The 72089-nt window shown below is 34.4% G+C and overlaps 5 protein-coding genes across 6 annotated transcripts; 2 read left to right on the plus strand and 3 right to left on the minus strand.

The window, feature by feature from the left end:
• Positions 1-7012: 7012 nt before the first annotated feature.
• LOC145557873 (uncharacterized) lies at positions 7013-7612 on the minus strand. Its single transcript, XM_081619051.1, has one exon. It carries the CDS (start codon positions 7610-7612, stop codon positions 7013-7015), a length of 600 nt encoding a protein of 199 aa, XP_081475177.1.
• A 10105-nt stretch (positions 7613-17717) lies between these two features.
• Positions 17718-21310, minus strand: LOC145558655 (V-type proton ATPase subunit G 1-like). 2 transcript variants are annotated; one of them, XM_081619963.1, is made up of 4 exons: positions 21183-21310; positions 19283-19402; positions 18599-18699; positions 17718-18114 (listed from the first exon to the last, which is right to left on the minus strand). In XM_081619963.1, the coding sequence occupies exons 2-4, from the start codon at positions 19368-19370 to the stop codon at positions 17971-17973; spliced, it is 333 nt and encodes a 110-aa protein (XP_081476089.1). In that variant the 5' UTR covers positions 19371-19402; positions 21183-21310; the 3' UTR covers positions 17718-17970. The 2 variants fall into 2 exon arrangements, with proteins under 2 accessions (XP_081476089.1, XP_081476090.1); XM_081619964.1 differs by having other exon boundaries at positions 19283-19394; positions 21183-21293.
• A 4631-nt stretch (positions 21311-25941) lies between these two features.
• On the plus strand, positions 25942-32219 carry LOC145560040 (dephospho-CoA kinase-like). Its single transcript, XM_081621295.1, has 4 exons — positions 25942-26096; positions 29271-29414; positions 31176-31321; positions 31677-32219. The coding sequence occupies exons 2-4, from the start codon at positions 29307-29309 to the stop codon at positions 32125-32127; spliced, it is 705 nt and encodes a 234-aa protein (XP_081477421.1). The 5' UTR covers positions 25942-26096; positions 29271-29306; the 3' UTR covers positions 32128-32219.
• A 7226-nt stretch (positions 32220-39445) lies between these two features.
• LOC145560041 (uncharacterized) lies at positions 39446-40576 on the plus strand. Its single transcript, XM_081621296.1, has one exon. The coding sequence runs from the start codon at positions 39567-39569 to the stop codon at positions 40134-40136; it is 570 nt and encodes a 189-aa protein (XP_081477422.1). The 5' UTR covers positions 39446-39566; the 3' UTR covers positions 40137-40576.
• A 1629-nt stretch (positions 40577-42205) lies between these two features.
• Positions 42206-52175, minus strand: LOC145558656 (homeobox-leucine zipper protein ATHB-15-like). Its single transcript, XM_081619965.1, has 18 exons — positions 51090-52175; positions 50671-50830; positions 50218-50318; positions 50006-50096; positions 49667-49762; positions 49455-49568; positions 49277-49360; positions 48997-49152; positions 48835-48909; positions 48587-48693; positions 48308-48500; positions 46448-46633; positions 46250-46330; positions 45193-45327; positions 44767-45086; positions 43325-43430; positions 42701-42850; positions 42206-42557 (listed from the first exon to the last, which is right to left on the minus strand). The coding sequence occupies exons 1-18, from the start codon at positions 51293-51295 to the stop codon at positions 42411-42413; spliced, it is 2508 nt and encodes an 835-aa protein (XP_081476091.1). The 5' UTR covers positions 51296-52175; the 3' UTR covers positions 42206-42410.
• Positions 52176-72089: the final 19914 nt, after the last annotated feature.

Consider the following 72089-nt stretch of genomic DNA (forward strand, 5'->3'; position numbering starts at 1 on the left):
AGATTCGAATCCGTAACCTTTGTGTCACTCTGGCTCTAATACCATGTCAGGAATTGATTTTCATTAGTCGTATTACTGTATGAACAAGTATATATATACAACCTAACAAGAGATTAGGCCTAATACTTTTGGCCTATTAGTTATACAATATTAGGCTTAACAAAAGGTTATTCAAAATCAACTACACAATACATGCATCTAAAACAAGTTTAGATATTTTATATAAGCCGGTATAATTGAAAATTGTTTAAATAGAACGCACCCTAAATTGAGCACCACATAATAAAAAAATATTATCAATATAGATAACAAAACTTGGCCTTCTTTAAGCTTTAATTATTTCGACTTCCACCAAAAAAAAAAAAAAGTCATTATTAATTAATTAATAATATAGATATAGATTGAGTAATTAAAGCAATGAGAGGAGGAGTTGTTGGATTTTAAAAATTGTTAAGAGTAGATGAGGGAAGAAATCCAAGCCTTTACTTTACTTGCTCTTGGGTTTTGAGGTTGCTTGATGGTAAGGTGGCAAAAAGTGACAAATTAATTTAATAAAGCTAATAAGGAGCACAATTATTTGGGTGCTTTAATGGTGGGCTATATATTTTAGCCATTATTTTTGGCCGTTTTCTTCTTTTGCTAATATTGTGCCACTAAACATGAATTGATGTAAGTGGAGGCGTCTTTTAATTTTTTTAAATTTTTGATTGATGATATACTTCTAGAATAGAGCTCAAAGTAGTGTAGTGTTAAATTTTGAGTTAGAAGGTCCCATGTTTTGTCTATAATAATTTGTAGATTTAGCGAATGAATCTATCCCATAAATGGGAGTTACTCACCCATAAAACAACCATTGATATATACTAGCTATGTGTAGGATAAGGAATCTACTAATTTTTAAAATCAGGCCAACGAAAATTTATTGGCTATCATAATTGGTTTTAAAATAAAACTCGGTTAAACTTGCATGTTGTCAAACATATAATTATGTGTTTGCCCAATAAAAATTATTGGCATTAATTAAGTATAACCACTAAACAAATCCTTCAAAGATTCAATCTACTAAGGATTTGAGATCGACCAATCAAATGTAGGACTTATTAGGAGTTGTATATAATAATCATGAATTATCAAGTACATTTAGTACTAACCCTAGAAGAGAATATAGTAGAATCTTATTAAAATCCTATTAAGATTCTCACATATTTTCCCAACTTTTTAAAAGTTGAGTGAGGGTATGTTAGTGCCTTATTAACTTAGCTATCATGCTTAATATTCATCCACTTAAAAAAAAATAACAATATATATATATATATATATATATATATATATATATATATATATATATATATATATATATATATATATATATATATATATATAATGAAGAAAAAACTACCATGCTTTATATATATATATAAAGAAGAAGAAACTACCATGCTTTTTATACCATATGAAAATGAATATTCATGGAAGTACCACCATCTTTAACTCTCTTTTATTTTCATACACTAATCCTATAGCGGCACAAGCAGCATGTTTTATTGAAGGTGGTCCAAAAACAAAAGTTTTACGAGTATGATATTTATCCTCTTTTTATATTGATAGTATGAGATTTAATTAGCTTATTACACTTTTAAAAAATTGAGAAAATATGGAATTAAAATTTGATTGGAGAACTTTGTGTAACGGCTTTGTACTTCATCACTTTCTTTCTGATGAAGGATTTCTAGTGCACATAATAATCTACTATAATGGGCCCCTTTCAAATAGGTCCCACTAATATTGGAGGGGTTATATTTATGCATAATAATATAGTGCATTAAAAAAAGCTTCAAACTTGGAAGCTAGAAAATGCATCTTTATATTTACCTAAAAATCAACTCTACTCTAATATATCAAACATAATACGAAGATGGCAACATATAACAGTTAACCTAAATAGTTTAATTACTTATATGATAATATTTAAGGGTTTGTTCACATTTACTGAATTGAGCTGAAGTGAATTGAATTCGTTGGAGCTGCACTACATAAACATTCAATAACAATTTCCTCCTATAAAAAATCTTTAGCTTGTCCTTAATCTATTCGATGGGCATTATTATCTAATAATTAGGGTTTTCAAAAATGGAACATAACATAAAACTCTTTTCATCATCGAAAACAACAAGATTTCCGGTCTCTTGCATTGCATTACCATAACGACAAGAAAAATTCATTAAAAAAATAAAGATTGCTCTTGTGACTTGGAATGATTCTTTCTCGGTGGAGGAAAGGAATAGCGATAGATTTTGATAGAGCATCCATGAGCTAGAAGATTCAATCAGACGACGTACTAGTTGATTATCCTATACTCTTACTCAACAATACTTGTTTAGATGCCGAAGAAAAACAAGAATACAGCGGTCACCTTGTATAAGAATTTAAACGAAATCTATCTAGAGAATAAAAATAAATCACTTCTAAATGCAACTAAATTTCTTTTCTAATTTGATTGTTGCAAACAAATTATTACGTCTAAAGGAATCTCATAAATCCTCAATTTATCATTGACAAAGTGTAACGTTTATGACCCATCTTTTATAGCACATGATCAATTATATATATTAGAGTTATTATACTTATTATTTTATTATGTTAGTTAGTTAGTTACTCTAACTAACTAATATATATGTCAATAATAGAGAGATTAGAGAGAATAGAGTAGTAGCAATGGGTAATCATGACCCGATCGATTGCAATGGGTACAAAATAGTTGTGACTTAGCATTCACCATGTTATAGCAGTGTAGAAAGGCGACAATGTAGAGTAGAAATTCAGAAGAACAATTGAAAAGAAAATTTCAGAAATTCAGCAAGAAAGCAATGTAGCAATTCGACAATGTAGAGTAGTAGCAATTTAGAATAGAATAATAGAAGCCCCACACAACTAGGTAATCACACCACACCACAACAATAAAATAGTAGATTGAGAGAAGCAGTAGATTAAGGTATTAAGGGATAGTAGAAGCAGTAGATTAAGGGATTAAAGAATAGTAGATTAAGGGATGTAGCGCACACCACGAAGCAACCAAAAACCAGAGAAATCAAATTGAGCAATTCACCCTAAATTCGAACCAGACAGATGATTTAATCAAATTTAGGAATTAGTAATTGATTTCAGAAATTAGGGAAAAAAAATTTAGAGGTTTAGGTAGTAGAATGTTATTGGCTCCGATACCATATCAATAATAGAGAGATTAGAGAGAATAGAGTGTGTCTTCGTATTAGCGTATGCACGAGTATATATATACAACCTAGAGAGATTAGGGCTCGTAACATAACAACGGCCCATTAGCTATACATATTATATGGCCTAACAATATATATACTGTACCTTGTAATCTTTAGTGCTGTAGATTCATTTTTTCGATTTTCCTCTGGAATAATGGAATCTCTCTAATTCCTCATTCTCTGTCTACTACTACATTTCTATAATATATACTACCTCCGTTACAGGTTATGTGCAACGATTAGACATTTTTCCTCTCTACTTTATGTCAAATCGTTGCACATAACCTGTAACGGAGGTAGTATGTTACTATGTTAGCGAACATATTGAATTGAATAATGTATCACATTTGATAAAACTAACTTTCATTATTTATTGACACATAACAAATAAATCACATTCTAACAAAACAAATATATTAAGTCAATAACTTTTGAAAATTAATGTACTTCAACTAAAGGAAAGTTTGCCATATTCTTCTTACAAAAGTATTGGCTTGATAGAAGAAAAAAAAATTCAAATGATATATATATATATATATATATATATATATATATATATATATATATATATATATATATATATATATATATATATATATATATATATATATATATATATGGGTGAATAGGTTGAATACTCACTAGTATTTTAATAATTCTCACTATAGCTCAAAAAGGAATGATACAAAAGAATAATGGATTCGTAACTTAGAAGGTGGATCGTATACAATGAAGGTAGAAAGGTAGGAAAACTTGTGTATTGATATGATTTCTTATGTGTGTATCCTTTGATTGTATGCCCAATACTCAATATTTATAGTTGAAAATGGAGGTTGAAAGAAATGACAAGTATATTCTAGATTTCTCTTCATCATACATTTTTGTAGCTAAAATGTTTAGTAATTTAATATCATACGCAGTAAACTATATATTCTAATTGCTTTCAATGTCAAGAATTCTCTAGATTGTTTAGGAAGCTTGTGTCAATAAGCTAGTTGAAAAATAATCTAGAAATATAAAGAGCAATGCTAACCATGCTACATGTATCCAAAGTTTGTACAGCATGCATAAATAATAATCCACCAAAATATTGGACCTATAAAATTTGGGTCACACCCAACATATCTTATTCATCCCAATATAATTGGTAGTTTATTTTTAGAATGTATGCTACTCGCTCCGTCTCTTTCTATCTTCATTTTTGAAATCTTTTTGTGAGCTAAATGATCAAAGTATAAAGATTAAAAGAGACCGGATAAGTAGTATTTTAATCAGTAAATTAATATTTAAAATTTATATTTCCTATTTGAGGATGACTCATTGTGTGTACATAGGTAAATCTAATATATATATATATATATAAAGGGGTTTGAGGATGACTCATTGTGTGTACATAGGTAAATCTAATATATATATATATATATAAAGGGGAGTTTTTTCCCGAGTTTTTAGAGAGCCACGTAGGATTTAATTTTTTCAGAGCGCCACGTAGGATAATAAATTTTAGTGGTAGCCAATTAAATATGAGATTATTAATTTCTTTTAGAATTAAATAATTTAACTAACACGTAAGCAAAATTGGTGAATCAGATAATCCAGTTTAAATTAATTAAATATAAAATATTATCTTTTAATATCAGGAATTTTATCTAAATATTTAACAATTTTTAGCACATAAATATATATGTAAAAACATTATTTTAAAAAATTCAAACAAACCGTGCATCGCACGGGCTTCATCTAGTAATTACAATATATAGGAATGTATAGGCATAAAATTTTGTACAAGGTGTAGATATAAAATTTTATACAAAGTGACATACTAGGTAGAGCTGTCAAAAGCTCACCTGACTTGAAATACCGACCCGAACCCGATTATTAACCAACCTGCTTGAACCCGAAAAATGGTGACCCGAACCTGATATGACCCGACTCGAAACCAACCCTAAACCCGAGTTAACCTAAGTATTTGAGACCCAAACCCGAACATGAACCGACCTAAAGATGACCCTACCTGAATATAACCCGTAAATTATTGACCTGAACCGAATCCGACCAGAACCGAGATTGACCCTAACTCGTCAAAACCCGAATTAAACCAACCTGCCAGTAACCCGACCCGAATTTAACCGAACATGTTATTAAATCGACTCGAACTAAACCCAACCCGAATTTTACCCGATGTATTACTAACCCGACCCAAAATTCACCCCAATCTGTTGCTAACCGACCCAAAATCAACACGGCGTGTTATTGACCCAACCCAAATTCAACCCGAATTGTTCCTGACTCATTTCGAACTCAACCTAACCTGTAATTTACTTAACCTGATTTCAAATTACCTTAAATTCAATTTAGATCACCTTATTATTATTGATTAAAGTATAGTTATACAGTTACATTGTCACTTATTATGTATATATTATCTAAACTTATTTGAACTAATTAGCTCGAATTCAAACTTATCTGAAATTATTTCTATTACAATAAAAGAAAAAATTGATAATGATAAAACGTGAACGTCATTACTAAAATGTTAACAAACCGACCCAAAAAATGTACCCGAACCCGATACGACCTGACCTAAAATCAACATGACACTCAGATTAACCCAATATTTGAGACCCGAATATGACCTGACTTGGAATTGACCCGACCTGATTGTCACGAGTTGGAAATGACCCGACCTGATTATAACCCGCAAAATGTAGACTTGAACCGAACCCGACTCGGACCCGAGAATAACCCTACCTCGTTTTAACCTGTGGAAACCCGAATTACACTCGACCTATTATTCACTCGACCCGAATGTAACCCAACCTATTATGACTCAACCTAAACCTGACCCTACCCAATAAGATGTATGACCAGATGTGACCCGACTCAAGTATGACCCAACCCGAACCCAACCTGCATAGGTTACGACATTAACCCGAATAACCTGACCCGAGTTAACCCGACCCACACTTACCTGACCCATTTACCCAAATTGACATCTATTACTAGGTCACAATGTTGGAATTTTCAAAGTCATCGGAGATTCGGAGTACATACATATACATGTATGAGTGTATGACTACGTACTACATGGGTGGGTGGAATTTTGGGGGAAAAAATGCTTAAATTGATTAAGAGCTTTTACGTTTGTTCTATTTTTTACTTCTTGTATTCTTTGGGTCAAGCTTGAAATCTAACAATTATGTATAATAATCATATTATACATAATAATTGTTAGATTTATTTCAGTTAGTGAGTATAATTTTATAAACAAAATTAGTATTTTATTTGAAAAAAAATAATGATCAATGATTTGTATTAGAAACCACACCATACATGATACTCAAAAATATAATTAATGATCAATGATACTCAAGTTTTAATTGCAATTCTACACTAACTTTTATTTGAGGTACTTGCAATTCTCCACCCAATTTTGTTTTCCGTACCTTTGATTTATCTTTGATCCAACATTACTTAGCTAAGAGTAAAGAGCATGTAATTAAGGAGTATATTGTTTTGATCTAATACTCGAGATAATTTAGCCATAGATTTTCTTATATATCTTCTTCTTTGATTATTTATTCAACACTCGAGATAATTAATTTACATTATACATATATAGTGTAGTACAAAAGCACAATTATAAAGAGAAGCGCAAGAAAAAATCTACAAGGATCACTATATATTATAGCTACATCCTACGTACAAACATGCATAATCAAAATTGTCACAAAATTTTAAGCATCCATTATCCTTTGTTGCTTAAGGTTGTTATAAAACCTTTGAATAAACTCATCAGCAGCCTCGTCCACCTTATAATTTCCTGGCTCTACATCATGCAACAAATATGGAGAGTCGGTTACCCTCACAATTGGGCTTCGGCTTGTCCCAAACCCGGCTAAAACCGGTGAGTAGAAATATGGGAATGGAGAACCCTCAACATCGTCAATTTGACAATTTGAATTAATCATCATTTCAATCACTTTGTTCACGGCTTGTATTTCACATCCCTCAACCTCCTCATAAATAGGAAATTTAGTGTAGTCTTTATTTTTGTGCGCCTTTTTATTGTGGTTAAATTGAAACGGATGGTTTGGGGTGTTACTACAACTAAACTCATATGCACCACTATGGCGCCGGTGGTTGTGGTTGTGGTTGTGGTTGTGGTGGGTTAGTTTTTTTACGAGTGATTTTCCGGTGAGTTTTGGGCGTTTCATGGCTAAGTATTTTAGGTCTAAGAGAAGTTTTCTTTTGCTCATGTTTTTCCTAACTATGAAAAAGGCCACTCTCACTATGTGCCATAGTTTTTTTCCAACAACTTGCACATTTTGCTCCATTTTTTCTTCAATTTTTTTATTTTATATTTTTTTAGAGAGAGGGAGATCTAGAGAGAGAAGGAGAATTTGGTTTTGGTGGTGAGAGGAATGAAAGGAGAGAGTCATATATATAGGGGGGAATTAATCAATACTTTACATGCATGCATACTTTTTCTTAATTACTTTTTGGGTGGTTCATTGGTTAAGGAAAATAGCTATTCCTATGATTAGACTTACAATATAATGTTAAATCACTAATTAAAGTAAATAATAATATAGTTGAAGGTGGTTGGTGGGGGCACGTATGTAACCTTGTGGGTTTTGAGTGTTTCATTTTCTAAAATAATATTAATTGAAATCAATAATTGGTGGGAGAGAGGGAAGATCCTTGTGTACAAGTTTTTGTAGAGGTGACTACGTGTCCTAGATTTTTGTTGACCATTACTACACTAATAATTAAAAATCTAATTACGTGTAAAAATAATGTGATTTACATAGATTGATTGTGTATAGGTCATTAGATTATTAAAGAATATAATTAAGATCTTAATCGTATGATGTTATTTAGGAAGCGTATTGTTCCAAGAAATTTTGAGACAATATTAAATGTAGATCTTGTCCCCCTAATTTTTTATTTTCCCCACAAAATAAAATTTGTAAAATAAAAAATCAAATATATTGAATTGGGAGGAATATAATATCAATTGGAAAACTTGCTTCTAATAGTCAAACTAAAAAATGTTAAATTAAATGTCTTTAAGAACAATACTCCGTATTAGTTATTGGACCAAGTGGAACTCAAGGACTATATGTGTAATGAGTTTGTTGGTTTAGTAATTAATATATGAGAGTTTTTTTTTTTCCAATATTAGATTTTATTCACCTTTTTCGTCATGGAAATAAGTTCAAATAAAACTAAGTTAAAATCAAAAGGGTAAATAAGAATTTTATATAATTGAAATTTAAGTAAATAAAATACCACCCTTAATTGTGTATTTCTATTGTAATATAATACTCCGTACAATGATGTTGCAATATGCTAAAATTAATTATATTGATTAAAAAATGATGTTACAAATATAATAACGGAATGTAGGTGTGAATTAAAATTTATGATGAAAATGTTTCTTTTGTAAATACAAGTTTCGTATGGAGTGTGAACACAATTATGGATCTTTCTTATTTAGAAATTGGATTGGGTTTAGGGAATTAAGATCTTCATTGTCTGTTGTATTAGTTTCATCATGCATTGTAAAGATAAATTTCATATCACCATTGTTCTTTAATCTGTTCTTTAATCGGATTAATGACATATGACAAATCAAGTAAATTTATCTTCAACGTATCATATATATATAAGCAAATACGAAATAAGTGCTTATCATAAATAATTAAACCAACATGAATCAAATATGATCTACAAGTAATCTTTCGTATTTTTTATTTGCATTTGTACATCCACTAAATATTTTTATCTCATAATAGTAATAATTAATTGTATATCATACAAATGTCACAATTTTTTCTAATTTAGGGCATGTTTACATTTACTTAATTTCAGTTCAGTTCAGTTCAGCTCCAATCATTTCAGTTCAGTTCAGTTCAGCTCCAATCATTTCAGTTCAGCTTCAATCACTTCAATTCAAATCAGCTTCTAATTTCCCTCTCTCATAAAATATTCAGTTCAGTTCAGCTCCAATCAGTTCAGTTCAGTTTAGTTCAGTAAATGTGAACGGATCCTTAATGTTGTTTTCTTAAGAATTTTGATAGATTAGATGAAAATAGAAATTCAAATCAAATCATGCAAATTTAACATTTATAGTAACTAAGCGTAGTAGTTGAAGCCCTTGAAGAGTTGAAGGTCAAGGGATCAAGACTTGGTAACAAAAAAGCGTACGTTGCCTAAATCTTTTGATGTAACATCTCAACACACACCCTCACGTGTGGGGGGCATAGGGTCCGAAACAATAGTAAAACACTAAACCCCAATCGTCATAAGAATCTCCAAACTCCATCTTAAAATGAATTTTCTAGTTTCTAAACAATGAATTTTCTTGACATCTTAGATACTCTCCCCGATTTATTTTATTTTATTTTTATTATTATATACATGTTATAGCTCAAGAAGACATACAAGTCTGGCATGGACGTGGTTAATGTGTGGGTCGAGTCAAGGTCATTACAGGGTAATTGTTAGCCTTGTAGGGTTAATAGCGGTTCGGACTAATGCGGGTCGTAGGTCAATTATGAACAGACCAACAAACAATTAATTAAAATAAATATTGGACAAAGTTATGATTAAGTATATATGAATACGAATATATATACTTCCATGTAATTGTTTTTACATTATCTACCTTCTTTATCTATTAAATTGGACAAATATTTTAGCCCTATATTGACCCTATCCTATAAGTTACTATCCATTCGAGACTTTGTCTATTAAATGCCCTTTAAGCTTGGCCCTGACCCTATTATCATTTGGCTACCCTACCTAATAACCAAGTCTAGTCTAACTAGCATAAGATAGGTTTATTAGCAACAAGTGTTGTGTGAGGTTAGCTATATGAGTATATATAAGAGTAATTCGTATTCCTTATTTATTCATATGAGTAATCATATTTATTAATAAGTGTAAACTTATTTTGTCTATATGAGTAATTCCAACTCATTATACAAGTAATATTAATTAATTAAAAAAATTGTTTCATTTGCTCATTTGAGAACCCTTTTTCTTTTGTTTTGACTACTAAAATATACATTCTCTCATTAATGTTATCAACAACCAATTTATAATTTAAGGTCAAACAGAAAAAAACTCCTCGAATTTGACTAGTTATGTTGCGCTCATCGCAAATGTTATTGCCCTATGGATATTAATAACAAAAGTCGAAATCATAACACTTAAAAACAAATAGGACATATTTTACCATTTATCCAAACTTCAAAATCAACAATTATGTCTTGTTTTTGAACAAAAATCAACAATTATGTCTATTATAATATAGTTGATCGAACAATTCACATTACAACAAAATAATGACCAAAAAAATATATACTTTTTTATTCTTGAGTGATTGAGCCACCAAATTCTCACTGATTTACGAGCATAATGAATAAAAGAAAGAAAATGAATAATTAAAAAATGAAATGTCCTAGATTAGGTTATTGGGTTATTAGATTCTCCCTTATCCTCATGATTATCTTACATAATGTACTTCACTCTTAAGTATTTCCTTGGAAGTTATGAAAAACACAATTGAAGTGATCAATCTTTATGCATAAATTTAAGCTCAACAACGGCAATTAAAGTAGATTTATCTTTATACTTAATAGATTCTAAAGATCTCCTTGCTTTGGGGTTTAGTGTATATAATATAATACTATTAGGAATACATAAAATTAATCATTGTTAAATCCAAATTAATAGTTGAATAGACTAGGTTCTACTCCTAATAGGATGTGGATGATCCACTTATATCATAGTGGAAACAGGTTGGGTGGACAATTTTATGGGATTAAATCTTAATCAAGGTTCTCCCACCTTTTGTCCGACAGAAATTAATTAATATGGTCTCCTTTCATTTCAATTAAATTATGTGACCCTTTTCCTCATTAGGGACCAATTAATTGTATGTTAATTTAAATTTTAAAATATAAATGCTAATTATTTCAATGCTAATTATTTCTGTGTGTGATAGAAAAAAGTACAATAATTGCATTACATTATTTTGATTTTGAAGTTGAGTAGCTGATAGGCGTATCGCGTACCTAACAAAAATAAACCTAACTAAACCACTACTATGTAGACGGGCAAGCAAGGGTCGGATCCCAAGAGACTATGGTTCAACCAATTAAATAGACTCAAGCAATTACCAAGCAAGTAACCAAATCAATAAATGAGAATCAATATCTAAAGGACTAATCAAAACGATTAAATCTAAATAAAGTGACAATTTAATGCTAAAAACATCCAAGATCAAGCTTCACCACGAATACAATTAATGCAATAGTCGTTCTACCCCTAACACATAATTCAATTGATTTAAGAGGAAAAGTAATCCATGAATAATACCAATGGTCTCTCTCGAGTTATCAATGGCTTCTCTAATCACAATCAAGCCTACTTCCGTGGAATCATGTAAATTAGAGACCTTAAGCACATTACTCTAACTTCCTAATCATCCATTCAACTACTCCCGTGATGAACTTCAAACCCTTAATTGATTTATTCAAATCCGTCAAAACCCAACTCCCGTTGCGATTAAAACAAAGGATTAATAACAATACCAATTATCCCTAATCTAGTATTGGCATAAGCATAATCAATTAAGCATATCAATTACAATTATTATTAGAGAATTTAAAGAATTAAATCATGCATTAATCATATTCGGGATCCGCTAGATCTTGGAATAAAGAAACTACTCACACATATTAACGAAAGCAAAAGCAATATTCAATGAAGAAAACATGATTAATAAGCAATTAAAAGTAAAAGAAGAATTAAAGATGAATACCAATTGCTTGAATGAAGAAAAGTACCAATTGTTGATGAGTAAAGATTAAAACTTGAAAGTGCAAATTAATCTAGATCTAGAGAGAATATTAGGGTTCTAATGAAGGTTTTAAAGCTAGAAAATAATAACTAAGTATGTTAAGTCGGGGTTTACAAAGGGTATTTATATCCCTTAATTAAGAAAACCCGAAAAAAATAGGAAAACGCGGTCTTCGACACTCCGCCCGGTCTGACCGGGCAAAGCCGCCCGGTCAGGCGCGAGAAGCAAATTCGCCCAATGCTTCTTTATCTAGCTTCCTCACACAATACTTTGTCCGCCCGGTCTGCCAGGGCAATGCTTCCCGGTCCGGGCGGATGGAAGTTGAACATCTTCACACTTCCATCTCTTGTGACTTCTCTTCTTTAATTTCCTTCTTCGCCCTGGCTGCCAGGGCAATGTTGCCCTCCAGGGCGGACACGGGTAAAATTCTCCTCCATCATAATAAGCTTTCGTGGCTATCCAAAACAAGTCCAAATCATCCGGAAATCTTCATATGCCTACAAAATCAATCAAATAGACCAAGCCACACTAGAGAGGAGGATATTAGCGAGAAATAGCTCCGTAGAGCTTAAAAATCATACGAACATAGCTATAAAATGAGGGTAAAATATGGTATAGAATGTGTACATCAGTAGCCAAACTTCTCCAAGTAGTATTGAATATTGATGTAATCTCGTTATCCCTCTCTCCCTACTACTTGACACAAATCTATCTTTATTTGTTGACATATTTCTCTTCTTTTCATATATGTCATGAATTCACTTAATTTTTAATATTTCCTCTAAATTCCTTAATATGCAACACACTTTTACGTCACACACTTTAAGAAAGAGATAAGATGTTGTAAACGGATAAATTAAACAAAATAATTTACATGCATTACCTAACTCTTCTCTATTATTATTAAGGTTAGGACTATTTTGATAAATTCACTCGTTTACTTAAGCTACTCTCATCAACTCTTAAAATATAAGTGTGCTCTAAAGTTGTGATACAAATAACAGAAAACAAAGGAAATATTTCTTTTAATACACTTCTACTTAATTAAATACTCTTTTTAATTCTTTTAAGTGCCCTAGTTGACCAATACACTTGTCATGCGGAATTTTGACTGATAATATCTTTAATTATTACAAAGTATAAATTATAAAATTTAAATACTTGTAAACTATGTATTGAGAAGATTTTAACGAGTATTCACATGGCTATAAATTAATCTTATGTATAAAGCGCAAACATTGATCAAAGTGGTACATGTAAATAGTGTCAAAGTCAAACAAAGACACTTAAATAAACATGGGGAGGGATTATAAATTTATAATTAGGGGTGAGCAAAAAATCAGGGTACCCTGAATCGGAACCAGAACCTGTTAGGAACCGCAGGTTCCGGAACCAGAACCTGTACAAGAGGTTCCGGTTCCGGGTAGCAAACTGGAGAACCTGTTGTAATAGGTTCCGGTTCGGGTTCTCAATTTTTTGGAACCGGAACCTGTAGGGTACCCTGTACCTGATAAAAGTATCACTCAATTTCAAATTATACACTAACTCTTACTCAATTTTTAAATAATAAATATCAAAATTACAATTATAAAAATATATATATTAAATTTATTAGACAACTACTATTAGTTTGTCTTATTTGCAAGTTGCAAACATTATAAATTAGTGACCAACCATTTTTTTATTAAAAATTCCGCGAAAAAGTTAGTGAGTATATTATAATACAGGGTACCCTAAAAAAGTTATTAAAATTTTGAGGAACCTGTTGCAACAGGTTCCGGTTCCGGTTCCTGGAATTTTTACAGGGTACCCTGTTATGCTCACCCCTAATTATAATACTCTACTATCCACTAACTAAAGTAATAGACATCCTACTACTTCCTCTGTTGTTTTTTGTTTGTCCCATTTGACTTTTTATGGTTTTTAAAACATAAATACGTGCAAAAGTTATTAAATAAAAATTAAATTTCTTTAGTAGGCATTGTATTAAATCTAACAAGATCCCACATAATTTTATTTTTGTTGTAGATTAATGAGGATTTGAGTCAAAAAATTTGTGACAGACCCTTAAAAGTACAATGGGGCAAACAAATAAAAACAATGAAAGCAGAATTTATCACATCAAATAAGAAAATTTAATTTACCTAAAATTTGATCAAAATTAGGGATGTCAGTGGTACGGGTTAATTAGGAAACCCGCTTGGCGGGGGGGATGGGTCTCGGTTTGGTGGGTAGTGGGGCATGGATGAGGAAAAAACCATACTTAATCATAACTTTGTCCCCGCCCCACTTCATACCCGCCCCATCCGATCCCTAACTCATACAAATACATATCTATTTTAAAAACAAAATTACATACGTTTATACTATTTTATAAAACAATTATGTAAATTATAATACTTTATAATACTCTTATGTTATAAAACAAAAAAGTGTGTAATATTAAAAACGGTTTTTTTTTTAATTGTAATCTAAACTAATTATATAGGATTGTGTATTTGAGAGGCAGGAAATTAAACGAGTCTTGGGTGGGGATTAGGCGAATCTTTGATGGGGATTAGGTGGGGGTGGATCCTCGATATCCAAATGGGGGTGAGGCGTGGATGGTTTTGGAATTGTACCCGCCGAGGCAGGGATGGGGATGAGGATGAATTTTGGATCCCCGCGGGGATGGGGATGAAAATGTTAGGTGGAAATGGGGATGGAAAGGCCAACATCCGCCCTATTGACATCACTAATCAAAATGTCATTTATATATGGAAATATTTATGGCATGTTCACATTTACTGAACTGAAATGAATTGGTTGAAGCTAAACTGAAGTTAAATGACCTCGACTGAGCTGAAAAGAATATTTTATAAGAGAAGAAAATTAAGAGCTGAACTGAACTGAACTGATTGGAGCTGAATTGAACTGATTGAAACTGAACTGAATTGAACTAAACTGAAATTAAGCGGAAATGAACATGCCCTTAGTCTTTCTATCTCTTTACTTGTCAAGAATTAGAAATCTCAGTTACTCCCTCTTCCCCCTTTTTTTAGAATCATAGACCCAGTTTTTGTGTGAACTTTTTGAGTCAAATGGTGAAAAATAATGGAAAATTTGCAAATTGCAGCCATTTAAAGTTCGTATTTTGCAAATTGCAGCCATTTAAATTTATTTTTGCAAATTGTAGCCCAAAAGTTCGTATAAATTGTAAATTGCAGTCCGATTTAATTTTTTCATCGGTTTACATGTTGAAAAATCTTTGGCAAAGGTTTTAGGGGTCATTTTAGCCTTTAGGGACCCAAATTGAGCTCGGAATTAGCAAAAAAATAACGTAAGTATCTCGTTTTGCGTAACAAAAATGTATCGATTTGTGGGAAATTGTAAATATGAGACACTTACGTTATTTTGTTGCTGATTCCGAGCTCAATTCGGGCCCTTAAGGGCTAAAATGACCCCTAAAACCTTAACCGAAGATTTTTCAACATGAAAACCGATGAAAAAATTGAATCGGGTTGCAATTTACAATTTATACGAACTTTTAGGCTGCAATTTGCAAAAAAAATTTAAATGGCTGCAATTTGCAAAATACGAACTTTAAATGAATGCAATTTGCAAACTTTCCAAAAATAATAGACGAACGGAACAGAAATTTTATAATATGAGATGACCACCCGATTCGTATTTACGTTCTACCAAGTATGTAGCATGTAGCATAGTCGTGTCTTGCTGGACCAAATGTAGGCCCACATTCCATGTCATGCCGAGTCTTGGCCAAACTCAGCCCACTAGCCTTGTGGTATGTCATGAACTCATGAGTGTCAATGTGTCATCCCAAGTAAAACCTTTGCCCTGCTATATTTGCCTATTTGGCTATGGAGTTGTGGCCTTATGACTTACTTTCTCCGTTTTTTTTAATTAACACGTTTTTTTAGTTACGTTTGTCAAATTGTCAATGCACAAACTCAAACATTAATATCTTTAATTATCGATAAACAAAAATTATAAAAAGTTGATATTATAAAAATATATATCGTAACGAATCTAATAAAATTTCACATGACTATATTTTTAATTACTTATAAAGCATAAAATGCGATCAAAAGGAGAGTGTATGAATAGTGCTAAACTCAAATTGTGTCAACTAAAAAACAGGAAGGTGGTATTAAAGTAGCAATTAGGTTCTTCACTTTAGTTTTCTACAATATAATATCCATGATTATGTACGGCAGGTGGGTACGAATATACGATCTACAATTCTACATCACACCCATCTCGTTTTAATTCATTATTTCATTACCTTCTTCTATTAACAACTTCAAATAGTATTATAACAAAGAGGTGTGTTGTAACTATTAAAAATTATCGAGAGTTTATTATAAGGATCAATAAGTTAGATACCAGAAATTCAAAACAAATAGAATACCTTATAAAAGATAACACTACCTAAGCGGCTAAGCCTAATCTCATACGAGCACTCTAGTACCGTGCAATGAACTACCACGCATTGAACGGCTGAGGTTGGAAACTTGGAGATATCATTTTATCATTGTTAAATTGTTAATTAATAATTATGCAATGATTGTACTTAACGTGGCACAATATTGACCAGAAACTAAAACTTGGAGTACTGTTTAGCTATTAAATATAAATAAATATTAAATAAATACACATGAATCATGAAGTAAATTTATAAGCAACAAATCCAACAATGTGTTGATTAACTCAAATTAAAATCACCCACTCAATACGTAACATCATATGAGGCTAGACCTGGTTATTGGGCGGGTCGGGTCAGGGTCGATGTGGGTCAGTTGCGGGTCAGGGTCACATTTTATAGGGTCGGGACAATGCGGGCTGCGGGTCGATAATGGGCGGGCCTACAAAATATCAATTAAACTAAATACTGGACAAAGCCATTATTAAATACATATGAATACAAATTAATCTATATAATTATTTTTACATTATGTATTTTCTTTATCAACTAAATTGGAAACACATGTTAGCCCTATATTGACCCTACCCACTAAGGGCTCTGTCCATTAATAGCCCTGTCCATTAAAAGCCCTATAAGCTTGGCCCTGACCCTATTATCATTGGACTACCCTGTCCAATAACCACCTCTATATGAGGCTATAACACAATACTCCGTATACACTATGAAAACGAAAAATTAAAAGTAAAATTTAATACAGTACAAAATATGTGATACTCGTAGAGTCATAGTTGTTTGGTTGGCATCCAAATACATAGTATGTATATTTTCTTTAGGCACCTTTTAGAAATATAATCTCTACAAGAGCATGTTCTGATTTACTGAACTAAGCCGAGTTGAGCTGAGCAGAATATTTTATGAGAGAAGAAAATTAAGAACTGAACTGAAAATAAGTTGAAGAGAACAAGCCTAATATTGCGAATTCAAAAATAAAATATACTCCGTAACTTGCGTATAGCCAAACGATCATCTATATGTTAACAACCATTTTACAAATGCAGCACCGGAAGTTTGACCACGACCTACGACAAAGCAATATAAATATGCAACAGAGAGCATGAGCAGAACTCATAAAAGCCTCAAATAAACTAAAGCATCATCTCGATTCCAGGCATTTATTTCAAATAAGAATTTATCCGTTCAACAAATATGTGACTAGCAATTTTACACAGAAATGAGGCAAACCAGTACTCGAGAAAAAAAATACAATCAATTACAAAATGGAACCAACCATCTCAATGTCTCAAGCGGAGGAGGCGTTCCACCAAAGATGGAAACCAAGAAAAGAAATTTCGCTGGGCACTAAAACCCATCTAAAAGTTCTTAGAAAAAAATAATCAGTTCTTCACAGTTGTGACATACTTGAGCAGCATCTGAACAACTTCAGGAGATATACTGGAAGACTGTGCCTTCAGCTGTTCGATTTTAGCATCAGTTTCTTTTTCAAGACGCTTCACATTAGCACCTGAGTCGCCGCTACTCTGTAGAGGAAAAACAAATTTTAAGAAACAAGGCAACTTTATCTAGAGTCTAGACGACTCAAAATAGTGGTTAAAAAACATAGAATTGCTATAGGAGATGTTGAACCTACTGGCTTGATGGCTTGTATACAAGTCCAATAGCCATAGCATTGATATATTATCTCATGCAAAAAGGCCATCACGCCCATGAGATAAGGGGAAAGGAGCACTGGAAGAGAAGAATTAAAATACAGCTTTCTACATATCTTTGCCCTAATGGGGTTAAGGCTTTGATTGATTGATGTATCTTTGCCCTTAACCTCAAAGGAAGCCCTAAGAAGAATAAGAGACATAAATACAGAAGAAAACAGTAATTTAATAACTTAAGCAGACTATTGTTCAGATTACAATAATTCTAAAACCTTTCATGGATGTAATTCAGGTGATTTGTGCATGCATTTGATTAATCAAGAAAATTCAGTAAATAGTAGAATATCAATCTGACCTCCGCCAGTTTTCTCTGGTATTCGGCTTCCATTTGTGCACGAAACTCAGCAATTTCTTTCTCCGCCTCTTCCTTTGCTTGTCTTAGTCTAGCCATCTTGGCTGTAAAACAAAAAAAAAAGGCAATAAAATGAAGTCAAAACCAAATGAATTAAGTAAAAATTGACAGGAACACCGAATTTAGCCAGCTTATAGGTGTAACCATACATATTTTAAGCCTTTCAGGTAAAAAAGTAACACACATTTCCATCCTCCAAATTTCTACGGGATCTTACAATCCATCTTTTTGCTTAGAAATCTCAATGGTTCCCATAATCATAATTTATAATGTCACATATAACTAAGAAGCGTCAAACATATACTAAAAGGGCACATTGTTAGGTAAAATAGTTGTTACAAATAATCAAGAAGTAAATGCACCCTAATATTAAAAAAAAATATGGGGAAGCTTTTTAAAGCAAGTTCACTTTAAACAACTGTTTCATACAAAATAATTACATGGAATTGTGATTGCCACAAACACAAGCTTCTAATGCTCTATATGGATGAAAGAAATGCTTCAGACAATTTATACAAATAGATGTGACCATGGCGACAGTAATTCCCATTAATGTATATGACACACATTTTAAACCAATATGTAGTACATACAAACAACGTCCCCAGATGAAAGTTACAAGCATACCATTTTTGGCTGTGTTAACAATGTGTTGGGCTTCTTGCTCTGCAGACAGCAAAAGTTGAATTCCATTTTGGGGTCTGCTTGCTTCCATGCTTACTGTGAAGGCTGACACGTCCTGAAAGACTACAAAAATATAATTATGAGGAGAAATAGCATTGGATAGGTATCATACGAACCAGATACTTCAAGTACAGTGTATCAGACAGACTCCTCACAACTACCCAGCAAGTATCTATATGCATCAGTATTCATGTCTGGTGATGACTTTACAAAGACGAAGAACAAGAGTGGACCAATAACATTATTAACATGGAAAAAGATTATTCCCCTCCAGAAAGGTCAAGATTTACTTTCGTAATCAGATATCACTACTGGCCATCAAGTTTACTTGCATATCACCAAGTACAGAAAAAGAAAAATAAAAAACAAACAAACAAAAGTTCACAACTTAAGATCATTTGTCAGCATGGAGTTTTCAGGAACTACTAAGAAAATCGAAAGAAATTTATAATGCAAGAATGTCCTGAACAAAATCACAGAAAACATCCTCAAGACAACTTGTCGATCGATCTCAAAAATAAATAAAATACATGTATACAAAATATATGAATATCACAGGAAACTCTAATTGCCTACTGGATCTACCCCCTCTTTAATAATGCTTAAGGATATAGATGTCGTCTGCTAATTCAATAACTTAATACTTTGCATCACAAAAATTATTTATGTCCCAAGAACAACCGCAAGAACAGATGAAACATCCTTCCATAAGCTCTCAGCAATATTTATTATTTTTTGGGAGAAAAAGCTCTCAGCAATTACCGGCAAACATTAAATCCTCAGCAGGGTAATTTTGATACAAAGCGGCAGATAGTTCATCAAAACTATGCTAAAAGTAATATCCACGACCACATTACTCTACCATCAAAACTAGACAGCTTTCCTCGTCTTATTGATACTTTATAGCCTCTTTAGAGGTAAGCTAAAAGATCCATGCTGTTAAAATGTACGATAATGGAACGTGTAACTTGACTGACAAAAATTTAGAACCAATGTAAATGTCTGTGTTACCACCTCAGTGAAAAAGTTGCAGATCAGAGCAAACTATTTGCTTTTAAGAAACCCCAATCCGCGACTGAGCAATATTCAAACTGATGCATACTTCATCCGAAATCAACACGAAAAGAAAATAATCAAACTAATTACGACCTCAACTAGCAAATTATCAATCTTTCAAGCAGTATAATGAAGCTAAAAGATAATACCAAATCAATTTTATAGATAAATAAAGCAAAACGTAAGATAGCAACGCAATCAAATTGAGTGATCCAGGATCAATACAAGGAATTCAATCCAAAACCCCATAAAATCGAGATAACAATTCGCTAGATTATCATAGCTAAAACTCTAAAAGCATGAAATTCAATGAACAAAATTGGGAACCAGAAATACATTCAACTAAAATTAACATTCATCAATGCGATCTTATACCCAATACGAATCACAGATAACACTACGAGTATAATTTAACACCAGAGATTTCATTAAAAATCCCCAATTTCTACCACACAATCAAACAAAAACCTAGGGTTAAGAAATTAAAATCCCAAAATTCAATCAAAAATTAAAATCAATTAAGATCCACAAATCAAGTCAAAGCCTGAAATTCGAAGAAAATTAACAACAGAAATTAAAGGGGCGAACATATAAATCACAAAGATCTGGGTATAATCAAAACTATATAGTTTAATCGTAGATGAATTCTGGGAAAATTGAAAGATGGGTGATCTAATAATACTGTCAAAAAGTGTCAAGAAAAAAATGTGGGGAAAAAGCGACGAACTTTGATGATCAAAGTAGAAGAAAGTAAAGATCTTGCGATGAAGAGAGAGAGGAGACTTACAGAAGGTTGAGATGAGGGGAGAGTCGGAGAGAGGTGATGTGCTTCAATCAATTGTCTACAGATTTTGCTGACAACAGACAAACTACTCGTACTTATTATGAGGAGTATTATTGTGATTTGTAAATTTGTGATGGATAAATTTACTCCTAGTTCCCGTTTAAAAAAAAAAAAAAAATTACTCTTCTTTTTTTTTTTTTTTTTTTTTTTTTTTTGAAAGCAAAATAAAATTACTTATAGTTAAATTTCGTTTATGTCAATTTAATTAGCAGCTTTCTTTGCCCCCCCCCCCCCTCTCTCTCTCAAAAACCTTTCGGCTTCCCTAACTGCTCCGGCCATGAGGCTCGTCGGCCGGCGTGCGGCTCACCGCCCATGCCACAGCGTCGGCGAGCCTCCAATCTACTCCCTTAGGTGGTTTTTTTCCTTTCTTGTTTGCGTCTTAGTTTTCGTTTTGGTTTTTTGTATTTACGGCCTAGCATCGTGCACCGCTTCCCATTTTCGGCCGCTCCGTTTCTTCACCGGCCTTGCTGCCGGCTTGCCGCCAGTTTTGGTTTCCGCTTCCCCGCCGTGTCTATGCCCCTCCGTTTTGTCCGTCGTTGCGTCGTTGTTTTCGAGAACGGGGAGGGAGATCCCTCTTAGTCCCTCGCGTAGGGCCGTCGCGGCCGCGGTTCAGGGGTGTGGGGGGTTTGGGCTTCTCGGGCGGGCCTTGGTGGTTCGGGTTTTATTGTCAGGCGGTAGGTGGTTTGGGTTGGTGACCCTTGGAGCTTTGGTGGTTGTGCTCGGAGTGGCGGCGGGGTGGGTTGTTAGGGTTCCGTTCGTAGTTCTTGTTTTTAAGTTTGTTCCTGTTTTTTCTATTAGTGGTGTGTGTAGTGTTTGGGTTTCCTGTTTCCGTCTTTGTGTGTTTTTTGGGTCTGTTAGTTTTTCTTTTTGTGTGATGTGTTGGTGTGCTATGGGGTGTGCAGATCGGTATACCGATCTTCTGGTGCAGGATTTGAACCGGGTTTTTTTGGCTATGGGGCTTTGGTTTGATCTTCTGTTGGTTTGGGCTAAAGGGTTATGCTTCCATGCCGATATCTGTGTTTAAATCGGAGATTGTCTTATCAAGGGTGAAGTGTACGACACCAATTTTGATTTCAGGTCGAGGAGTACAGGATTTTGAGCCAATGAAGGTTCTCGTCAGAAACTACAACATATTGCCAGACCCCCTTGCAAGAGGCTGCATAGGACAGCGTTATATGAGCCAAGGGTATCTTAGAAAGTCATTCTGCGCGTGCAATTGTAGTTTCCTTTATTTCGAACTTGTAATTGGTTCTTTTGTCTTTGTATTATTCGATTACGATTTCTTATGTAAGTGACGTATGGCTTATTATTAATGAATTTTAATCTCTCCCCTTCAAAAAAAAAAAAAAAAAAAATCGTTTATGTCAACTTTCATTTTGCTTAGGCAATTTTTTTTTTAGCCGTCAAAAAAAATTATTTTATTATTAACCAAATACGAAGTACATAATGTTTTATTTGAGACTCATGAAAACAGGGTATTTGACTTCCCCGGGTCTAGTTAATGGTCACGGATACTTGAGTTAATCTTTTAATGGTGTGTTGTCCAGAATTTATCTAAACTTAATTGAACATATTATACCTCAATAAACTTATTAGGGTCTGTTCTATCTACTGAACTGGTTAGAATTCATGATTAATTCACTATAACTACAACACAATTTATCATTGCAGTTTCATCATTCTATTATACCATAGAATAATAACTTGAATCAAATTAATCATCAATTTAACATATGTCATTATTACTTTTATATCAAGACAACAAGGCATTAACAAACCTAATAATTATAACATATTAATCACAAGACTATACTTGCCATGATATACAATACCATCACATCACAAAGTGACATATACCTTTGTCAATAATTAAATGATCTGACTACTTGATTTAATTCATGCATGTAAACTTACAATCACAAATAAACCAAAACAAGGTCATTCAACCTTTCATGAATAAGTACCATGGAGTAACACATTATTAGACCATACATAATTCATCATACATGAGTAACCGCTATAAATAACTGCCATAAACTACGAAACGATATCACTTAGGCCATACTAAGTACAAACCATCAATTGACAACCCATCACCCATGTAACACGATGAAATAATACATACTTTGTATAACAAATAATCATGGCTATTAAACCGTCCATCTATAGCAAGAATTAACCTTCTATATAGCAAATGTATTAACTATACCCAAAGTATCTTAATACCAATGTAAAAACAAACCGTAATTCACACCCATTTCATGAACTATAATAATACTTGGTTCATCCATTAACAATGTTAAATTACATGGTTTTAACCAACCATTATGATTTTACCAATCATCTTTAATAATGGGCATAATTACAAGACAACATATCTCTAATAATAATCAAGACATAATCAATAAACTTAGATTAATTAAACATGTCAAGAATTAACCATAGAGATAAATAATCAAACATATAAATATATATTAATCACAAATAAGAAACCTCTTACTTGAATGGAGTGACTTTAATCATATAACTGGCTAGAGAAAACCTTCCATCAAACCTTTTTTCTTGTAATCCCACAAGAGATATCACCATCTTCGTTTTCATCTTCATACCAAGATCTACACCCTCGAACTTGTTCAATTTCTGGAAATTCGTCATCATACCCTTCACATTTGCCATCTTTGTAGAAATTATACTTTTGGATTATTGTTAGGGATTTTACGTTTAAACAAGGGTCACAAAGAAAGCAAACAAAATAAACCGATAAAATCTTCGAGGCGTGAACGGAATCACTTTCCCAAAAGTATAATTCCGACCCTATACTACAATCGCCGGGTTTCACAGAAATTTACTTAGGAGATACAACGAATAACAATTGCAATCACAAGTAGGATGATTACAATTCAATGTAGATAAGCCTTTGGATTTATGATGATGATAATAAGTTGCAAAAAGGTTTCAAGAAAAATAAATTTCTGATTATTTTTCTCAAGTTCTCTCCAACATATGTTCTTAGAACATATATATATATTAAAGCAAAAAACATTCCAACAGCCACGAATGTAACCGTCAAAAACCAAGCAAAACTGTCAGAAAACTGACAGCCTCAAACGTCCTCCCTGACTCGCGCACCCGATCGGGCCTGCTGCCGCCCGATCGAGCTAACTGGAACGTCAGAATTTAACTTCCTCTCGCGCTCGATGTGGCCGGTCACCGCCCGACCGGGCGGCAGAGACGATTCCAGAACTGACCCTTGCGCGCCGATCGGGCGAGCACCACCTAGATCGGGCGGTGAACCGGGCCAACTGCTATTACTTCTCTAAACCGCAAAGTGTTCTGCCTACCTTCAACCTTTTTACCAAGGTTAATTCATCTTGTTATTTGCTTTAATAATCTTGTTTAATTAATCTACAACACCATATCCTAGGTAAATTAATTAATTACATGAATTTTGTCTCCAATTCTCAAAATAATTCAACAGGCACTTAGACCTGATTGAACTTATTAAAACTTACTAGACTTTATTATTATTATTATTATTATTAGACAAATATTGATATATGGTTGGCCTAGAGGTGATAAAAAAAGTCTAGTTGGGTTGGGCATTAACATCATATCTTGTGTCCAAACCCACAAAAAAGTGACGAGCTTGTCAAGCTGGGTTCGGAATTAAAAATTAAAAATGTGTGTTAAGGCTTTTCCAAACCTGCCTTATTTTCAAATCGGGCCAATGTTGATCACCTTTAGGCTGGCCACACGGTGTGGTCGTAGTTACTCGGTTGGTCATGGGTCAAGGGTTGCTCGGTCGGTCAAAGGTTACTAGGTTGGTTAAAGGTTACTCGATCGTTCAAGAATTACTTGGTCATTGTGTTTAGTGTGTGTCCGAACACCCAAAAAAGCCTTGTTACTATAATATAGTGTTATGGTATGTGGTCATAGTGAGGATAAAGGGGAAAGGGAAGGGGGGTTGACTCGGCGGTGGGATTGGGTCGCCGAGGTGGGGGTTCTAAATGGCAGATCGGTTAGGGGAGGGGTGGTTAGCTAGTGCCTAGTGGTGGTGGTTTTCGGATTTTTTTTATTTTTTTTTTTTTTAAAAAAAAAATTAAGTTATTTTTATTATTGATTGGTTAAGTGAGAGCTAAATAGTAAATAGAAAAGATTAGAGGTTTATGAAGTGAATTAAAGGTACTATGCAACAGGTCCAATGTTGTCTTCAATTAAAAAAAATAATAAAAAAAATAACATTATGTTAGAAGATAAATGTGAATGCCTATAATTATTTGATTTGATTTCACAATGTTCACACAAGTCCAAAGACTTGTGAACTTGTATGGCATTATATGTAAAGCTCTTGGCTATATAAGCCATGTTGTCGGTGCAATACTACAATTTACTTATCCCATTTTTACTTCTTCTTTACTTTTTATTTTATTTTATTTTTTTTTGAAGGGGGGAGATTAAAATTCTTCTTTACTTCTCCTTTCACTGATTAAACACTTTCTACCGGTAAACATTTAACACATTACATTTTCTTTTCCCAAAAAGCTTTTTAATTTTTTCTTCTTCTCAAAATGGTTCTTTTCAAAATTTTATTTTTTATTTTTTTTTTCCGTTAAAAAAAAAACTTTTTTAAAAAAAAAAAAATCCTTTTTTTTTTTTACAAATTTGCGGGAAAAAAAAAAAAAAAAAAAAGTCTAAATTTACGCTCTCTCTCCTCATTTACTATTTTGACGGGCTCAACTGCTCAAGTCCCCCCCAAAGAGAAACTACATCTGAATTTGATCGGCGTTGCTCCGACTCCCGGCAGACCTGCACGGTGGCTGGCGGCAGAGCCATCATCCCACGCAGCCAGAACTCTTGGTAACTCGCTTCTTTACTTCTTTCAATTTTTCACTTTTCATTCTAATTTGTTCAACGTTCCAGCTTTTTTTTTCTTTTAATGAATTATAATATTGTATAGTTGTTACTTGTTGGAATGTTACACTAATTGAATATATATTTGGTTGATTCTTGATTTGTTGAATTAGTTTTAATTTTTTCAATTTTAATAGTTGAATTAGTTGATGGATATCTTAGATTATTTGTGGATTTACTCCCTACTTTATTAGCTAACTGCTGAACAGCTTGGTTGATTGGAATGTATATAGTGATGAATAGATGATTGATGAATTGTTAAAATAAGTTAAATACTTTGTCTAATTGACTAATTTTATATGCAATTCATGCCCAAATTTTATACGAATTGTTTTGTGTAATTGATATTGGCTATTTGATTTAGACTAATTATGTATTTCGATTTTATATGCTAAAATTGGAAGATGAAAAACAAAAGTTTAGATTACTTTAAGAATACAAATTATGGGTTTTAATTCATGCCAAAATTCTTGCGCTTGGAACCACAACTATGGAAAGAGTTTTTTCCTCGACGACTATTGCCAAAAAAAAATGTGCGGAATAGCATTGGTGTCCAATTTATGAATGATTGTTTAATTACATTTATTGAGATGGACTTGTTTTTGCAAGTTAGTGATGGTGATGTAATTATTCGCATTCAAATTATGAAAAACTTGTCGTCTGTATTTGTAAAATTTAATGTGAAAATCTCTCTCTTCATTATTTGTAATACAAGTCTAGAATGCTGGTAGGCAGCTGGGTGCTTTGGGTTGTGCTTGTGTGTGTCTGTGCAGATGTGTATTTGTGGGTTTTTGCAAATGTATTCGTGTTTGAGCATGAACCGATTAAACATGTCTCTGAAAAACCTGGTTTTGTCTAGTGGTGTGTGGTGCTGTTTGGGAAAGAATACTTGTGAGCGTGATTCAGAATATGCAATTTATGTTTACTGTAGATATTTGTAATTTAGGGAGTTTAAGAGATTTTAACAGAGTTAACCACCTAAAAATGTAAAGTCTGTAATAGTGACAGATGTGTATTTGTGGGTCTGTGCAGATGTGTATTTGTGGGTTTTTGCAAATGTATTCGTGTTTGAGCATGAACCGATTAAGCATGTCTCTGAAAAACCTGGTTTTGTCTAGTGGTGTGTGGTGCTGTTTGGGGAAGAATACCTGTGAGCGTGATTCAGAATGTGCAATTTGTGTTCGTTTACTGTAGATATTTGTAATTTAGAGAGATTAAGAGATTTTAACAGAGTTAACCACCTAAAAATGTAAAGTCTATAATAGTGGCTTAACTCATGTGCCCATCACAGCGTTGCAACTAATGCTAGATGGTGGGTGCATCAACTTTTTATAATTTCTTATGATACAAGATTGAAGATAACAATGATCAAATTTGTGTTTCAAAAACTGTACAATAAGTCAAATAAGACAAACTAACAGGAATGAAGGGAATGGTTTCCATCTTAAAGATCAGGTACATTATGCAATTTGTACTGCCACTATGAACAAGAATTACAAAAGCAAAAAAATAATAATAAAATTATGATAATAATTTTAAAAAATCACATAAGTTAAAAAAAGAACCTAATGGCTTGCTTGGATAGCATTTTTTCATTTCGAATGTAAAGTGTGGATGAAAATATGAAATCTAATTTTTGGATAGTCAAGAATATGTCATGAAATTGGCCCATGTAGTTTAAAAGCCCAAAAATAATAATGATTCAAAATGACAATTTATAAGCTAAAAGTATACTCCGTAATTCGAAAGTCTCCAAGCTCTTTCTGTTCTTATTTATGTGCTGTTTTTCTTGAATCACATAACGTCTACAATGATACATTAACACAATTGCTCTTTCTTTCCTGCTTAATTCAAATCCAATTTCTCTCTTTCTCTCTTCTATCTCAAATCTAATCCCTCTTTTTCGGAGTTCCAACATCACAACCAAAGGCTTCACCATTCTTTGCTTGTGTAGAAATTAGCCAAGAAATTGACGTTGCCCCTCTACTTATCTAAGGTAGCTATGTATATTAAATGCATTCGAAATATAATTCAAAATCTTTTTTTTTTTTTTTTTAGTTGAAGCTAGAGAGCTAAGGTTTGATTTCCCCAAATTTTGATTGAATGTTACGTATCAGATTTCACTCACACTAAATAAGCTAAATGCATATAATTCGAAGGCAAAAGCTTGAGTATTAATTGATTAAGATTCGGATTACAAACTAAGAGGGATAAGTATAGCTTTAGGCTACTAATCTCACAAGAGTTCACTCAATTTTCTGGATGATCCTACTGTTAAAACATACTACAATAATTATACTCATGACTTGTAATGACTAAGGTTAACCCTAAAGTGAATACATGTGACTTCTTTACTAATTTAGAAAAACCATAAGCAGACATTGTTGAAGCTGGTTGCTTTCCTTCATTAATTCCTTCTTAATTGAAGTTGTCTTGTTGCATAGAAATGCCCCCTGCTGCCGCTCTTTGTTGTTGCCCCTTGTTGCTCCCTTTTTTGCACCTCGTGTATAACCGATAAGGGTGGTTGACTTGGGCTATTGACCCAGTCCATAACATTGAAGGATAATGAATTTGCTCAAATGATTTTTGCCAAAATTTTGCTTCGGGATTTTCCTTAAAAATGAGAATTTTGATTTTTTTTTTTTTTTACTTTTTGTTGCTATTTATATTAGTACTCACTCTAAATTTGGCTGAACTATTCATTAGTGATTGATCCTTCATGATTTAACCTTCCAGGTTGGAACTGACTGTCGAACTGTATTTTGCTTTACTCATATACCTAAATCTGTATTTTTTTTTTATACTCGCAGTGTTATATGAACTTTGCTGTAAAACAGATAGGCAATTGTATTTATTTAGGTTTAAGAACTAGTGTTGGAGACTTCATTTGAAATATGAACTTCTGTGAAAGTTGTCAAATTAGCAGGATCTAATTTGAGATATCACTACTTCGAGTTTTGTATATTAAACAATTATGTGTATTACAAAACCATAATCAGTTAAAGTCTCACTCAATAATAGTTATATGATCAGAAGTGAAATCTGTTGAAGAACATTGCTGGAAAAGTGGCATGTCCAAACAATGACTATCTTACTGGCTGTCAATTGTTCTTGGTGCAGTTGGTACACTTCCATAATTAGTCCCCTACAGAGGAGATGAGAATTGTTGGACTAACAGGTGGGATTGCATCTGGGAAGAGCACTGTTTCCAACCTCTTCAAAGCTCAAGGCATTCCCGTCGTAGATGCTGATGTGGTCGCTCGGGTATTTTTCTTCTTCTACCTCTCTTTCTTGATCATGGGGTTTTTATTGATTTTGATTTTGGATGACTGTGTTACAGACTTTTAATATGCATCGCCTATTTAGTCCTAATTGTTATCATTAATATCAATTGTTGGATGTCTAATTTGATTTTTTTTTAGTGTTACTCTGACTGAGTTGATTCAATGCTTTTATGTTTTACTTGGTGGAGAGGATGGTATAGAAAAGGGTTTGGAAATTATGTTGAGAATCGATTTAATCAAATTTTTCTTTGGATTTTGGTAATTTTCCATTGAGCAAGGGTTGGGATGACTCTTAAAAGTTGGTTAAAGTTAGGTACTAAATTAGGTACTAGTGATTTTACATGACTGCATCTTGATGGAGTTCTGTTTGCTTCTATCTTAAATTTGGTGATGCTTCATTTTTTGTATCAGCAGGATGTAATGAAACTGATTGTCATCAGTGTCACACTTAAAAGTCTTGAACGTCTTCTAATGGTTATAATTAAAATTTAGTTAAGAGTTATCCTTTTATAAGATATTAGGTAGCACGAATTCCCCTTATGTGACATTAAACTGCATGAAGTGGAATGTGCTGTGCTCATTTCCCTCATGTGACGTTTGGTAGCCTGAAGTGGAATGTGTTAGATTTTTCTTTGGTCCTTGCTAGAGATCCTTCCAGACCTCCTATAGTGTTCACTTACGCAAGAAGGAAGCATGGCAAGGGCAGTGATATTAATTAACCAAGCAGGGGCAGAGAGTCATTAGCTATAATAATTCTGTTAGAGAAGTTTGTTATAGAGAGAGAAGAATCTTTAAGGGATTGTTTAGCTGGCTAAGCTTATTTAAGGGAGGGGAATCAGTTGTAATAATCATGCTAAAAATATTGTTAAGCTTTGCTTAGTTTTGGAGAGCTCCTTTCTTCTCGAATTGAAAGGTGTATTGATTGAGTTCTGCTATTCATCAATACATACTATCCTTCTTCTACCTCTTAATCCTTCTGTGATTCTCTGTTTTACCTTGCAGGGAAGCTAATTCCTAGCACTGAGTTTGAGGATTTAAGCATTTTCTGTGTACTTTTCCGAAGCAAAGGCTTCAATTAGTGAACTTGATTTAGATTTCTAGGTAATGTAAAAGCCTTCCATTTATTGTATAAATTGGTTGGACAGACACCCACCTGAGAATGAAGAACACTTTCCTTTGCTTCAGCGCAGACTAATTGACATTTCATTTCTTATGAACTGAACTAGAGTACTTTCTCATTCTATTTTATTTTTTTATTCTTCATATACATAATGCTTTTGGACTAAAGCTTTGTTATTGTTGTATTCTTCATATACATAATTTTATGAATTGTCCCTTGATGAAAAACTATGATTTTTCAGTAACTCTTTCTATAGCCCATGAAAGAATTTCTTCCCACTTTTTTCTTTTGCAAGTTTTTGGTTCTGATCACAAAATTTGCTCGTGGTCAGAGATTGAGGGCTCTGTTGTGATAGCATACACACTCAAGAAAAAACTGTCTTTATTATTAGGAAAATGTAGCAACAACCACTCTGTAATTGCTGGGGTAAGATCATAAATCTGCCATGAGTGCCATCCACCCTGTCAGGTGAGAGCGGAGAGTCCTGATTGTGGTACTGGAGTAATGATAACAAGCATGATATTAATTGTCTTGAAACCAAATTTGTTGTTCTTACATTTTGAACAATTTGTACATCATTACAATTTATGCTAGTATTTATGATCCTGTTTCTGATTTCAGGATGCATTGAAGAAAGGCACAGGTGGATGGAAGAAGGTTGTGGAAGCATTTGGGGATGATATTCTACAGCCTGATGGAGAAGTGGATAGACCTGCACTGGGACGTATAGTATTCTCCAATCCTGATAGGCGTCAACTACTTAACCGGTAGAGTAAATCTTCCTGCAGAATCTGATAAAGTAGTTTTCCTTTGCAATTCTTTCATCATTGCATGTTAGCATGAGCAATATGGAAGTTGAGATTATGACATTTGCTGCCATACCTCACGTATTTAAAGCAATAGACATTCATTGGATGTCGATTTTCTATCCAACTGCTAGGTCTGACTTTTTATGGCTGGTGCAATCCCATGCTTTGAGGACTTGGTTTCTAGTTAGGGGGCAAATCTAGGGGAGTTTGAAGTTTGAATTTATCAGTTTATAATCAGAAAGAGTATTTCCTTTCGGCAACATGCTAACTGTCACGTGTATGATATGTTAATGTTGTGCGCATTATGCCACAGGCTTTTGGCACCTTATATTTCCTCTGGCATCCTCCAAGAAATACTGAAGCTGTGGTTAAAGGGACACAAGGTGATTGTTCTTGACGTCCCACTGTTGTTTGAGGCCAAAATGGACAAATGGACTAAGCCTATCATCACTGTATGGGTTGATCGCGAAACACAGCTAAAGAGATTGGTTTCAAGAGATGGAATAAACGATGAGGAAGCTAATAACAAAATAAATGCTCAGATGTCCCTGGATTCCAAGAGGAGCAAAGCGGACATTGTGATTGATAATACTGGATCATTAGATGAGTTGAAAGTACAATTTCAGAATGTATTGCATGTAGTCACCCGGCCTTTAACATGGAGTGAATTCATGCTTTCTAGGCAAGGAGCTTTTTCCGCGTTTGCTTTTGTTGTTTTAGGTGTTCTTGTGGCTAAAAACTTATTCAAATGCGATGCATCATAGCCTTGCAGGTTACTGTAGGAATTTGAGAAGAGTTTCTGGTTGGTGTTGCAATAAATTTCTATATATAATACGAATTCTTTTCTTTCTGCTTTTATCCTCTTGATGATGATAACTAAAGTCTCACTGAATAAATGTCAAATTTCAATTTCAACATTGATATTTCTTAATCGAATGGTAAATTGTATAAACTAACTGACCAGTGACCACCCTACCAACACCGCTCCCCTCGTCGTTGCCTCTGGGAAATCACCAACCTGTTGCCACCATGATCACTCTGCCCCAGCCTCAAACACAAGTCACCCCTGAATCCAACCATATCAAATCAACAACCAACTTCAAAGCCACTGGTGCACCTCTACCACAACCAACCTATACAAGCACTACCGAACCCTCAACATATAGTCACCAACAAGCCCCAACAGCCAGTAACCGACAGCAGTCCCTAATGGCTAGTAATCCACTTCCCCTAATACCGAATTAGACCCCAACAATCGAGAGACCTAGCCCATCTTCAGCCCCATGATGTGCATACTTCCTACATAGGCATTAATTTGCCTGTCAAACACTACCATATTGCATTTTCTACAAGTTTGTTAGGGAGGACTGGGTCTCTCAATTGTTTTAGTCGAAATTTGTAATGTGTATTTGGTTGACGACATTCTAATTCATGAGTAATCTACTTCTTTAAAATTTAAACATTGTAGAACCTGTTTGGTCGACAAGAACATATTCCTCTGTCAAAAAGAAAAAGAAAAAAAAAATAGACAAGAAAATATTGCTAAAGATGTTTACTTTCACGTAAAATTTGAGAAGTTGATTACATAGTCACAGAGAAGTTATTGATTACCTAGTCCCACTTAGGTATGTAAACATTTTAAGTGGAAATTCCAAATTACTACTACATATGATAGATGATGAATTAGATAATATCACTAAATTTCTAGGAAGTGAAAATACAATGGGATTGTAACACTGTAACATCCCAAGTGCAACCAAAGGACCACTAAGATAGTGATGGCAAGGATGGGTGGAAGTTGGGGCTGTTAAAGGTGGCTACTAGAGGAGTAAGGTACTAAGGAGGATCGCCGCCATTTAATGGCAAACTAATTTGTTTTAATCAATTTAGGTTACTAATTCAGCATGATACAAAGTTTTTTGTCATTGATGAAATCTTGAATATTCAAGTCCATCAAACAAAATTTGCAAAAACAAAGAATTATTTATTTTAAGATTAATATTGAAACTGATATTATTCTTATAATAGATGTAATATAACTTCTGTATCAATTAATCTAAACCAAGTCTTAAAAATAAAGTATACAAGAAACAACATAATCCATCATGTGCACGTACATAGTACACTCACCCTTAATTTAAAATTTATGGCCCTCGTAATTCATACACGTACGCATACACTTAATCTAAAATTTATGGCCCTCCTAATTCATACACCAGTTGACATCCTTGATCGTATCCTTTAATCCTTTTATTAATTACGAAGTTATAAAACTTTAATAATATGCATGGATTCAAATGCAAGTACAAACAAAGATATTTGAGGAACAAACATCAGCCGCACCTCATAACAACAAGCCTTCTAAAAAAAGCACCAACAAAATTAAAAGAAGAAAATGATTGAAAGATCAAGGACCAAATGATCAAAGCATCAAAGTTCATTTAGAATTAACTAGTTTTTTTGACTAACTTTTTTTGATAACTGATTTACCAAACTATTTCTGTGACAAAGAAAATGACTTTGCATGAAATTTCACCCGTGAATATGCAATAGCTTTGGTGTGCATGCATGCAATAGCTTAGCTTTTATGGTTATAAGATGAACACACGTGATTTCTTTCAACTACTAAATCATATACTTGACTTAGCTAACTTATGTATTAATTTACATACTTCCTAATTTCAGTATTAGATACTATTCATTGTATAAAGTTTGTAAACTAAGTTTTATCCATGCATTTGATATTCATTCTCATCCATACCAAAAACTCTATTTTTTTTTTTCATTATTTCCCTTTCTTTAGCCTATTTTTGTAAAGATTATTTATGTGGAGTACGATCTAGAATATACTAACATACCTAAGGCAAAATTTATAATCATTTTATTTGCCATTTTCAATGCATGTACAGTGCACCTATAGCTTGTTTATAGCTCGTTCAAGCTAACAATTTAAAATTTACAAATTTGTACTCAATCTCTTAGGACTATTCAGATTTACTGAACTGAGCTGAGCTGAACTTAACTGAAATGAATTGTTTATGAGAGAATGAAATTAGGAACTGAATTGATTGGATCTTAACTGAACTTACGCTGAAAAGAACGGACCTAGTCTTGCTTTACTTGTCTCATTTTACATTTTAACAAGAAAAGAGGTACGTTGGTGAAGAGAGTTTTGAAAAAAAAATGAGCTTATTTGATCAAATGAGAAGGCTGACTACATACATAAACCAACTGCATAACTAGCTACTTTGCTCACGTGAAACGGTTTCACGTAAAACCTTCTCCTTTGCTCGTTTAGTAAAAGAGCTTTTAATTTTCAAGGAACAAGCTGAGTGAGTTGAAAATGCTAGTAAGAAATTAAAAATGGAGCTTTTTCGATTAACAAATTGACAAATTAAATTTTACCAAAGGGCAAATTCGTCCTTAAGTTACTATAATTTACATTCCTACCTACTCATTGTCAATGTCCTTATTTTTCATTTCAAGTGTTTAAGTACCACAACAAATACAAATTATCAGTTGATAAAACCAGCTAATCAAATCGATTATTAGTGCTACCAACTATCAACAATTAGTTATTAGCTATACTAAACATGTATAATCTAAATGAAGCAAGTAAAGTGAGACGAGGAAGTATAGTACATTTGTAACTTACGGCAACAAATGTACAAAATGGAAATCAATCAATAGTCATGTAGTAAAATATCAAAGGAGTACATAAACTATTTCATTCTATGAAAGCAAATGTTGTAATTATGTGCTCCTTTTATTTGCAAGTTTAACTACTTCATTTTGAACTCTAGCTTAAATCACATTAGTTTGTCTATATATATTACGCATTACGAGTAGCTACTTAGAAGTGTTGCTTCGCTAGGTGCTGCCTACTTTCATCAAAACAAATTAAAATGATTGGAATTACAAATTGCTAGGCTCATAATCAATAAAGCTCGATTATTTGAGCTTGTTTGATAAGATCAAGCTCAAAGGAGCCAAATTATTACTACTTTATATTATATGGAGTATATTTTTGAAGGAAATTACTACTTTATTTTTGTTATAAGTGAATATTTTATAGTGATCGTTTGAAATATGACAACATAATGTTTTATATCAATTGGATAACAAGTACGCTCATAAGATTAATCATTTCTTAACCTTAGAATAACTTTCCAAGTTAATTATAAGTCGGTAAGCATCTTTTTAGTCAGTCAACTAGATCACCTCGTGTAGTTGTGTTCCAAGCATTTACACTCATACATTTAAGGGGTTGTAAGTGCTTTAAACTATAGATATTATGACAACTTGAAATTGCTTCAAACCATAACTTAAGGAAAACTCAAATCAAATATTTGGTGGAAATTAAACGATAAAGAAGTAACCAAATTCAACCATAAAATTTTTTATATTATTTTTTCAATTAATCCTTGGCATCATAATTATACATGATGATTGTGGCTAGAAATGATGCTTTTAAAATTAACCATAGACAAAGTGCAAGTAGCTTACGCAATAATGCCAACAGCTTCTTTTTCGATTAATTGCCGATGACATACATGCATGGCAAATTTCTAACCATGAAGAATATAAGGGGTTTTAAATTTCTTTTATTTTTATTTTATTTTGTAAACAATTGCTTAAGAAGCATGCTTTTTAAATTAATAATCTATCGATATGTTTTTCTACAGTAGAGTCGTTAGCTTTTTAGTTGTTTAGTGATTTGTTCTTGTTTATGTTCTCTCTTCTTCTTTTTTTTTTGTTTTTTTTTTGGTTTAATTTAGTGTGCGCGCATGTATCAGAGTTTTTTTTTTTTTTTTTTTTTTTTTTTTTTTTTTTTTTTTAAAGAAAGAAAAAGGTAATCACCTTTTCCCCTATTATCATTATATTGGTAAAGATTTGTTCGAAATTGCAACGGCTGTCAAATTTTCAAATACATTCAAGTGAATTAGATAAAAATTATCCTTACGGCTACAACAACATTGTTAGGTCGCCTCTCCGAAAAGATCGCATATTCTGGCAATATGTGTGTGTGTGCGCGTGCACGCATGTGTGTGTGTGCGCAAGAGATGTACCACAATGCAAGACCTATTCAACGATTGTAGCTATGATGAAGAAAATAATTTGATTTAATTTTATATATTTGTTAAGGTCTCGTTCACTTCACCTTATTATTGCTGAACTGAAATTATTTTTACTGAAACAAAATTATATTTGATGAACTTAAATTATTTTTACTAACTTAAATTAATTTTACTGAACTGAAATTATTTTTGCTAAACTGAAATTATTTTTACTGATTTTCTATAATAAATTTTTTGTTTAAGATAACTGAATTTTACTAAATTAAAATTATTTTTGCTGAACTTAAATTAATTTTACTGAATTGAACTACTGAACTGAAAATATTTTTACTGAATATTATTTTTTTAAGCTGAAGTGAACAGGGCCTAATTTAGATTTCATTTTTAGATGTCATATAGCTTTTTATTAATGAATTAGTTTGTTTAAAAAAAATAGAAAAAATTTATCTATCTATAATAATATTGAAATATTATACTTCATAATTTATACCCCAAACAAATTACAGCTCTTTACATTTTTATCATGATATTTAACCCCATTACATTCTTGTTATCCTTTTTGATACTATAGCCCGGTTCAATTCACCTAACAAAATAATATTTAGTAAAAATAATTTTTGTTCAGTAAAAATAAGTTTAGTTCATCAAAATTAATTTCATTTTAGTAAAAATAATTTCAATTTAGCAAAAATCAATAAACTTAAAGAATAAATATATTAGTAAATCAGTAAAAATAATTTCAGTTTAGTAAAAATAATTAGTTCTGTAAAATTAATTTCAATTCAGTAAAAATAATTTAATTTTAGCAAAAATAATTTCAATTCAGTAAAAATAATTTCAGTTCAGCAAAATTAAGATGAAGTGAACGGGGCCTATGTACAGAGATCAACTCCGCTAAAATCCTAAAAGGTTAAGCAAATGATTAGAGTTCCTAGATAGCAATAATAGTGATAGAGAATATGCTAATATTCTCCATATATATTTTTTTTGTAAAGATATACTTTGTGTTATTATTCTCATGAATTAGGTTTTGTAAACACTCCTATATATATTTATTAATGAGAATACTCCTCACTAAAGAGAATTATTACACAATTCTACATAGAATCAGAGCCACCTAGAGTTTTTCTTTTCTCCCTCTTGATTTCCAAACCCTAACTTTTCTAGACCTGTGCCTAGCCGTACCTTACCCTTCTCCGCTCCGTTCAACGTACTACCATGACAGGCGACAACCCAAAATATTCTCCATAAATATTCTGTGATAATATACTTTGTGTAATTAGGAAATATTGTATTCTCATGGATTAGGTTTTGTAAACACTCCTCTATATATCTATAGTACTATATAAAGAGAAAGCACTTCTTCGTCGATAAATTTTGTTTTTCCTAAAATACCCTTCTATTTTTTTAAAATTACATTATTTACCCACAATTAAAAATTATTTTTTTATTAAAAAAAAATATCCTATCATAACTACTCATAAACATAACCATTATTTAAATAAATAAATAAATAAAACTACCTATCATAACTACCCTATAATAACTGCTCCACTTCTTTCACATAAATGTATATCTTCAACTGTAAAACTGCTCTTAAGTTTTTTTTTTTTTTTTTTTTTTTTGTTCTTCTTCTAATTTTTTATGCGTGTACCTCTTAGCTTGTTCTATTAATGAGCATACTCCGACACGATTCTACAAATAGTTTTATACACTATCATATCTAGCTTAAGTAGCTTTCATATTTAAGGTGTCAGACTAATTAAATAACATACTTATTAAATTATACAAGTACATATTTCATTCTCTTCATTTGGCACCCTAATTACCCAATCACAAACTAGCACGGCAGCACTTACTATAATTTAAAAAAAAAAAAAATTTTTTTTTTGAGATGATAATTTTAAAAATTAAAATGCAACAATATTTGCATGTTTTATTATTACTCTTTTTTTTTTTTTAATGTAACAATTTGATCGATATGTTTGTCAATACACAATTTTGACCGTCTTCCATCAATATTTTTGATATTCTATTTGTATAGCATACAAAAGTTAATATCATGATTCATGAAAATATTGTAGATAAATTCATAACTATTTATACTTTAGTTTTTTTTATAAAAAAAAAAAAAAAAAAAAAAAAAAGTCAATGCCACTTAATGAATAGTGCAAAATAAATGTCAAAGGGAACCATTAAAATAAAAGAAGAGAATATATGTGTATAAGTATACTTATGTACATGGAGCGCAAAGTTTAGTGCAAAATATAAGTAAAATTCTTGTATGACCAATTAGTTATAAAAACTTTCTTCTCATGCTGCCATCCATGCATGCTTATTATAGACTTTGGTACGACTGTAACCTAATTAATTAACTAGACAAAATTGTCCAAATTCAACAAATTAAAGCAACCTTATCTTCTAATGAAGAGACAACTTTTCATTCTCGCTCTATTCTTAGGTAGCTCAACATTTCAGGTTATATTCTTCCTCTAAACACCCTAATTTTATTATCTTATACGTGAATCTCGTGTTTACAAAAAAAATATATGTATAGTTATAATTCAGTTCTATACTTCTTTTTTTTTTTTTTTTTTTTTTTTTTGAAAAACAGTTCTATACTTCTATATACAATGTTAGATTTTTTTAACAATAAATTAATGAATATAAAAAATATAATAAATAGATAAAAGATAAACTTTTTTTCCATGCATAAAGCTGAATTCATGGCACATAACAATGCAATAAATCCTACTAAAAAAGATGCATGCAATCCTTTTTGCATCTCCACAGAAATAAAATGCACACTCAACTTTACATATGTTGCATGAAAAAGACCTTCAACTGCATGCTTTTGTAGTCACGTAAATTTTCAAGAAAAATCTAGACTTTGACACTTACTACTATTTGGTCCACAAGATCTTACGTTCAAATCTCAAAGTCCCCTAGAGCTTGTACCCATATAAATAAGCATTCGATTTACACTTATCTTATTCATCAGCACTGAAAAAACCCTCAAGCGAAACAAGTAATTTGTCTGTCTTCCAAACTACTACAACCTTAAACACAATTACATAATTCTCTCGAAATAAACGAGTTAAACCTTAAACTTTGTCATATTAGTCATGGCACCACCACATGGAGAGGCGGTTCTTTCATCCTTCCCCATGCCTACAAGAAACTTCTCAAGACCACCAAAGCTTGCTAATGACAACCTTAAGAGGACGGTCTCTGACATTGCTTTCGAGTTAAGCAAGGAGATGGATAGGGAGATAGAAGAATCACAAGCTCTCCCACCTATCTCAGAAGCAGAAGATGCAAAGTGTGAGTGTTGTGGGATGAGTGAGGAGTACACACCGGAGTACATAAAACGTGTACGTGACAACTTTCAAGGTAAGTGGATATGTGGGTTGTGCTCTGAGGCTGTAAAGGAAGAAATGGAGAAAAATGGAGGGATGTGTAAGGAAGCCCTAGAAACTCACATGAGCCATTGTCATAGGTTCAATAAGCTCGGTAGGGCTTATCCGGTCCTATGCCAAGCCGAAGCCATGAGAGAGATCTTAAAGAAGAGCACTAAGATTAGAGCCAAGTCTTTAAGCCCTAGAGACCTCAAAGGTGCTCAAAAGAAGGGTGGCATCACTAGGAGCTCAAGTTGCATGCCTTCCATGATGAATGACCTTACTATTGACAACTAACTTATCAATTGGCATGTATTTGTTTTGCTTTAATTTACTTTTCATTAAGCTTTTTAACTTCTAGGGTTGTTTTTGATGGTTGACAACATCAGATTATTCATTGTTTTTAACACCTCCTTTTTTTGGTTTTAAGGGGGGTTTATCTTCTTGGATTAACATAAGTTGTGCTAATGATGATCCCACTTTGTTCTACACCTACACCCTTTTAGGGTTTCTTGAGTGGGTTCATAATTAGCATATACTAAATGAGTTGATGAGTACCATTATTAGTTTAATTTGTCTACTAATAATAGTAATATGTCTATGTAATGAGGCTACCATCTTGTTTGTTAAGCCATTGGAGCTGCCATCTTAGGCCTTTCCTTTCGACTAAACCGAATGTCTTCTTGTAATATTTTGTATTATGAAAAAACTAATAAAAAGTTTGTATCTTTTAGATCTTTTTTGCTTACTTAACTAGCTATTTTATGAATTATATTTATTTAGTCTTCTCAATTACACAATCAGCTTTATGTTTTAATCTTTTAGTCAATCTGGCTATATTCAATTTGAGATATAATTAAAGAGGAAAGAAATTAAATGATTTAGCAAAGGTCTTATTTAAGAACAATCATACCATCATCTTCAGCCTACCTAAATATAGGCCACAATCCTATTTTGTCCCAAAAATTATAGTACTTTCCAAATTTATTGGTAGATTGAACAATAAGAAATAGTTTTCCATATTGTCCTTGATGGACAATTCACTTATACTTTGTACCAATATAATTTTGAAACTGAAAATAGTTTGATATGAGAGAGACATAATAACTTATGCTTCTTCCGTTTCTTTTTAGTTGCTGTATCACTTTCCTAAAACGAAAATTTCAAATTAGTTGCATTACTTTTCATTTTAGTTAATAAACTTTTTCTATCACCACATGGATCTTTTTTTTTTTTTTTAATTCTATTTATCTTATTCATCTCCAAAAACTACGTAAGAGTTTGCAATTTACAAAGTGATGCAAGTATAAAGACAGAGGAAGTACTATAACAGATGATTACTATCCAAGTATCCATGTAATAGGTAAAAATTTTAAAAATTAAATTACTTAAAAAAAAACTTATGTGCCCTATTATTTAGGACAGAATGATAATGATATTTTCATGCAAAATCACTTCATACATAATCTTTTATTTTCTACCAAGGAAACCAATAAAATTATTTTCGTGAAGCTTCACATGAAAATTCTTATAGTATCCTATGCAACAACTACTACTTTTTATGAGACAACATAGAAATTTGGAAAAACTTCACATACTACTATTAGGTAGTGAATAATTTTTTAACTTTTGCTGTTTAGATAACTATAAGGGTAGGTAATGAAAATCGATTCACAAAATTTCTTAGAATTAGGATAAGACGCTTAGGGTCTGTTCTCATTGACTGAACTGAACTAAACTTATTAGAGTTGAACTGAATTAAACTGAACTGAATTGAAAATTTTATAAGAGAAGGAAATTAGGAGATGAATTGAACTGAACTTATTAAAACTAAACTGAACTTAACTTATTAGAGCTGAGCTGAGCTGAACTAAATTAAACTGAAAATAATTGTATGAGAACAGGCCCTTATCAATTGCTCAAGGTACAAATTCAATTCCTTATTCTCATTGTTTGAAGAATTATCATATTTCCTAAATATATGTAGGTCTATATTACAAATTTACAAGTGGATTTTCAAGTGCACTCCCACTTAAAATTTAGTAATGAAGATGGGATGTTAAAGGAGTTAAATTCAAATGTCCCCAAATTTAGTAATGAAATGTTCGAACTTCGAAGTGTTAAATGAAGATTAAGTGAAACTACAAATGTCGTGAATTATGAAGGGGTTAAGACAATGATCATAATGTCAGAGTATTCATTAGTGTTCTTTCTCAACTTCACATTAAACAGGATAATGTTAGTAAATTGTTCAATCAAATCTCCAACCATTCATTGGGTTAATCGATAATTAGATCATGCGAACCTTAAGCAAGTAAGCTAATCCAAGAATAAAGCACAGAAAACATAGAAGGTGAGACACCAAATTAAACAGAAAAGCAGTTTCAGGTCTCTGCCTGCCTAGCCGTAACGCAACTTCCATAGATAGATTCAGTTTACCAAGGTCTCCATAGTAAGAACCAGGAGAGCAAAAGAAACAAATTACTACTTCACAGTCACATAAATAACCCTGTTTTGTTTAAGTATTTAACTCGGGAGTGCTAGTGCTACTAGAACTAAGGCTGCCAGGTATCAGACGAATGACCAGTTCATGAACATGAAGCATATGCAGTGAGCGTTTTCTTCCTCGTTCAGCACCTTCCATGCCACTGCTCTTTCATATGACACCGGACGACCCATGCTCGACAGACATATACCACCTTGAAGGCAAGCAAAACCCTGCAGAGAAATTCAATGAACATGATAGCATCAGCAGTCAGTAACAACTTATGTCAAATGTGGAGACTTTTTTTCCTCCTTCATATATACTCTGTATCTTTATTCAAAGCCAAAAGTTTTGTAGGTAAAGCAATCGTTTGAACCTGTTGAAGAATCTGAGGAAATTCTGAGCAGAGTGTCTTTCGTCCTTGGTCATCCAGAATCTTCTCCAGTGTGATGTCTTGCAGGGCGACCAAGGTTGTTTCGAGCATGTCAAGACCTGCCTGATTGGCAAATGTAAAAACTGGCAAAGCCTGCAAAAGAATAGTCCCCACAATCAAATAATGAATAATGCAGATAGCAAGTCTAACCTACGTATATTCGCAAATTTAGATCCATTATAATATTTAGCATAGTATCGAGTCTTCAAAGATTTGGGAAAATATATCCTATTATCCTAATTAAAAAAAGGAAAATGATAAACATAGCCCTATGTATAAGAAGTTTAAAGAGGAAATATTGAGGATAAATTAACATTAATTACACTGAATTGCACGTGATTTTGTCATGAATTCCCAACTTATTTCCATTTTAGGTAGTATATTTAATGCTTATATATATAGCCCTAAGGGCTACATATATCATTACCCTTAAAAAAAGTCACTAATTAAACAGCAACAGCAAAAAATCTTGGAAACACTATGAATCTAATAGGGAAAACACGACGAAAATCGTCTGAATTTCCGATCTTGAAAGCTCAATAATAAGATGCAGCACAAATGGCTCACCTTCAAGGAGCAGCACATAATGGCATCAGAATGATGCCACAGAGTCTTCAGGACAACATCGTTACCTTCACCAGGTGACTTGAGTAGCTCCACTCCCAAGAAGCATCTGTCAAGACAGACAAATCCAATAAGCTCAACAGAAAATTTGAATTTGACCTTGACCAACATTCAGTCTTCTATGAAATTCTACAGGCAAATCTAGATGAATTTATGCATTTACTGTATTCTCACATGTGTATAATCCCATACATCACTATTTAAACCAGTCTAAAAATATGCACTTTAAAGCGACTATTAGATAAACTAACATATCCAATTTCAATCAAATACAGGACATAAAATTACATGTTTTTAAAAAATTGCTAGATTTGGGAGAAAGATGTGATCATAAATAAAAATTTCAACAATACTGAGGAAAAGGCTCAACACTGTTAATATAAAGTAGCTTACTAAATTTTCAACACCTTAACAAACATTTATCTAAAATAGTCGGCTGATTGAAAATCTAAATAACTTACTACGAAGTATTACTTAGCTAATTGAAGTTGCTTGCTAAATAGTGCTAAAATCATCAAATTGGGATAGGAAGGTTTTTTTTTTTCTTTCAAATCTCTGAAACTTTTTTATGACTACTCATGATAGTTGCTATAATCCGCGATTACATTTTTGGGAAATCATCTTTTCCCAGATAATAAAGACACCACATACATTTTACTCCTTATTTTCAAAAACGACATCATTTCCCATTCTTCCTTAAAATGATTTTTATCAACCATCATTTTTCCCATTCCCTAGATTTAAATGCGATTAATCATTACCTGCCCAATTCAATTGGAAAAATAACAGCAAGCAATAAATGTTTTCAAACCTGCATAATCCTTGAGTCTTTGAAAAATAAAAAAAGCAAACTAATAATCAACTTTATTACTGAACTTTTCCTTGAACAAGAAAAGTTAAGTCAAACCAAGTATATCTCAGAAACAAAAAACATCGAACATTCAGAGTGATCAGAACATTTTGGCAAATAAAGGACTTTGCAAAAATGACACCTTAAGCTCTAAACAGATATCTTTCAGGCTTGTTGGAGAGGTTCTGATGGGGTTTATCATTGAAGCTATAGGAAAATTAACCTAAAGTGATGTAAAACGAGCACTTTTGCTGATACATCACAGAATTTTATAATGATGGGAAGCTATTCTTGAATCTGGAACAAATTAATTGCCTGGATATTATAAGACAACAGTTGTTTCTGAAGGCCTCACACATTAGGCAAGGGACAGGCATTCTTGTCATGGGTCTAAGAAGTGCATACTTTATACAACAAGTTATTTTAGTAGCAAGTTTTTTTTTAAGTTACTCTAACCTACACAAAAGAATATATGGGCAAACAGCAAGAGCAGAGAGTTGATTCTAAGTATGACGACAAAAGTCTGGGGACAAACCTATAACTCTGGCAAATCCATCGAGCTAGAGTGTGAGCTTCAGGATTTCCGAGTGGTGATCGAAGTCCAGCTTGAGAACCCAAATGAGGAGATAGAGCCAACGCCACCCTCTGAACTGATGAAATAATGCTGCGAACATACTGTCGAGCCATAGATGCCACATTGTCTTGCAGATGGCTCTCAAAAGCAAATTGAAATGCAATAGTCATCACTGATCTCATGCTATTACCAGAAGCAGAATGATCAGAAGATCTGTTTGCGGATGAACCAACCTCCAGAGCAGAAGCAAGATCCAGAGTACGATTTGGACTCGAGGTTTCCTGATTTAACAGTGCAAAAAAAGTTGCAAATATATGAGCTATCCACCACCAAGAAAGCAGTGAACTTTACAAGGAACAAAAATAACAGTTTCCAATGTGCAACAACCTTCACAGAATCAAGAGGAATGATGCGAAAACCAGATGGCAGGAGAGGAGCATCATCAGCAAAAGAAGCGTCAATAGGAGCAAATATGAGTTCAGCACATGTGCCAACGGCATTCTCATCCATTCCGCTACATAGCTGCCAAGAGTAAAAGCACGTCAGCAAAAAAGGTGACAAGCTATTTTAAGAGTAGTTGAAAAACGATGTATTGGACTTATAAAAGTAATATCTTAAGAAAGGAGTATTCAGGTACGTATTAATACAGCATGATCTTGTTGGCAATTAAGCATTGAAATAGAGGTAGGCAGCATGTATTTAGAAAATCTAGATGATTTGAGTGAGAGATAAAACAGCATTGTACATGCCCCAAATAACTTAATTTTAACACGATGCTCAGAACTTTAATTTGCAGTACACTGGTGCTCTGTTCTTTCCTCTGACCAAACTTAATGTCAATTGAAGCAGACATTGAGACGCTAGCTAATTATAGGGTTTAAATAAAGAAGGATTGACTCACTTCATGTATGAAAAATCTTAATAGTCAAATCTTATTTTACTAGCTCAAGTTCCACACCAAAGTCTTGACAGAAATTAATTTTCAACAAGTGCAATTGCAATTACAAGTTTAGGGTAACAAATATCTTACTGCTTCTGTTTCTTGCAACAATTATCATTTTATGGTTGTTCCAACTAGTAAATCACATCAAGATATTTGATTTGTTTTTGTTTAACCTTAACCAGTCCGCTAACAAAGATTTGTCATGGTGATCTTAATCATCTTATGCACATGCACAACTTGAACTTTATTTTGACAAACAGTAAGCAGAAAAGAGATAAGACATGTGGGCGAATAAACATTGAATCAAACATGTTATAATGAGAAATGGACTTAAATAGTAAATTCGAACATTAATTTGCAGGTCTCAACGATGTATACTGTATACACCAACTCTCGGTTGCAGTTTTATGGGACCCAAATAAGCAATTTGAACTTCAAATATTTCTTCTTACAAGTTTCGAGATTAACAAGAAATAAAGGAAGTAGCAGCCCAGCACTTACTTGCAATAGGAACATGTCTCTTGGCATCATAGCATCTTCAGGACAACTGACAACACCTTCAAGCTTAATGACCTCCAATAACTAAGCACATGAGAAATGACATAATTATTATTTATCATGTTAGACAAAGCAAGTGACAAGGATCAACCGATCAAGTACTTTGCTAATACAATCTTTCACATACAATGAAAAGCTTACCTCTTCATGTTCAATGGTGTGTGCCAATGGAAGTATAACTTGATTACCAAAGCCCCCAATTCGTGATCCAGGCAAGCTACAGGGACTAATTTTGGCAGCTGCTGCCAAGTACGCATCAATGTTGTTGTCAGCCCATTCTGATCTATGCTCCCTAAGGAACCTAAGAAGTACTGCTGGCGGAACATTCTGAAAAAATAAGAATTACACACAGAATTAGATATCAAATCGAGAAAGAATAGATCGATCATATTTTTATCTTCCTTACAAGTACACAAAAACAAAGGCCATCAAAGACTGATATAAAGTCCTTGATCAATCTACTCCCTATGACCCAAACAAAATGTACTTGATGGCTAGAGAAAGTAAAAAATTTGGTTCAAGGGATAAAAACTGTCTCACTCTAATCATACCCTTCACAGTCTCTATTTCTCTTGTCCTTCTCTCATGAACCAACATTTAGGTTATAAAAAGATGGTTCTTGGGTCACATGAAGAAGGAATTAAGAAATAATTAGTCCTGGTTAATGATGCTCTACGAAACCTACCACGAGAATCAATACAACAAAGGGCTATAATGCATAAGCAGCACAAGCGAACTCAAAGGAGTCAGATGTAAATTTGAAGACAGCAATTCTTTAATTGCAAGCTTTTTCATATCAAGCACGACTTCTTCCTACAATCAGGCTAATTAGAGTCAGTGAAACTCATCAATGAGTGAATCTGGAATCGGAATCCATTAACTTCTATTGTCGATCACCATTGAACTAATTGTGCATAAAAAGTGCCAAATGTTACGAGTTAAATCACATACTAATTTGACAAGGATTTGAACATGATACTTCTCTACTAAGTCAAAACTTTCTCTGTACTTTATACCAACATGTCTTACTATTTATGTGTATGAGCAGATTGAAAGGAAGTATCAGTAGCTTATACTCCACTGCTTCAAATACAAAAGTGGTTATTGTCTTATAGAAAACTTTTTAAACTTAATGTTCTGTATTCTGCACTTCATGAGGATAAGCATTCCCTGCTTCTGTACTGGCTCCACACACTGATACACAGGAACAACCACGTTCTAGCAACACTGGGTCAAACATAAAGGGAGAACCTTCCATTGAAATGGGTGCATCCATCCGCCAAAGAGTCAACTAGATTTCAACTCAAGTGACAATGTAATCATAGTAGAAGATACCCATTAAAGCCTGGCGCTATGATGATATTACCAAACATAATGACGCTAAAGTATCCTAGATAGATTGATAGCCAGTGGGTTTCATATTGACCCATCCCCACTTTAAACAAGAAAGCAAATATAAATGCTTACTAACATACAAAAGGAAACCAAATATCCAGAAAGATACAAAATTCAACTGTCATCCCAGTAATCATCACAAGCTCAAGGAGTTCGCTATCCGGTATTATAATGTTACTCTTTACCACAGTGATTTCAAATAAGATAAACAAAATAAAAACATAAAAGAATCAAGCCCTCCAAGAATTTCAAGAGCCTCGGCCACAATGTATCACTTGTCAGTTTATTCAAACGTTAAGGATCAATCCTGTAAACCTTCACTACTTGAAGTTCAAGGGGGCCAGGGTAAACCAACAATACAATCCCGACAGAATAATAATTCCACGATGGAGACAGAGCCTTTAAAAAAAAAGGGACCCTCTAAACGCTTTGGAACTGTACAGACGTTCAGAAATTCAAATAAAAACAAAAAGAGAGGATAACTAGACAAAATCAATTCCTACCACGATGACATCTTATACAGCGAAGCACAGGTATTAAGTGAATGCAAAATCTTAAAGTCCATTGATGAAGAACTTATTATTAGACAAAAAAATTAATGCAAACCTGTAGAAGCATTGAAGCTTTGGCACATAAAACCGTATTGCTCACGGCTGGAAATCCATTAGCGAATGTAAGGTTCAATGCCATCAATTTATCAGGTGATGAGTTAACAAGAACAGTGACATCATCTATGCCGTCATTTCCAATCATTGACCATCCTTCATCAGTAAACCCATTCAATGCCTCGTTAAAACCCCTGATACATTGGAAACCATCATATTCCAATAGCAAAGGAATTAAAGGAGAATTAACATCTTTGATAAATCTTAAGTGTATACCCACCTGCTCAGCCTCTGGCTAAGTGCTCGCAAAGCTGCAGGTCGCCTGCCCCAATTAGAGACATTAGGCTGGGAAACTTCCTGAGCAATCTGCCTCAGTTGACGCAGTGCCTGCATCCCAGCAGCACAATATTAGGAGAATTAAAAACATGCACCAAATGCCCAGGATTAGTTTCAATCATACAACACTTAATAACTCCAAATGGAAGTAATTCATGATCCATAATATGAGGCTTAAAAGAAAATTCTTACCGCCATAGTAGTTTTCTGGGCTATAACTGTTGATGACTCATACAAGGGGCGCAACACTTCAGGTACACTCCACGGCTGTTTCACAGTAAGACAATTCAGAACTATTAGTTACCAACTTCGCCAATTTGAATCATAATTAAGATTCAACAGAATATGTATCACCTCAAGATCCATATGGTCAACAATGTGTATTATGGAGCCACCCCCTTCACAAGGCCTTATAAGATACCCACTAGGGAGCATTTCTGCTCTAACAAAGTTCTGCACAGTTGGCATGCTCGGACCATTCTGGGTATTGTTAAGTGATCTTTCACAGACCTGTATGTAGTAAAACATTACGGCAATAAGTACAGGGCTTAGCCGTGAAGCAAAAAAATCATGGAGCACTCCAAGTCTCAAGATAAATTACATACAGAACAAATATAATAATAGGCATACATACCACCAAGCTGCCATCCTCCATGACAGAGGTATAGCGAAGCAACCAGAAATCTCGAGCAGGTGCCAAAGTTGTCGGAGCATAGAGCTGAAAGCACAACATATTGTGAGAAACACGAAACTAAACAAGTAGACAAAATTAGACAAACAAAAACTTAAACACAGTAAAAGAGATCATTAACCTGCATGTATAGCAGCTCAACGGTTCCACCATTGGCAGTAGGCAGCACGTTAAGCACATCCACAGCTCGGCAATCGCGAAACCACGAAGGCCTATCCTTGAGGATTTCTGCAACCTGTAAGATGTGCAGCAGCATAAATGCTCAATTCAACTTCAAATGAACATCAAACAAATTACCTATCAATTTACTCTTAAAAAGTAAATTGAACTTACTCTTGTAGGTTCAAGACCCACAAGGCCGCAGGCTCGTGCAGCTACACCAGTGCAACCATGAGAAATAGCAACGATTCCAATGGAATCCGGACCAGGCTACAATAATTAACAACAAATTAGCAAGCCAAACACTCTACACTATAAAATTAATAAAATCTGCTTAAAACCCAAGTTTCCACAACAATTTTCAATACTTAAATATAACCCCTAACAGCTTTTTAATTAAAGAAAAACACGTTCTTTTAACTACATTACTAATCTTATTATCTAGATTGATTAATGAACAAGTATTGATAATTAATTTATAATTAAGAAATTAATTAAAAATAAAAAAGGTACCTTCATTCCAGGCATTTGGACCCACTCTACAGCAGTTCCAGTGGCCTTTGAAAGAAACTCTGCTAAAGTTTCTTCTGCAATGGACAAAAGTCTGAAAAACAAAAGCAGAAACTCCATTAACCACACACCCAACAAAGACAGTTTCACAGTAAACGATGTTTTTTTTGTTTAACCAGAAAATGACACAACAACCAAATTATTCCCCCACTTACCCTGCAGGACTAGCATCTCTTGGAGGATTCTGTGGCGTCAAATGGTGTTGACCACTCGTCACCACTGATTCACAGCTTGTGTCTTTACTAGCAATCCCAGACTGATTAACATTATCAACAAAATTAAAACACGTTAGATATTACATTAATCATATGCGGGCTAATTGGATTAAGCTATAGGCCGAAACATTAATTACACCAATCAACACGTGATTTTGTCGTGAAATAATGAATTTCATTAAAACATGTTAGTCTATTGCATTAATCATACGCGGGCTAATTGGATTAAACTACATGCCGAAACATTAATTACACCAATCGACACGTGATTTTGTCGTTAAATAATGAAATTTCCGGAAACATTAATACCCACTTAAATGTAGCTTTGGATTATGCTCTTAAGAACAAGATTAGTAAACAAAGTATATCAAAAGGTAAAGACTTTTAGCTTACTTTATTAGTTTGCTGGCGAAAATAGCCATTTTCATACACAAGCTGTGAAACTTGTTTTTGCAACCTATCATTTTCCTCCATTAGAAGCTTATTCATAGCAGTCAACTTCCTATTCACAGCTTGTAACCGTGATGCCTCTTTTCTCTGTTTCTCCCTACATCTGCTCCACATTTAAAACACACAATAATTAAAACCCAAAAGCAAAATCTTGTCAAAAATTTAAAAAAAAAAATCACAATTGGCCTCTATAATTATTATTATATGAGCATACTATCCTCATTATTATTATTATTATTATTTATTATATTTTATACTAACGAATGTAATCATGTCAGACCATCTGATACAAGTAAAATGACAGCATTAAATAAGTTAAAAATAAAATGAAAATCCCGCAAATGAGAAGATGAACAATATACCTTCTATTCTGAAACCAGACTTTGATCTGTTTAGGCTCAATATTAGAGAGAATAGGGCACTCACGAATGAGCTGTTGACGGCGAAGAGAACTGGGTTTAGGACATTCATGATAAAGCCTTTCAAGGGCTTCAACCTGCTCAGGTGTATACCTCACATACTTCCCATTATCCATCACTCCCTTACCATCCTTGCAGGACATTGCCATTTTCTTACAAAAACTCGAGTTTTCGACACGAAACGATACAGTCTAAATGGATAGCAATCTAGATAGATAGATAAATAAATACTGCTACTAGTAGATGAACTGGGTTTTTTTTTTTTTTTTTTTTTTGGTTTTGTATTTTTTTTTTTTAATGGGGATAATAACAACGTAAGAAATTATCTGCTAACATAAGATGAAGCAGCGAAAAACACAAGGAATGTTTTCTTTGTTCCCAAACTTTCGAGATCAGAGCTCTTGAAATTTTCCTAATAATACTCCAAGCAACCAAAAACAGTACCTTACTAATTATAATTTTGTAATAATAAAAAAAACAACGATCTAAAAAGCGACGAAAATCCGCAACTCCAGAACCATGAAACCCATTTTTCTTCTTCCTTAACTCTCTTCAAAAAGCGACGAAAATAATACTCATATAGAAACCATAGGTTATACGATAAAATTGAAAAGAAAAAAAGTGGGAAATATCTGAAATAACTCAACGATAACCGAATAATTGAAGATGGTTAATCAAGATCTCTGAACTTATAACTAAAAGCAGAAATTTCTTCTTCTTCTTCTGATTAGCCAGCATCTTTATTAGTAACCCAGAATCAGATTGACTTGATAGAACAAACTAAAGATTACCCAGAAACTCTGCATTGATTAATTTGAAGAAAAAGTACTAAATTTGAGCTGAAAAGGGTATTTAAAGCTTTGAATTAAAACCCTAATTTTGACAAATTGGGGATTTTTTTTTTTTTGTTGTTGTTGGATTGATTGTTGCTGTTCTGTAGCAGGGAAAAGAGAGGAGTGTAGCTTTTTATTTTCTCTCTCTTCAATGGTGAGTGTTTGTATTGCTTTATCAGCTGTTTTAGGGTGTATAGTTACTAGTATAGGGAAGAGGGGATATTTTTAAATTAATATTTTTTTAATGGGTTTAATAAAATAAAAATAAAAAGAAGTGGGAATTTTTGAAATTGGGAAAAAAAAATATATTATGACAAAACTACCCTTTGGTTAAGGGTTGGTTTTACAATGTACCCTTAAAATTTGAGATTTTTCTAAAATGGCTTGTTGGTGAAGGGTGGGGTGAAGATTGGCCTAAAAAGAAAATTAAAATTATTTTTAATTTGGTTTTAATTCATTTAATTTAATTTATTTCTTTTTTTAGTGTGTTTTTTTGGTGGGACAAAAGGAAAGGCCACAACAACAGACAAGAGTTTGTAGGATCAAAGCTTTGTGAGATGATTGGTGCAAAGTTGTTTTTTTTCTTTTTTCTAATTTCTATTTATCTTTTTTCTAGTATTGTGTAAATTGGAAATTAGTGGGTTTGAAAAGGTGAATGGATTTTTCATGGCAATTGATTGCTTTGGCACTATGCTTTAAGTTTTTTTAGGGAAAAAGGTCATGTTTATCATGCATGCTCTTAAGTTGCCAATGTGTATATATGCATGCTAGTAAGTAGTAAGTGTGATTTGCAAGATCTCTTCCTCTTTTTGTTGTCTATGGACTTATTTTTAAGATTTGTCTAACCAAATAAAGAGTTTTCTTTTCCAACTGTAATGTAGCTGGCTGTAACAAAAAAAAGAGGCGTTTCGAGTTGATTCTTATTCAGTTATTTACACTGTAATATCTACCTGTTATGCGTACAATTCTGATACTTTTAATGTGTATATGAAGTTTTGCATGTCAAAATTTATGTGGGTTATATTGTCATGCATAAAATATTGTGTCTACTAAAAACTAATTAGTCTTATGGTCCAAAAGATAACATAACATAAGTTTAAAAGGCTAGTTATAATGCTTGAACAATTTCCAAATATAGTTCTTTTGGATAAGTGATAAGAAAATCAATATTCTTAAATCTTAACCTCTATAATTATAATTTTCTTTACTCATAGATAATTCAACATCATTGAGAGAAAAGACATTGTAATAATCAATTTAATTAATAAACATCATGTTTCAATAATAAATACATATAATTAGACAATTAAGTTCCAATAAATATAAATCAATCTAAATCACTCAAATAAAATATACCTCGATAAATAATGTAACAATGAAATTTATCGGATAAGCATAAACGATTCTCAAAGATGATTATTGGATTACTAGCTTTACTTGCATGATACTCATATAAAGGAAAGCTATGAAAGTTCCATAACCACAAATGCATGGTGCACAAAATCTTCCACTTTATACTTCAAGTTCCCATGTTCAACCTAAGCTAGGTTACATTTACATGCACGGTAAAAAACTAAGATTTACTGTAGTAACTATGAAATTTTTACTGCTGAACATCCACATCCAATGCTTATCTACTGTCTCTAACAACAAAATATAAAGAGGTGGGCCCGCTCAAACTTTGATGTCAAATTTAGTTACCAAAGTTAACAAAACATAGGGTACTTTAATAATGATCATAGCTATAACTTAGGTTAAAAATAGACAGTTAATATTGATGGCAAATATGGTAAATAAGTATAAAAATAGAGGGACAAAAATGGAAGAAGTTGTTATGGTTCAGAAAAAAAGATATTTGAAAAAAAAATTAATTAAAATAAAAAGAACAAAAAAAGGAGAAAATGGGGGGAAGAAAGAAGAGAGAGATTGCGTGGGAGACAGAGGACAGAATGATGAGTCTCTTGCATGCGTCTCGACTCTCGATTTCTAGCTTAGCTTCACTTACAATATTTTAAGTTGTAACCTTCTCCATAATATTTATTGTCCCTTGCTATTTTTAAGGATCTATTTTTATAAATTATACCTACTTTTTTACTATATATAATATGAAGAGGAAAATTAATTTAACATGATGATTTTGTGCATTTGAGATTTTACAGATTGATCTTGTTTGACAATTCAATTTAATAAAAATATACCGTATTTGGAAAATTAATTGAACGTGGTGAATTTGTGTATTTGAGATTTTAGAGATTGTTTGCCGATTTAATTTAATAAACAATATCGTAATTTTATTATTTTAAAATACTTATTGTATTAGTTATTTACTTTGGTTTTCTTTTATATTTTATGTAATATAAGGGGTTGTTTGGTTGACAATGTAAAATGGGGGAAGTGAAAATTCATGGGATTTGAGAAATTGAGGAGTTGTTTGGTTGACACAAAAAAGCAAAAATGAAGGAAGTGAAAATTCATGGGAATTTCAACTTCCTACAAAACAAGAGAAGTAAATTACCTAGTCCCCCCTAGGTCAATCAAAATTCATGGGATTTCTAAATTCCCACATTGCCAACCAAACAAATTTAGGAAATTCCTAGGAATTTCATGAGGGAAATAACTTCCCATGAAATGCAATTTCCTATGGGAATTTAATTCCCATGTCAACCAAACAAGGCCTAAGTACCGAGTTTTTTTTTTTTTAAAAAAAAAAGTACATAGTGTTTTAGAGAAGAAAGAATTTTATTTAGGAATGAAGGAATATTTCATTTAAATTAGCATGTACTTTGTATTTTTTTTGTGTAGGGTGAAACGATTTGAGAGCATCAAACACATGTTTTGATTAATCAGTTTTTAAGTGATTACGTTTTTCCAGCCAAAATAAATGCAATGTAAAACCGTTTTTTGAAGTTTTTCCAGCCAAATTTGTTATTCAATTGTTGTTTATACAGATAATAGTACTCTGTATATACAAATATACAATATATAGAAATGCATAAATAGGCATGTTGATATAATGTGTTGTAGATGGAAATATTAAGCTAAACTAAACATTAATTACATCAAATTAAACCACACTTGATTTTATCATGCTTTTAAATATACATATTGATAATGAGACACGTCGATCTAAAGAAACTACATAAATATGTATGTCCTTACATAGAGTAACCACGAATTATGGTTAAAATGAATTTTGTTAAGAATACCCACACTCTAAGGGCCTGTTCCGATTGACTGAACTCAGCTGAACTGAACTGAACTGAACTGAACTGAGCTGAGCTGAACTGAACTTATTAATTAGTGATTTTTAACTATGGATTAGTGATCTTTGATTATTTATTGATTATTTACTACTATACATATGTGTATATACAGCCTAAACCCCCATTAACCTTTGGTTGGCAAACCTGCTCCCACTTAACAAGATGGGGCTTCTTGTACATAATAATAATAATAATAATAATAATAATAATAATAATAATAATACTATTATTATTAATAATAATAATATTATTATTATTATTATTATTATTATTAATTATTGATTATTATTATTATTTATTGATTATTATTATTAGTATTATTATTATTATTATTTATTGATGATGATGATTATTATTTATTGATTATTAGTATTAGTATTATTATTTCAATTATTATTGTTATTATTATTATTATTTATTGATTATTATTATTATTATTATTATTATTATTTATTACTTATTGATTATTATTATTATTATTATTATTATTATTGTTAATATTATTATTATTATTATTATTGTTGTTGTTGTTGTTGTTGTTGTTGTTGTTGTTGTTGTTGTTGTTGTTGTTGTTGTTGTTGTTGTTGTTGTTGTTGTCGTCGTCGTTGTCGTTGTTGTTGTCATTGTAATAAGAGCTTAAAAGAATGAAATTTGGCTTTATATCATTAGCAATATCATTAGACGTAAATTAAGAGCTGAACTGAACTGAACTGAACTGAATTTCAACGGAAGAGAACAGGCCCTAAGGCCTGTTATGATTTACAAAACTAAACTGAAATGAATTGAATTGAGCTGGACTAAATTGTTAATGAAAGAAGGAAATTAGGAACTAAACATAACCAAAGTAAAATTAAGTTGAAAAGAACATGTACTAAATATTAACGTCAATATCAAACCAGGAAATGTATCAAATAGTTAGGTTTATATCATTACCCTTTTTCTAATGCAAGCGAATTTCATTAAATACCCTAAAAGAGTAACAAAGACTTTGGAGTAGCATCATTGTGAAAAACAACCAGCCGGCCACGTCTACACCTTTGGAAAGAAGGGTTTGGGCAATATACGTAGTTCGAGTAATTCAGCCAAATCGAGTGCTTTGTTTAGGAAGTAAAAATGTAAAATGACATCTAATTTGTAGTGCTCCATTGTCCAACTTTGTTTACAACCATGCTAAAAAAAAACCCTGCTTTATTAACACATGAAACGAGTTGAGTAAATAATCTCAATAAGATTAACAAACTAGAATAATACATTAGAATATTGGATGCTTTTATTCTTCAATGCACAATTGAATTTAATTTTTGTGAAATAAGTAGAACAAGGTAAATAGATCAAACCCTTACCTTAATTATGATATGTGTGTATGCTAATTTTCGTTAGGTGGGATTGAATATCAAAATCTAGAACTAAATAAAACCGTGAATAAAACTTATGCGAAAATAAAGAAATAACACAAGGAATTAGTGACGCAAAAAACCCAATAAAGGTAAAAATCGCGGGTAGAATGAAGATCTACCAAGCTTTTACTATGAAAAAATATTGAAGAAATCGGATTACAATCTAATATATATATATATATATATATATATATATATATATATATATATATATATATATATATATATTAAGGGGAGTTTTTTCACGAGCTTTTAGATAGACACGTAGGATTTAATTTTCTCAACGTGCCACGTAGGATAATAAATTTTAGTGATAGCCAATTAAATACAAAACACAAACTTTCATATGTGGCTGGCCACACCATATGGCCAGCCACATTTTTTGCATTTTTTTTTTATTTTCCCACTTCTACTGTATTTCCCCTTCCTTTTGCTCACTTTCTCTCTCCTATCTTAAAGCAATGGCAGCAAAACACCTCCACTCTTCTTCTTCATCTTCCCTAATCATCATTTTCAGCGAAATTCTTCAAGAAAAATGGAATCGTAACTGGCCTTTTCTAGTCGGTTTCGCTGTCATTGGCACCATCATCACCAAATTATTATTTTCTCTCTCCTATCATCATCTCAGTCTTCCCTAATTAGCCAATTTGATTGCATTGATGATCGGTTTTGATTTTATCATGATCTCTCATTGATTTTAGTTTGATGTTTTTGTAGAGGATTTTTATTTTATCATTATCTCATTGATTTTAATTTGTTGTTTTTGCGGAGGAGTAAGCGAAGAACTCGCCATTTGTTCAGAGGCACAAAAAGTAGGCAATCATCAAATCCTAGATCTGTAATTTCTACATTAGTAGACATCATATGCTTCATACACCAAATTGATTTATAGTTTGTTTTGATCCTTTTTGGTTGGAATGGGTGGTGGTCGATTGTTGTGGTGGTTGGAATTGGTGGTTTTGTGGCGGCTTTATCGGTGGAATTGATGTTAGGTCAGGGGTTATCATATCCGGTTAGGGGTTAATAGATTCGACCAGGGGTTACTAGGTCGGATAGGGGTTACTTTAGGGGTTACTAGAGGGGTTATTAGACAGGGGTTACTTCAAGGGATACTTCAGGGGATACTTTAGGGGTTACTTCGGGGGTTACTAGACAGGGGTTACTTTAGGGGTTACTTCAGGGGTTACTTCGGGGGTTACTAGACAGAGGTTACTTCGGGGGTTACTAGTGGGGTTACTTCGGGGGTTTTTTCGGGGTTACTTCGGGGGTTACTAGACAGGGGTTACTTTAGGGGTTACTTTAGGGGTTACTTCAGGGGTTACTAGTGGGGTTACTTCAGGGGTTACTTTAGGGGTTACTTCGGGGGTTACTAAACAGCGGTTAATTTAAGGGTTACTTCGAGGGGTTACTTTAGGGGTTACTAATGTGGCACCTTGCCACACCGTGCGGCTGGCCACACCAGAAACGCACTAAATACAAAATTATTAATTCTTTTAGAATTAAATAATTTAAGTGACACGTAAGTAAAATTGGCGAATGAGATTATTCAGTTTAAATTAATTAATTATAAAATATTATATTTTGATATCAGAAATTTTATCTAAAGATTTAACAGTTTTTAGCACATCAATAAATATATATTATTTTAAAAAATTCAAACAAACCGTGCATCGCACGCACGGGCTTCATCTAGTGTATACTTAAAGTAGTTTGGTGGCTAGGTTATATTGTCCTCTACGTTTGATGACGTGTCTCCCCTTTATATAGATGGTGCCTAGAATTAATCTCTAGTCGTTGCAAGGTGATAGACTTGCTTCCTTGATTATCCGAGCTGGCTCCTTATTATCTCTTTTCTGTTTAGCCCACTAACGGCAGAGTACCGCTAGGTGAAGACTTAGTCTTTCATGTTTATCCTCCCCTAGAAAATAGGAGAGCAGTTGGTGCTTCTTTCGTTTGTCACGTCAAGTCTTGGTCTTCGTCGGAGTTTGATCTTGTCGTTGACAGTGGCTGACTGCCATTGACTTTTGACTTACAGAAATTTAACTATAACAATATGCACTTATAATTTTTTTTTTATATGTCTTATTCGTTTCTAAATTTATTAATCATAATTTGAACCTATCTAAACCTTTTATTCCTAAAATAAGTGAAAATAAGACAAATAGAATAGTGTCTATCAAATTTACTTGTATTGGTTAACATAAATACTTAGGCCCGGGCTTGTTATATTGGACTAAAATAAGTGAACTGAAATTAATTATCATTAATAATAATAATAAATAAATTATTATTATTATTATTATTGTTATTATTATATTATTATTCACTAGTAGAAAAATACAAATAGGCACCCCCCTAATGGCACCGGTTTAGGCCAAACCGGTGCCAAAAATCGGCCTAAAAATGAGCAAGTTTTTGAACAAAGAGAAATGGCACCGGTTCAGCTCAAACCGGTGCCAAAAATAAAAAGGGCACCGGTTTGAACCGGTGCCTAACCAAACCGGTGCCTAACTGAACCGGTTTTTAATTATTAAAAAAAAAAAACCCGCCCATTTATATACCCCAAACCCTAAAAATGACCCTATTCTCTCTCTCCTCTCCTCTCCTCTCCTCTCCTCCGCCTCTTTCTCTCTCCTCTCCTCCTCTCCTCCTCTTCATTTCTATGTATTTCTGAAAATGACCCTATTCTCTCTCTCCTCTCCTCCTCTTCATTTCTATGTATTTCTGAAACTCCTCCTCCTTTCTATCACTTATAGACGAAAAAGAAATGGAAGATAACAACAAATCGAAGACCAAAAAACGCGGTTTGATGTTGTTTTCGACTTTGATGTTTTTCGATTTCAATTTCAATTTAGATTTTGATTTTGTTTTTCAAGTTGCATGCGTTTTTGGGTTTTGATTTCGTGATTTTCAGGTTTTTTTTTCGATTTTAAAGTAATTTCGATGTTTTATTTTCGTTTTTCAATTTTTTTTTTCAATTTCTGGGTTTTGTTTTTTCGATTTTTTTTTTCAATTTCTGGGTTTTGTTTTTCAATTTCTGGATTTTTTTTTTCAATTTCTGGGTTTTGTTTTTCGTGATTTTCTGGGTTTTGTTTTTCAATTTCAAATTTGATTGTGTTGTTTTCGATTTTGATTTTGTTTTTCGATTTCAATTTCAATTTCGATTTTGATTTTGTTTTTCAAGTTGCATGCGGTTTTGGGGGTTTTATTTTCGTGATTTTAAGGTTTTTTCGATTTTCATTTTTTTTCAATCTCTGGGTTTATTTTATTTTTGTTTTCAAGTTTGTTTTAATCAAATTTTTAATCAATTTCGATTTTGATTTTTTTTTTTCGATTACAATTTTTTTTTGTTTTCTGGGTTTTTGTTCGATTTTAATTTTTTTGTCGATTTCTAATTTTTTCTGGGTTTATTCGATGTTGTTAGATTTATTTTTTGGGTTTTTTTTTAATCGAATTTAATTTTATTTATTTTCTGGGTTTTTTAAAATCGAATTTAATTTTATTTATTTTGTGGGTTTAATTCTTTTTTAACTGTTCTGGGTTTTTTTTTATTTTTTTCGCAGCTTGTTCATTTTAATCAATTTATTGTTGATGTTTTAATTTGCGCAGGTATACATAATCCAAGAATCAAGAATCAAGAATATGGGGATTTTTAGATTGTGATGTTGTAATATTTTTTTTTTTGATTTATATTGTAGTTTTTTTTTTATTTATATGTTGTAATTTTTTTTGATTTATAAGTAATTTTTTTTATTGATCTATGCTGTAAAATTTTATTGATTATATGTTAAACAGAATCGTTTATATTGATTGTGATGTTTTATTTATATTTTGTGTTTTTATTTAAATTAGTGTATTTAATTTTTAAGCAAAAAAAACAAAAAAAAAAAAATTGATTTTTGGGGGTTTTTTGGCATCGGTTAACCGGTGCCAAAAACTTTGAAAAAAAATTTAGTGGGCCTTTTTGGCACCGGTTAACCGGTGCCTATTCCACCCTATGGCACCGGTTTTGAACCGGTGCCAAAAACTTGGTTTTGAACCGGTGCCAAAAACTTGGTTTTGAACCGGTGCCAAAAACTTGGTTTTTGGCACCCCTCACATAGGCAGCGGTTCAAACCGGTGCCTTAGACCGGGTTTGAACCGCTGCCAAATGCATTTTTTCACCTAGTGATTATATCTCAAAAACAAAAGTCATACAACTTACAATAAATTAGTGGAAAGTTGAGATACAATCTGGGCCCCCGCTCCTCTAGCTATAGCAAAACCTACTCTAGTGGAGATATGAGCTGTCGCACGAGCCCCAATGTCTTGTGTCGTCGAGAACCTCCAATAAACAAAAGTTATACAACCTACAATAAATTATAATATAATAATAATAATAATAATAATAATAATAATAATAATAATAATAATAATAATAATAATAATATTTATTATTATTATTATTATTATTATTATTATTATTATTATTATTATTATTATTATTACAATAAGTAATACTCCGTAGTGTTTAATTAATCTTATTATTAATTAAACTTTAAGTAAGGAGAACTAAACATAGCTTTAATTATATATAAAATGCAACTTGTTTTTTAAAGGAAATGCAACTTAATTTCTACTGTAGATACAAGTATACTCTTAATTTTTTTATACACCTTTTGTATTCAGATAAAGTGCATCACTTTAAGGGCATGTTCTCTTCAGTTTAATTTCAATTCAATCTAGTTTAGCTAAGCTTCAATCAATTCAGTTCAGTTCCTAATTTCCTTCTCTCATAAACAATTCATTTCAGTTCAGTTCAGCTCCAATCAGTTCAACCCAATTCGGTTCAGTTGTTTTCAGTAAATCTGAACATGCCCTAAATTTTGCATTACTCGCATACTAAATTTGACTGAATTTTTTATTAATATGTAAAATTCAAAAGTTAGTACTCTGTATAATATTTTGATTGGTCACAATGGATATATTTTTATGATATATATTAATTTTTTAATAAGCTAGACTGATACAAATTAAAGCGATAAATTATCAAAGTTGTGTATTGACGACACATATATCGGTCAAAGTGATGCAATTATTTAAATACATTGCAAGTAGGTAAGAAAATAAACAACCTTACAATCGAAACCTCTTATAGGTCCACCAACCCGATTTAGCAGACAATATTCCTTAAGAGTGGTGAGAGAATTCTTAACCCAAAGTGTTGCTTAGTGGAATTTAATCTTTATTTGGTTACAAGTTTTCACATGCCAAACATTGCATAGTTACAACATTTTATTTTTTAGACAAGAAGAAGGCTACAAGTCAAAACCTTCAATAGGCCAGCTTGGACCCAAATTATTAGACAAAGCCTTTTGTGAGTGGATGGGGAGGCTAACAATCTTCGTCTAAATTAAGACAAAAGCCGTAATGAAATTTGATGTCACAACCTCATTACGATTATAAAATATAACCTCTTTATTAGGCAAAATCTTGATTGATTATGAATAGCCCTTATACTATTTTATGTATAGAATTTTGAAAAGTGATAGAATGATGGATCTACGACATCTACCGTATTATATTAACAATTATTCACAAGATTGATTAGACCAACTTCCCATGGATAAAGTTCTAAAAAATCGCAAAAATTATTGATGTTCAATTGCTCATACAAAACTCAAGCAACAAACATATTTTATCGTGTCAACAATTCAACAAATTACAAATCCAACAACATAATTGACATGATCCTTTTAGAAGGTGCAATTTTGTCCTCATTAATTTAATTTTTAAAAAAAGCATTAATGTCACACTTTATATTTTACGATTGGAGTTGTAATAAAAACCAAATTGAAAGGACGTAAAAATAAAAGCAAAGGTAGTAAATAAATAAGAGCAGATAAAAATACAGCTACGTCATTATCACGCTCAGGTAGCTGCGAAAGTCTGAAATGTGCAAGTAAAAGTATTCAGAATTCAGAGTGGTAGTACTAACAGTATAACTTATTAGCAGTAAGTGGGAAATGACAAGACATGTGACATAAACTATATTTTGATGGTTGAAATATTACCTTATTATATAAATATAAATGTAGTTATGGAGTTATACTATAAAGTTGGATGATGATGTGAGTTGATAGTGGGTGGTTTGATGTAATGTATGAGGGTTAATCTGGTTACATTTTTGCCTAGCAACGATGTACACCCTTGGGCCTTGGGTCACCTAATTAAGCCTTGCTTCATTTATGTCATTTTTGTTTTTTAATTAATTAACTTGATTGAAGTTGATTGCAGATTTTACCAACTTCAAACATTAACATTTGATTTGATTTGATGCTCAGAGCATCCCTTAAGGCACATAAATTTTCACGTTAATAGGTATATGAAGGAAGATTATATGACTTTCTAATGTATACTCCGTAATAAGGATCTGTTCTGATTTACTGAACTGATTGGAGCTGAATTGAATATTTTATGAGAGAAGAATATTAAGAACTAACTGAACTGAATTAAACTAAAGTGAAAATAAGTAGAATAAAACTGGCCCTAAGTTATTATGCATTACAAAATAAATCATGTCTTTCTTGTGCCTATGTTTTGTCATGCCTTATTTTGTAAATCTTGATAAGGCATACCAAGGGCCCGTTCAGATTTATTGAATCGGGCAGAACTGAACTGAAATTAAGCTGAAAATAACAGGTCCCAAGTCATTTTTGTAACTCTTTGAATGGCCGACCAATAATCGTAGCAAGTTAGTGGTTAATGTTATAAATAAACTGCATTACGTATGTAATACCAACGTTAAAGCTTGAAAAAAATAATGATAGTTGACTAATTACAAGAGCATGTTTAATAGAACAAATACTTGCATTCATCTTTAATACTCATAGTATATAAGGTATATTTTTTTCGATATAGGTAAAGAGAAGAGTCTTACGTACCGAATCAGAACCTCTACCTCTTACATGTCAATCTTACTCGAATTAAACATTATTCTACAAAAAATTGCATACCAAGTAAAGCACAATGTATAAATAGGCCAGGAAAAACAATATAAAATGGAGAAAATAGCATATAGTGTTGTGCATCAAAGTGATGTTTTTAAATTTTGACTTAGGGCCTGTTCTGTTCCGTTGAAATTCAGTTCAGTTCAGTTCAGTTCAGTTCAGTTCAGCTCAGCTCAGTTCAGTTCAGTTCAGTTCAGTTCAGCTTAGCTCAGCTCTTAATTTATGTCTAATGATATTGCTAATGATATAAAGCCAAAATTCATTCTTTTAAGCTCTTATTACAACGACAACAACAACAAAAATAATAATAATAATAATAACAATAATAATTGAAATAATAATACTAATAATAATAATCAATAAATAATAATAATCATCAATAAATAATAATAATAATAAATAGTATATGTGTTTAAAATGTTTAGAGGTTTCAAGTTTTTAATATATTTTCCATACATTTTATAATATATTTTCCATACATTTTATAATTATAATTATATAGTATATTTTTCGTAAATATTTTAATATGTACATCTGTATATACACATATGTATAGTGTTTAGGGTAATTTCACCCTGCCACGTGGCCCAATCAGAGGGTGACACGTGTCAGCCCCAAATTGGTCCAAAATGGGTCAATCCCTGCTCGACACGTGTCATTCCAGAAATCAAGGGAAAAGGCGGCCTTCAGGCCCAAATCCCGAGAATGCCGCAAAACGGCGCAGCCCACCAATGATTAGGGTTCAGTGACCTAATCAGATGCACAATTCCCAATGACCCTATAAATAGGGAGATGTCCCTCATTTTGAGGGCACATTTTACCATTTATTACACCTGCATTCTCTTACATCAGAGAAACACCTGAGCTTGGAATCCAAGCAGATTCCCACCTAAATTTCCGTACTCTCTATTCCTTTTCAAGTTACTAACTTGATCGTTGGAGGCGGAGCACCACCCAACAGGTGTTTCCGTTTGTTTTACAGGTACAGCTCACCCCGGATCAGTCTTCGTGTTGTAACTCTCCCGAGGGACAAAAACACCCAAAACATTTGGCGCCGTCTGTGGGGAGAGTACCTCGAAGATGGTTCAAGAGTTTGTGCCACCTAACCGTCTGGGTGAAGACCCAGAAGTTTTTACAGACCATGAGGAGGATGAGGATCCTCAGGTCGACACCTCTACAGCCGAGGATGGCTCTCTCATAGTCAAGCGCATCCGGCCCAGAGAGACTCTGGAGCGGGGCGCATCCCAGGCGGGTTCGAGCAGATCCACTGGGCAGCCGGAAGGGGCAACCCAAACGGCAGCTGGATCAGCCCCTGTCACCCGAGATGAACTCATGAGGTTCATGACGAGTTTCAAGGGTGAAATCACATAGCTGATCACCAAGAGCCGGGCTGGTCCAAGTAAAGGCCAGTCGGCGAAGAAGACTCCTCCAGGGAAGGGGAAGTCAGTCAGAAACCGGCAGCCCACTCCCCATCCAAAGGAGAAGGCAGCCGGGACCATTGATTGGTCAAAGATTCTCCTTCCTAAGAACAATACCAACAACACTCGCCGGCCTCAGCAGCCGGTGAGAAGTAAAAAATCAACTATTGATGCCCGGGAGATCATCAACCGGAAGAGAAATCAATCGCTGTCTGAGTCGGCTTCAACGTCGAATTTCCCAGACAGCTTCAACAACATTTCTGCAGGAAGTGCACCTTCCTTGCATGAGAGTCAGACGGGCGGTAATACCGTCCATACTGGCCCTCATATGATTGGAGCTGTCCCGCATGTGCCTACTCAGGCCTACGGGCAGTATCCTCCTCACTTCATGCAGCCGGCCTTCTTTGGGGGTCAGGCGGCATACCCAAACGTCCAACCATTGGACTGGCAGCTTCGCCTGCTGCGCCTGGGTGAACAACCTTCAGCGTTCACTCGGGAGATAACCGAGGCGGCTCAGCCGGCCAAGGTTAAGAATGTGTTGGTTGGTACCTATGACGGTACCTCCAACCCGGAAGACCACCTCATGGCGTACACCAACCTCATGTATCTGCAAGGGTTGGATGATGCCACGTGGTGTCGGTGTTTCCCGGCTACATTGAAGGGCATTGCCCAACAATGGTTTGGCAATCTGCCAGCCGGGTCCATCGATAGCTTCAGGAAGCTCGCCTTCCTGTTTGCTTCCAACTTCTCAATGAACATCCCTGCTAAGAAAACAAGCCTTGATTTGAGCACTGTTAAGCAGGGAGAGAGAGAAGGGCTGCGCTCATATGTCAGGCGGTTCAATCTGATAAGAATTCAGATTCAGGGACTGTCTGACGAGGTAGCTTTTACAGACTTTTTTAAGGGTCTGAGAGACGGGTCGACCTTTAAGTTCGACCTCGTCAGAAAAGGAGCTTTCACCTTACAGGCGGCCCTGAGGGAGGCGGAGAGCTACATCCAAGCTACCGACCTCTGCTCGCCTGGTAGCCAGTCGGACTCCAAAAAGTCCGACAAGCAGAAAGACAGCCGGTCAGCTCAGCCGGCCAAAAACAAAGAAGAGAGCAAGAAAAGAAAAGAAGTCTGGGCGGTTACTGACTCTAACCAGCCGTCCCAGAAGAAAAAGAAAGAGTTTAAGCCGTACGTCCCCAAGTACGAGTTTAACAAAGACTGTAACTCCATCCTCATGGAGGTAAAGGACCGGCTGTCCATTGAGAAGCCGAATCCTATGAAGAGTTCTGTCCAGTCGCGGAACAAGAATAAATTCTGTCAGTTCCATGAGGAAGTTGGCCATGACACCAACGACTGCTTTAGTCTTCAGCGGGCGTTGGACCGTCTGGCTGACAAAGGGCTGCTGAAGTCCTACATTTCTAAGTCCCCAGCTGGGGCGAAAAAGAAAAACAAGGGTCAGTCCTCCAAGACTACCCCCCAGCCTGCTAGTAGTTCGGATACCGACAAGGAGCCGGTCTACACTATAGCAGGCGGGTTTTCATGTGGTGGCCCTACCATCCGGGGCACCAAGAGCCATCTTCGAAAGATGGACAAAGATGATGATGAGCAGGCGGAAGCCAGCTCCTCCTTCCCAGACGTCTTGATCACTGAGAAGGATAGGGGCAGCGTCCGCCGCCCGCATGATGAGCCGGTGGTCATTGAATGTAAGGTTGCCAACCAGCTGGTTGGACGAATCCTTATTGACACCGGCAGCTCATCAGACATCATCAGCCTCCGGTGCCTGCAAAAGCTGAAATACAATGTCAGCAGCATGCATCCGGTCACCCACCCCTTGGTTGGTTTTGGGGGTGGGATGGTCTACCCAGCCGGGAGAATTGACTTACCCATCCGGCTGGGGGAGAAAGGCCAGGGACGACACATTGTCGTCAGATTCTTGGTCGTTGAGGAGTTGACCGCCTACAACATCATCCTTGGCAGGCCAACCCTCAACGTAGCCAAGGCCGTAATCATCCCGTCTCTCATGCTCATCAAGTATGAGAGGGATGACGACTCTGTTGGTTCCTTGAATGGGGATCAGAAGACGGCCCGAGAGTGTTATCTCTCAGCCGTCCGAGATACAGTGACCCCAGGCGGTCAGGAACCAATAGACCTTGACAATATCAAGGATGCCGACCCAGTTCCCGCCCCATCAGCAGCCGGGAAGAAAAGAAAGGTTCCCCTGCCGGTGGAGGTGAAGAAAGAGAAAAAATAGCAATCACTGACCGGTGAACGGTCAGACGAGCTTCGTCCTCAACCGGCTGGTGAAAGCATTGATCTCGTTCTGGACGACAGCCGTCCAGAACGTACTGTTAAGGTTGGGACGGTAGCTCATGCTACCTTGGGTGCAAGCTTGCACCTTCTGCTGAAAGAATTCAAAGACATTTTTGCCTTTGAAGTGGAAGAGATGCCAGGCGTCAGCCCGGATCTTGCTGTCCACAAGCTCGCCGTGGACCCCAAAAAGAAGCCCATCCGGCAAAAGAAAAGAAACCACGGCGAGGAAAGAATTCAGGCGGCAGCTGCCGAAGTCAAAAAGCTGCTAGACGCCAAGTTCATCCGGCCCTGTAATTTTCCCGACTGGGTGGCCAATGTGGTCCTTGTTAAGAAACCGAATGGGACCTGGCGCATGTGTGTTGATTACACAGATCTCAACAAGGCGTGTCCAAAGGACAGTTATCCGCTTCCAAAGATCGACAGTCTGGTCGACTCTACAGCCGGTCACGCCTTGATGAGTTTTATGGATGCCTACTCCGGCTTCCATCAGATACCCCTGTGGAAGAAAGATCAAGAGAAGACGGCCTTCGTCACTGATCAGGGGCTACTTTGTTATATTGTGATGCCGTTTGGCTTGAAAAATGCGCCTGCCACTTTCCAACGGATGATTAATACGGTCTTCATTAATCAGATTGGGAGGAATGTGGAGGCGTACATTGATGACATGATAGTCAAATCCAAGCTGCAGTCGGATCACCTTGCTGATCTCCGAGAAACATTCACCACCCTCAGGCGGCATAAGGTTATGTTAAATCCTAAGAAATGCGTCTTTGGTGTTGAGTCTGGGAAGTTTCTCGGATTCCTGATTGATCAAAGGGGGATAGAGGCTAACCCTGAAAAGATACAGGCGGTGATAGACATGAAGTCACCCAGTTCTGTCAAGGAAGTCTAGAGACTCACCGGTTGCCTGGCCGCCTTGGGGAGGTTCCTCAGCCGGTCAGGCGACAAATGCCTCTACTTCTTCCAAGCAATCAGGAAGAAGACCAGATTTGAGTGGGGGGATGATGCTGAGGCGGCGTTCCAGAGGTTGAAAGAGCATTTGCACTCTCTGCCTAGATTGGTCAGTCCTTTGCCTAGAGAGACGTTGTATATGTACCTAGCCGTCTTAGACCATGCCCTCAGTGTCGTTCTCCTTACTGAGAGAGACGACGTGCAGCTCCCGGTTTACTTCATTAGTCATGTTCTTAAAAATGCTGAACTCCGGTACCCCATGGTTGAGAAATTTGGCCTTGCTTTGTATATGACATTCAAAAAATTGAAGCCTTACTTTTTGGCACATCCGGTGGTGATCTACACGGACCAGCCACTCAAGCGGCCGATGTCTACCTTGGACTCATCCGGGAGAATGTTGAAATGGGCTATTGAAATGCAAAGTCTTGAAATCACTTACGAACCAAGAAAGACAGTGAAAGGTCAGGCGTTTGCCGACTTCATTGTAGAAATGACTCGTCCGGTGGCTCCGGATAATCTTGATCAGGTTTGGAAAGTGTATGTAGACGGGAGCTCTACAAAGAACGGCTGTGGTGCAAGCGTAATTTATGAGTCTCCTGAAGGAGACAAATTTGAATATGCACTACGCTTCAAGTTTCAGGCCTCTAACAATGAGGCGGAATATGAAGCCCTGCTAGCCGGCATACGCATGTGTAAGGCGGCAGGGGCCATGAAAATTGACGCCTACTCTGATTCTCAATTGGTTGTTAGCCAGTATGAGGGAAGTTATGAGGCTACCCATCCGGCCATGATTAAATATCTTCAGGCAGTCAAAGAAGAGAACAAGGCACTTGAGGAATTCCGGCTGAATCAGGTGCCTAGGTCGGAAAACAACCAGGCGGATGCATTGTCAAAGCTGGCATCTTCCGCCTGCCATGATACGCCTCGGTCAGTCTTCTGGGATGTTCTTGAAAAGAGAAGCATCTATGAGGATCCCGTTGGAATTCTGGACCGAAGCTCTACCTGGATGGATGGCATCCGGGCCTATCTCTCAGACGGCACACTTCCTGATTCGCCACAGGAAGCAGCCGTCCTGAAAAAGCGAGCTGCAAGATTCGAGTTGAAAAATGGAGAACTCTTCAAGGCGGGGTTTCTGAAGCCTTTGTTGAAGTGTGTCACCCCAGAAAAGAGGAAAGAAGTTCTCGAAGACTTGCACTCAGGATTCTGCGCCTCTCACATAGGCGGCAGGTCCCTAGCCGTCAGAGCCAGACGACATTACTTTTGGCCCACTCTTGAAGCAGACGCCAAGGAATTGGTGAAAAAATGTGACAAGTGCCAAAAGTTTGGAAAACTCATTCACCGTCCGGCTACTGATCTGACGGCCATCCACAGCCCAATCCCGTTTGCAAAATGGGGCATGGACATTCTAGGTCCTTACACGCCTGCTCCAGGCGGAAAGCGCTACATCTTGGTGGCTGTGGATTACTTCACCAAGTGGGTGGAGGCTGAGGCGGTTAAAAACATCAAAACCTCAGACGTAATTTCCTTCATCTGGAAGAATGTTATCACCCGGTACGGGGTACCCATGTCTATGGTGTTTGATAATGGTCCTCAGTTTGAGACGCCTCAGCTAAAAACTTGGTTGGGAGATCAGGGGATCTCAAGCTATTTCGCATCTATTGGCCGGCCCCAAGCAAACGGCCAAGTTGAAGCTTTCAACAAACTCATCTCAAACGGCATAAAAAAAAATAGAAAGGGCCGGTGGCTTATGGGCAGAAGAATTAATCCATGTCCATTGGGCCATCCGGACAACAGCGAAAGGGGCAACCGGTGAAACCCCATTTCTCATGGTTTACGGTGCTGAAGCCGTCTTGCCCATCGAACGTTACGAGCCGACTCTCAGAGTCATGCTGTATGTTGAAGAGGCAAACTGGGAAGCAATGCGCCTGACATTGGATTCACTCCCAGAACGCAGGGGCAATGCCGCCTTGCGTCATGAGATTTACCGTCTGAGAATGATGAGAGCCTACAACAAAAAAGTACACAAGCGTCCTTTGAAAGTTGACGACTTAGTGTTACGAAAAATGGAGGCAGCCGGTAGGGCCAATGAGCTGGGAAAGCTAACCCCAAATTGGGAAGGCCCCTACCGGATCTATGAAGAAGTAAGGGACGACACCTACCGCCTGGAAACTCCAGACGGCAGGCGCCTGCCTAGAACTTGGAATGTAGACAATCTAAAAAAGTACTACTTCTGAGATTGTAACTTTTTGTAAACAATGAGTCAATTATTGAAGATTAAGTCTTTGTTTGCAAATTTGAGTTATCGTTTGATTATCCATCCGGGTAATATCCAGGCGGATTCCCCATCTACCTAACTAAGTTCGATACTTGGTAAAGGTTACATTTGTTTATCCGCCTGGGTAATGCTCGGATCCCTTGTTTACTTAAGTTGGATACTTTGTTTATTCAACTGCTTAACCATCCGCCTGGGTAATACTCAGACGGATTCTCCATTTTTCTAACTAAGTTTGATACTTAGCATGATCCGCCTGGGTAATACTCAGACGGATTCTCCATTTTTCTAAACTAAGTTTGATACTTAGCATGATCCGCCTGGGTAATACCCAGACAGACTCGTTTTATTAAAAAACTAAGTTCGATACTTAGTGTAAATTCAACACTGATTAAGAAACTAAGCATAAAAACGTTTAGTGGCTACACAACCGGTCTCAAACAAGACCAGAGGCTAAAATGGCCGGATGGTTGCTCTTTTTATAAAATCGCATGTCCCAACATGGACAAAGGCGTCCGGCGACACCCCTCCGGGTGCAATCGTCGCAGAGAACAGATTATCTGTCGGTTCTACGTATCCATGCAGACGGCAAAAATTGAACGACCGAATTGGTCAACTCATAGCCGTCTGACCGAAATAACCTATGAAGAACGAATAAGTCCCTAAATACCGGATGCCCATAGGCATCAGTCGGTCACCGGCTGAAGTTCTCACTTAGGTTATCCATTCCAAAAATTGCACCTCACCCCAATTGGGGCAAGAGTTCAATGGCTATGAAATCTCTACCAAGACGAGCGTAACCCATCTGGGTAGTGACCGAAACGCCTGTGGGTGTACGGCTGTGCACTTGGTTTGGGGCAATCACTACTGTGATTGATTGACTTACAAACATATCATGCTCTTTGCAGCATCAGACGTTTTCAAGTCAATCAACCAGCTCCAACTGAAACCAATCACACAGCCGTCCAGGGGCAAGGACAGCCAGACTATTGACTAGTTAGGCAAAGAATCGCCGCATGCTTTTCATAAGTTAGGCAAAAATAAAAAAATTAAAAATTAAATGCAAAATGATTAAAACCGACTCAGTCGGTGCATTTCATAAAAGTCCACCCAACCAAACGGTTGTAGTGGATCAAATGTTAACCGGACCCCGTCCGGGTGAAAGTAATTGTTAATTTACCCGGCTCCTTAGCCGAATACAAAGATACTCGGCACGCAGGCCGGAAAAGGTAAGTCTTGGCATACAGCCGCTGAATAAAAGAAAATAAAAAGCAAAGATTGGCATAGTGCCGCTGAAAAGTCACTTCTGGCCTGCAGACGGAGCCTCCTGGTTTTCCCCCTTCTCCTCATCATCTGAGAGAATTTGGTGCGCTTCGCTGGGACCAGGAAGCTCAGGCGCGGACGGCTCATTGTTGCTGAGCCAGGCTTCAAAGGAGGCAGGCTCTGGCTCACCTTGCTCTCTCAAGTACACCACGTACTCGGCATAGCTGTGTGCCATTGTCCAGATGCTATAATCAGCGTC

This window comes from Chenopodium album, chromosome 9 (genome assembly GCF_948465745.1).
Source record: "Chenopodium album chromosome 9, dcCheAlbu1.1, whole genome shotgun sequence".
Classification (NCBI taxonomy): domain Eukaryota; kingdom Viridiplantae; phylum Streptophyta; class Magnoliopsida; order Caryophyllales; family Amaranthaceae; genus Chenopodium; species Chenopodium album.

Excerpts from the sequence above, each read along its gene's own strand:
- LOC145557873 (XM_081619051.1), bottom strand. The coding sequence starts at position 7,612 with ATGGAGCAAAATGTGCAAGTTGTTGGAAAAAAACTATGGCACATAGTG.
- LOC145558655 (XM_081619963.1), bottom strand. The coding sequence starts at position 19,370 with ATGGAAGCAAGCAGACCCCAAAATGGAATTCAACTTTTGCTGTCTGCA. Across the intron at positions 18,700-19,282 it reads TGTTAACACAGCCAAAAATG|CCAAGATGGCTAGACTAAGA; the intron begins GTATGCTTGTAA and ends TTTGTTTTACAG. Across the intron at positions 18,115-18,598 it reads ACCAGAGAAAACTGGCGGAG|AGTAGCGGCGACTCAGGTGC; the intron begins GTCAGATTGATA and ends TTTCCTCTACAG.
- LOC145560040 (XM_081621295.1), top strand. The coding sequence starts at position 29,307 with ATGAGAATTGTTGGACTAACAGGTGGGATTGCATCTGGGAAGAGCACT. Across the intron at positions 29,415-31,175 it reads ATGCTGATGTGGTCGCTCGG|GATGCATTGAAGAAAGGCAC; the intron begins GTATTTTTCTTC and ends TTCTGATTTCAG. Across the intron at positions 31,322-31,676 it reads AGGCGTCAACTACTTAACCG|GCTTTTGGCACCTTATATTT; the intron begins GTAGAGTAAATC and ends ATTATGCCACAG.
- LOC145560041 (XM_081621296.1), top strand. The coding sequence starts at position 39,567 with ATGGCACCACCACATGGAGAGGCGGTTCTTTCATCCTTCCCCATGCCT.
- LOC145558656 (XM_081619965.1), bottom strand. The coding sequence starts at position 51,295 with ATGGCAATGTCCTGCAAGGATGGTAAGGGAGTGATGGATAATGGGAAG. Across the intron at positions 50,831-51,089 it reads GTCTGGTTTCAGAATAGAAG|ATGTAGGGAGAAACAGAGAA; the intron begins GTATATTGTTCA and ends AATGTGGAGCAG. Across the intron at positions 49,763-50,005 it reads TCCAAATGCCTGGAATGAAG|CCTGGTCCGGATTCCATTGG; the intron begins GTACCTTTTTTA and ends TAATTATTGTAG.